Here is a 72,089-nt window from a genome sequence, read left to right on the forward strand (position 1 = left end):
TTTTATGAGCTTTTAGAAATCTTCCATCCGATGCTGTTTCTACATCTCAGCCAATTGATATTTTACATAACCAGCATGCATTAGTCCTCATCGGGGAGCTTCATGGCTCTTTCTAATGGAGTCGTCATCAGTCATCAGTTGACACCTACTATTACAAGGAATGTCCAATTTCTTGCTCGGGTTTCAAGCTTAAACCCAGAAGATCTCAGGCTACTTTCAGCATCCATTGATCTCTAATGGAAGAAAGAAGTAACAGCTGTGGAACTTAGATGCAGTAGGTGGTCTTTTTTGCACACAGTAGAAGTAACCCAAATATACACATAGCCACAACATTGAAGACAGCAGCTCTGAGCTTGTTTTAATGTCATGATTTACTGTGATATATCCTACACATCACTGCTACCTAGGAGAAGCATTGGCAGGCAAAATGTTCAAATGGTATAATAAATATAAAGACATATGGCATATTTCCAAGAAACAACATCATTAATGTACAATCAAGAATTTAAATGTAACTAAAAGCATAATAAGTTTTCAATTGCCTTTGTATTAATACTAGTAAACAAATAGCAAACATGAATGCAGTGTAGTTTCCTCTATTTGTTGCCTACCACACAAAGCACTGTATTGTAGACATATAGGCCTCAGTGGGATCATTAATAAAATAACAAAACTCTCAAATCTTTTGCTCACGTCTCATCTACCATTCTGATTTACAAATAACTTCCTTCAAGCTATTTTAATGTCTCCTCTATACCATTTAACAAAAAGTTTACACAGCAGAACTTGAAGGTGTAGCAAGGTGTATGAATATGACTTTGTAGCAGGTTGAATGTCATTCCTCATTGTTTGTTAATGGAAATCACTTTGATGCAGTATCTATGTACGAACGTGGCTTCAATATTATATTATGGGTTTTCATAGACAGGAATAGATGGGTGTTCTCTCTTTCTGCTTACACAATACAATTAAGTCATAGAGTTGAAGCATTGAAGCACTAATTGTGTAAATTTGAGACTGTACTTCACTATATGACTTGCACCTAATCAGAATAATGGGTTTAATAATTTTGTATTGCCATAGGAGTGAGATCCTGCTTCCACTACATGGATTCACATTTGTAAGCCACTTATGCCTATACTAAATTTTCCATTTACCATTGGGATTAAAGAGATATATCCAGCATTTTCAGGTGTAGTTGATTGTGTGACTTATCAGTCTAGTTGTCTTTTTTACCATATTTACATGAAGTTTAAGCAAAAAGAAATTAATAAAGAGCTGGGAATTAAAAACATTCACAATATATATGTTTACTGCAAGCAGGGGCGAAATAAGTCCAGGACAAAAATAAAAGTAGTTTCCATAAAATACACAACTGTACAGACTGTAGACAATGAAAAATGCTCACTTTAAAGCCGGTCAACAGCCCTACTATTACATACAGAACAGTGCCATACTACACATTTTATTTTCTAGGGTTTATGCCTTCTTGGGGCCTCTTGGAAACTAACAGGGCTATGAATGTGCAGTATATTTATATTATAGGAACATTAAGTATTCCCCCAGGTAAAATGAACTGCACAGCATGTCTTTTTGTTCCAATAATCCAGCTTTGGTCTCCTCACTTGACACAATGTTTACTTTTGTGCCCAACCACAGCCTACTATGATGGATATATTTATTTTTTTACTATTTTAGTTGTTTCATTTTTTTGTTTTAAGATAACTTGAAAAAGAATGTTATAAAATATGTGATATGATATATATTATGTTATTTATGTTATTTATTTATGTGCACCTATATTCAGCTACAGTGTGAGGACTCCTCCCCTACATTCATCTTTAACCATGCTCCTTCAAGGCCTTTGTTGTGTAGCCTGTGTCATACAACCTCTTTTGCAAAAAAAAATCTGCTTGCAAATGCATGGGGGCATGTATGTGGGTTCCATTGTTTATCTATTTTTAAGTTTCTTCTTTCTTAATAGTTGCTAGAGAAGCTGAGTCTGTGCCATGGTCTTCTTTTCCTCCATCTACTGATCCTGAAAGAGAATATAATGTCAAAGGGTGACAGATCTGTGTTCCGTTAATACAGAAAAAAAGCTCCAGAATAGATGTTAACATGCACAAGCATTTGCACTCTGAAAAGCCCCAGGCCTCCCACATTCTGTCACATTCATATTTCTCTATGACCCATGTTCCTGTTGGTAAGGATTTCTTTTGCTTTCTGTCCTAGTAATGGTGATCACTCAGACAGGAAGTAGGGGAAAATCTCTTCAAAGGAGGTAATAGTTATGTTCTCAGTTATTATTGCAGGTAAAGTGACCTAAGATGGTCTAAAGCAGGGGTCAATGACCCGCGGCTCTGGAGCCGCATGTGGCTCTTTCCTCCCTCAGCTGCGGCAGGGGTGGAACTACCACCGGGGCCTGAGGTTGTGGGGGGGGGCCCAGTGAGGCCCAGTCCTGGGAACCCCCTCTGGTGGAATATGCGGCCCGGGGCCCTGCCGACTTTGTGAGTGGTGTGGAATGTGAGATTGCACTGACAGAGTCGGATAGAAGTGACATTTCAGGACTGATCAGCTGTTCAAGGGCAGATGGGTTAGGTACATAGGATATGCGATGCCGATCTGCCCTGGAACAGCTGTGAAAGAGTTGGAATGCTTGACCTATTGGCGGTCACACATTCCACAGCCAAAAAACTGGGATTGCATTGAAATGTGTGACCATGTCACCGGTTATACATTGTAATGTAGTTACAAACTTTGATAGAACACCGCCATTAGGGGGGTATGGCCGGTACCCATGAGAGGGGTCTGGGCGGCCTTGGGGGCCTCTTACATGAGTATCAGCGGTACCAGGGGCGGCATGGCAGGGGTGACAGGGGAGGGGGTGGAGGAGGTCAGATCCCAGCAGCAGCAGGTAAGAGGAGTTGGGAGAGGTACAGGGAAAGTGACCCAGGCGACCGGCCCAACTGAGGCCCTGCAGAGCCCACCATAGAGAGTCTCAGATTGGCTGTGCAGGATCTATGGTGTGCTCTGCAGGGTCACTCTCAGCTGGGCTCTGTGGGGTCTCAGGTAAGCCCAGAGTCCAGCGTGTTACTAAGTCCAGAGTCCAGCGTGTTACTAAGCCCAGAGTCCAGCTCGTTACTAAGCCCAAAGTCCAGCGTGTTACTAAGCCCAGAGTCCAGCGCATTACTAAGCCCAGAGGTAAAAAACGATATATTATGTGTTATCTGCATTTTAGATGTCAAAAGGGTTTTGTGGCTCCCGATGTTTTCTTTTCTGTGGGAATGGGTCCAAATGGCTCTTTGAGTGTTTAAGGTTGCTGACCCCTGGTCTAAAGGGTACCAGACCTATCAGCGTAAAATGTTGTGTTTACTTGTGTTATCTTTGACTAATATTTAAATTTGTTTAATGATCTGAAACATTAAAGTGTGACAAACGTGGAAAACAATGAGGAAACAGGAAGGGGGCCAACAATTTTTCACACAACTGTATTTGGCCTGGATTTATTATTGAAAAAAGCATTTGAGCGTTTACTACTACTTTAAACAAGGTAGTTGAGTGAACCTGTTACTTTAAACCTGCATGGGCAAGGCATAAATTCACTTAAAACTAGCAAATGAATTAACCCTGCCCACTGCACCCTGAACAAAGTAATCTACTCTGGGTGCAAATATGTTTTAGGGTCCATTCACACCAGCCACTGCACACAATGCATAACAGCTGGTGTGCGGAGGCCAACACAGTGTCTATGCGTCGATCCCTACACATCGCACTGTGTACAGTTGTTCTGCATTGCATCCTCTTTCACTGAACGAAAGTAAGGCATGTCATACTTTTTTTCAGCGCACACCACCGCATTCCCACCACAACGTGGTGGTATGAAGGGTGTCCATCCATGACAAGGCAAATCTGCCTTGTCTTGCATTGAAGCTGCACTAGAAACAACAGCCAGCACAGCTCCAATGCATGTGGTGTGAATGGACCCTGACACGATATACAGGGCTGGATTTACTCTCTCTGCTGCTCCAAGGCCAGGTTCCTCAATGCGCCCCCCGAACCCGCCAACACCCTCGCTGTATCATGCATAGTACACCCTGGCACTTGCAGCACTTCTCTATCATGAACTTCCTGTAGATACGTGTATTGCGTCCCAAGCGATAACCCACCCCTAGTTACACAACATGGCCCAGAGCACACCGTACTCATCTCGCTGCAAGTGACCTGCAGCTGATGGAAGTCCTTGCTCATACTAAAGCCTTCTATTCTGTCAATGGCTACCATGGTGGGCATTGAACTGATTCCTCCAGTCACATTCCAGCTGGTCTAGTGTATATTAATGGTCAGCATCAGTGGCATCGCAAGGGGGGTGCGCCCCGCCCTCGAGTGACACCAAAATTACTGACCGTCATTTTGGTGTCATCCCCTCAGAAAAGTTGGGCACTCGGTCATGGACCGAGAAAAGGGTTAAGGAGAGAGGAGGGGACGCGGCGGCATAGCTTATCCTGCTGGGTGACCGTCCCCTCCTCTCTCTGCTAGCACCAGTGTCCATCACCAAGATGGCCGCTGGCAGGTATTAATAAAATGGCCGTGCATACACGATGATGTCATTGCACACGCGCGTGGTGATGTCACGTGCATGCACGATTATGTCACGGCGGGGTATCACATGGTATCTGCTCCGGATGACACCTGGTCTCGGGATGCCCCTGGTCAGCATGTTGCATTGGAAGCGGACTACTCCTGGGCGGAGGAAGAAGGTGAGGAGAAGGTTGAAGAGGAAAATGAGGAAGATCCAGAATCTCCCCCAAAAGCTGTAAAAAGGCCAGCAGCTTCCAACAAGGCAGGACAGGCAAAGAAGAAGAAAATGGAAAAAGATGAAGAAGAAAGTTCTGAAGAGGAAGACAGTCCTGCCAAAATGGGCAAGGAAGAAAATGTGTGAAGTGCACCAGTTTGTGTATTGTCTCTAGTGTGTAATTAATTGCGAGACCCATCCCCCTGCCTGCCACATACCTTGAATTATAGAAGAAGAAATCCATCTGGTATCTGTATTTGGTCCAGTGTCTTCTGTATGCTGTCAAATAAAAACTTTTTGTAGAAAGAAGAAGAAAAAAAAAAGTCCTTGCTCGTTGCTTGTCTGTCACCATCTCCTGCAACAGTGCTGCCATCTAGGGGAACAAAGGCACATTACACCTTCCCTAAGGGATGCCTCCATGCTGTGTGTGTGGGGAAGGGAGGGGGTGGAGACTACTCTGCACTCTGGGCAGCCGGAACTAAAACTTAATGATCGGCTGCCACAGCTCTCTGTGTTCTTCCGCTGCAGCCGAAATAGAAAAAATTGTTCCCACTCTACTGCTGTCAGTTGAGCAGGTTGTCCAGGGACAGAGGGAACTTAAGTAACAAATTGCTGGAGTGGGCCTCTGGCCCTGGGACCTGCTGCTGTAGCCGGCTCTACCTCCCTCCCCTTAGGGAGCCTGTGCCGCCCTTCTACTTCCTGCTGCCCCGAGGCCTGGCCTTGTGGAGAATTCAGCCATGACGATATATGATTATATAAAATTATTTTCATTTTTCATATACCTTGGCGTTTGCTCTATTCCTGATATATGTAACTTTCTCTGCAATATAAGCAAATGCACCTAAATGTGAAGCTTTCATAATGTAAGTAAGAAATGTTTGATTTCTGCTTTAATAACTCCATGAGAACTAAGGACTACATAAGTGACATCTACCTCATAACTTCCCAAACAAGTTCATTTTTCTAACTTTCTAATGTTCCTACCGCCATACATAGATATAAAGAAACATGATAACTCTAAGGTTTAGTTATTTTATATTTTTCTTATTTTAAATTAAATATGACTGGATGTAACCACTTTGGTTGAGTGCCAGCTATAACAGAGTGGAAATTAATTTTAAAAGTAAAAAAGAACTGTTGAAAATAGTTGTATTTTTCCTTATTGGAGCAGATGTAAGGTACATGGAAATAGTCATGATAACATGCTTGGTGTCCAACTGTTAAATATTATAGGTTCTGTCTAGGGAAATCTTGCAGTTTCTGGAGAATATATGGGCATTGTTTGTGCAAATAAGAACATGTGACCTTAATTCTAACACATCTTCCTTGCCTAAGCAACAGCAGGTGGTTCACAATTGCAGGCTGAGTTTATTTGTAGTAACTATTTTGGTGCTGAAAAGCAGCCAGGTGCTTTGACAGCTTATCGGAGCTGGAGCACTCTAAGTCACTTACTCAGAGTTTCTCTATGATTATCCACCACAAGCCTCCAGGGGCATGATTAATTCATAGATCATCACTGAAGGTATCTTCTTATGGCACATGCAGGGAAATAGACCTCTTTATAGAACTGCCTGGGGACAGCAGTGAAATTTGTACAGACAATCCCGCCAGGTAGTCAATCCTATAAAAGCACTGATATTACAAACTAAATACAAATGATCTATTTGTTTAAGGTTATTACTATTTCGACAGGGTATTAAAACAAGCTTTCTACTGACAAAAGATATCAGTGCACTATTTACATTTGATGTTGCTAAATGCGATAAATCCTTTGATTTTATTACAGCTGTGGTGCTTTGGAGGCTGGGAGAACTACAGTAACTCTGATTGAAATATACCAATGTCCCTATTAAAAGTTATGTCTGAAAATGAATGAGAAAAGCTAATAGTTCCAGCCTGATATACGAAGACATAAAAACTTTAGCTTTATATAGCCAAAGTCTTTCATTCATGCTCCTTGACTCTTTTTTATCTGCTTTTTCAAGTTCCTGCTCGAGCTTTCATCGGGCCAACAGAAAAATTATACATGAATTTTTTCACTTGATGTAGAAGGCATGTAGGTCACATTATCACTTCACAATTTTCAGACTCTTATATATCTTAAAGAAAACCGTTTTAACTTTTTTTTTTTGTTCTTATCTAGGATGACTGTGTGATCTGGAAGTGACAGGCAGCAGCTGAATATACCAGCATGCATAAAGAAACGCTCAGCCTCGCAGCTTAGATCTGCTTTTTTTTATCCAATGGGACGGTAAACCATAACATGAAATTAGTCATATTAATAAAATGATTGTTATTTACAATGCATGTGAAAAATACAGTTTATAATGAAAACTGTATTGATTAAATAGAAAGAGACTAATGCAAATAAATGTAATCTATTTAGAATTTTAAGAATACCTTTTTACAAGATTTACATTATATGACATGTGAAACGATACATTTGATTTATTTAATACAGAAAACTTAAAAACACCATAAAAAGTACAATTTCATTACTGTTGATTCTTCTCAGTAAACATTTAGATATTTATTCTCCATCATTTATATCTCGATTTTACCAATATTTATCAACATCATCATATACCCAAGGATATACCAATCCACAGCATGTACGCTTCTTATTGCAACATTGAACATATGTCTCTTACTGAAGAAAATGACTGCACCACTTCTATGCATTTAATAGATGATTCTTTTTTATCAGGACAGACAGTTATAACATCATGTTTTTGCACCAATATTATCAAGGTTCACATCAATATGAATAGACAGGTTATGCTCATCTCTCTACAGGATGCCTTAACAGATCCAACATGTCCACCAGGTCTCAGCATCCAAGGTTGGCAGCAGAGTATGGGATTGGCAGCAGTAACACCTCTGATCTGGTGCCCAGTCCCAGAGAGAGGAGGAGAGGAAAGAGCTCTCAGTAAAAGATGATCATGTATAGGAATAGCTTTATTGGGTAACTACATGTTGCAAATAGTTATTTGCTTTAAATATCTTGCTTCCATTTACTTAGAGCAATCAGAATCTAGAAATCAGAACACACATACACAAGTAGCTAAGACACCCCAAAGAGGCTCACATTGCTATGGCAGGATAGCTTTTAAAATGACAACAAAGGCAACTTTAGAAATGTTTAGTAATGACAATCTACAAACACATACTTCTAGATTATTGCCAGCCATTTATCCTTTGCATACCTTATTTGTCTTTTCCTCCCCATTCTACTAAGGGCTGATTAATCCATCTCCATCTTTATTTCCTGGAACTCTGGCACATGTGACTAATATATGTGACCATGCTCATCATCTCAGGAGGGGAAAATGCTTGTCGCTGAGATCTTTTGCAGTTTACAGATGAGATTGACCAGCAATGCTCTGTGCCTAACCTTCCCCGGATGCATCTGTGAGGCATGGACTAATGTTTAAGAGGACCAGGTAGTGGGAAAACAGTAACTGTAAGCAAAATAAAAATAGGTTTATTTAATTAATGAAGGTAAGATGATTTCATATCAGAATGCAGAGCTTAATGCTGATGTGATTTTTAGTGAAACTTTAAAGTGTATGGCCAAAAAAAAATAAAAATGCTGGACTAAAGAATTGCTCTATTCCCCACCCCTCTCTGTCCGTCTATACATATACATTGCTTTCTTTCCAAGCACAACGCTGCTGCTTTGACTCCCAAGAACCTGTCTACGCACTATGCGTTTGGGGGGTACTTATACTAGTAGGAACTGGGCTCTCAGCAGCTATAACAAGTTATATGATGAAGTTATATGATGATGTCACAAGGCATAATTGAAGTAGTAATAAACTCTTAAACTTTTTTTTCAATAATTAATCCAGCTCAAACAAATATTTATTACCCAGCAAAGTATTTCTTTACATTTTTTCCCAAACACTTACAGTCATCATGTTTCCAAACAGCTCCAACTCTCTCAGCCCAGGTTCCCTGAACTTCCTATCTAGTGCAAGACCACAAGGAAGAACACATTCTCCAGCAGCTGTACATCTACTAGCCTGGAGTAGGGAGAAGGGGGATCAGGGAGAAGGGAAATAACTTGCCCTGCTGTGCTTCTGTGTTTGTGGAAACACACACAGCTTAATAGCACACACAGGGCTGGTTCCATAGGACCCTGCATGAGAAAGGAGTCACCCTACAACAGAAAATCAGGGCCAGTGCTCAGGGGACCAGATGATTCTGCAGGAAACTACAACTTTTAAAAATCAAGAAGCAACATTCATGGTAAGTGATTTCAAATGGCTTAAATACCTTTTGACTTTAATGTGACTTTAAAGCTGTTTCTTACTACAGGAACAGGGTAAAAAAAATCTGGGACATGCTCTACAGGGGAAGAAGTTAGGTTTATGGGTAGATTGGGGTAACTGGGGGAACATACACTGTAAGCAATTTGTAAAATGATGTTTTATGTGAACTGATAATCATGTTTTGTTACTGGTGAACATACTGTAATATGCAATAGTATACATTCTGCTAAAATGCGTATATTTGTGTTTGACAGAATATTACTGAAAAAGTTGTTTTGTGATATATGTTACAAAGAATCATTTTAATTTTATTTTTGTAGTATGATGGCATCATGTGGAAGAATTATTAGAAGTGTGGACAGGGCCTTTTCTCCTAGCCTGTCTTGTTATTTCGGTATATATTTTGTTCTACAAATGTATGTGCTTGTCATTGGAAACAATTTATGTATTTGTACTGTATTATTCAACCTTGCTTATGTCACTTCCTTTGTATAACCAAGGCAGATTATTGTGCTATATAAATCATTCATAATAATAGCAAACATTATTATTAATAAACAAGAGAAGACATGACAAGCCATCTCCTTTGGACTCTCCTCATGTTCATGTACAAAGTGACCAGTTTTTGATACACAGAAAAGTATGTATGTTTCTACAAGTATTATAAGAAAGCTGAGGAGATGAAATCCTATTAGTTAGAGGTCATATTTCATGAAACATAACACCTGTGTGAGAATGCTCTGATGGAAGCAGCCATTATTTGACTCACTGACTGCGTGTCTAGTTTCAACTTCACTGCACGAGCACCTCTATATTATGTGGCAAAATAATATGTCAAATGGCAAATATAGTATGTGGCACACTCAAATGTCTGTTCTGCTTTGATTGGTGCAGTATATATTACCAACTACTCTTACTGGGTCCACTTTACTTAAAGTGTGTTTCCATTTTTGCAGCCAAATTGGGATAACGCCTACTTGTTTTGTTACACATTAACATTCACGTGGCATAAAAATATTAAAAATTGCCACTTACCGTTTACATTGCTCTTTTCTGAAAACCCCAAAAGCTTTTATCCACTATTTAATGTTAAGGAGGGGGCTGTGAATGGTTACCATAAATAACCCTGTCTATACTATGAGAGGAAACTGTATCTGTCCCCACTGTCTGTCCCTCAACTTTTACTTTTAAATTGTAGTAGTTTGCAGTCTACTTAAAAGTCTGCTCCAAAGAAACATCTAGAAAGGTATTGTTCTAATTTTTGTTAGCTATGCTGTGTGAATTGGAAGATATAACAAAAATATAGAGAGGGTATTCTCAAATTTGACTGCAATGGTGCACTTTAAGGATATGTGTGATCATTCAAGGATAGCCAAATCACATCCATATGACATTTATTCTATGCCTGTTGCGTTTACTAACAAGTGTGGCTTACTGTGGAATGTGGCTCCAGCATCAGAATACAAAGGGACAGCAGCTGCGTTAAGGGGGGCTCCCACATGTTAGAGCTGCTGCTTGGATGTGACAGTTGATCCTCATGCTCCTCTTGGTTTATACATTTAGGAATCTGCATCAGAGATGTCACATCAAGGGGTCTAGAGTGTCCAGGGAGAGGCTAAGGAGGATGAGTTCAGCATTTTCCCCATCACCCCAGCATACTAGATGGTGAGAGGGCAGTGTCAGATGTCTTGATGGTTAAGGTTGCTTTGCGACACCTGCCTTTTCCTCTAGAGCTGGCATCACCTAGACAACAGGTGGCCCTTCCTACTGGACATCTTAAATCCATGAGCTGGGCAGTTCCCCTTCAGAACAGAGGTCACCTACTAGTATAAATCAATCAGATGGCTCACAGCCTCTGGAGGAGCATCTGAAGTTCGAGCTAGCCAGCAGCAGAGCGCAGGTAGAGCAGCCGCTCCAGCCAGGTAGTGTTCATGAGGCTAGTTATTCATTTCAGTCATCTTCTCTTAGTTGTATTATTGATTCCTTATATACAATTACTAGTAGCCTAGCCATTCTTTCTTCATCGACAGCTGCCCATGCTACTTCTTCTAGTTTCTCTATTTTATTACTTCTGGTTAAATTTTTTCAGCTATGGTCAAATAAACCACTTGTGTCTGTATATTTTACTACAGTTATGCCATCTGCCTGTACACATGTCATTGCAACAAACCCTATTTTGTGGTCAAACCCTACTGTTGTTTATAGTAATGCTGATTGTTCTCATTCTACTCCTATAATTTCCTTCAGTGCCTTCAGTCCTGAAACTTACCTGAAAGAAACATTGCCATGTGAACTTTCCCCACTTGGTTTCAACCTGTCTGAAACATGAAAGATAAAATCTGAAACGGTGATTTAATTTTATTTGATCCTGACTTTAGTCAGACTGATCCTGACTTTAGTCAGATTCAGATCTCACTAAAAGCTCTTTGATCGTGCCTAGACGATCAGAACTGATACATTTCACTCAAAAGATATACATTGGGGTCTATTCACAAAGCTGCCGAAGGATCTGGCCGTAGCTTCGGCCGATCCTTCGGCTAGCTTCGGCACCAGGACCCCTTCGGTTCAGGAGAACCGAGGGGGTGCTGTACGGGCTATTCACAATAGCCCGTACAGCTCCCGATCACGGCCGAGCGGCTCAGTCGAGCGCTGAGCCGTGCTGAAAGACGAAGCTGGCCGAGCGGCCGGCCATTGGCCGGCCGACAGCCTGCTTCTGACAGCTGGGCGGAGCCAGCTGTGATCTTACGGCTGGCTCCGGCCACTTTCAGAGAGATCAGCGTCCCTGGTTGCTAACCAGGGACACTGATCTCCAAGCATCTGACTCTCCCTGGCGCCCCGGGAGTCTCCTGCTCCCGGCCGCCAAGGAGAAAAACCCCGCTGTGTCTTTTTTCTTTATTCTGACACGGAGCGATGTCAGAATAGAGAAAAAAAAAAAAAGTCCCATTCAAAAGCATTGGGACATTACTATTGGCTATTTCAATTTCAATAGCCAATAGTAAACTAGCATTGTACCCGCCCTCTTTTGCAGTTCCCCATCAGGTCCATCAGCAGAGGGCGGGTACAATGCTAGTTTACTATTGGCTATTGCAAATTGAAATAGCCAATAGTAAACTCTCAATGCTTTTGAATGGGAATTTTTTTTTTCTCTATTCTGACATCGCTCGTGCCAGAATGAAGAAAAAAAGACACAGCGGGGTTTCTCTCCTTGGCGGCCGGGAGCGGGGGGCTCCCGGGGCGCCAGGGAGAGTTTTTAAATTTTTTTAACTTTTTTTTTTTACAGCAGCAGAGCCGCCGGACAATAGGAAACTATTGGGCGGAGCTAGCTGTCACTGCTAGCTCTGCACAATCGTTTTCTATTTACTTTTTTCTACTTTTTTCACTCTTTTTCTGTTCTGCTCGGTGCCTCTGAGGGACCGAGCAGAACAGCCGAGCCAAATGCCGCTCGGCTGTGTGAAGTCTGCAGCAGTGAGAAGCCTGCCGGAGGTTCGGCTCAGCCGATCCAGATGTTGGATCGGCTGAGTCGAACTCCTTCTGCACTTCGGGTCAGCCGAACATGCTGAGCATGTTCGGCTGATCCGAAGCCACACGAAGCAAGCCGATGTACGGCTGATTTCAGCCGATATACGGCTGAAATCAGCCGTACCAGCCTGAAGTGAATAGCCGAACAGTGTTCGGCTCACTTCACTTCTGATCGGTCATTCACTCGGCTGCCCTCGGCAGCTTTGTGAATAGACCCCATTGTATCTCTTTGAGTGAAATGTATCTAAACATCGGGCTCTCGAGCTGTCAAAACAAATAGCAGAGAGGTACTACTTTTGATCAAGCTCTTGAAAAAATATTATTTTATGGCCAATTTACTTTGTTAGCTAAAGTGGAAATTAAATCAGCTTTCAGGTTGTTACCAATTTTCTCTGGTTCACTTAATTCACTAGGTTTCCAATTTGAGGCTTCTACAAATATTTGCTGATGGTGTGTGCTTTATCTTGTGTGTATTTTGAATCTTTCTCATCATTTATAGAGTGGGTTGTTTACTATGCATCTTGCCTGGATTTGTTGGTTCAGTATTTATATTCTTTGGTTTTGTGTTTATTCGCCTTTCCATTTCTGTTATTTGTGAAAAACCTTTGCACTGGCTTTGTCAATTTTGTTCTCATTTTGGTATCCCGATAATAAATTATCAGACTGTTTTGCCCCTTTGTTGTTTAGACTTTCTTGGCATTACAATTAATACCATAGTCATGCAGTTTTGGGTTCCTCATTAAAAAATTGATCAAGTCTGTTGTCTTGCTTTTGGGAAGAAAAGCTTGTTTAAAGAGTTACAATTGGTAATAGGCCTTCTAGCCTTTGCAACTTGGAAAATGCCTGTAGGACAATTTTTTTTTTAACAGGGGGATGCCTTTAGTAATGTCTGGTCTTAAGATAATTTGTTAATGGGGAATTCTTGAGTTTCTATAATGGCAGATCTTATTGGCAGTATGATTTTGATTTTTGTTTGGTGACAGATTGGGCAGGTTCTTTCAGTTTTGTGGAAATTTGGAAGTCTAACTGGTGTTGTGGCAATTGGCCTGGGTCATGTGTTCCCATAATGCCATAAAACATATTACTCCTGGTAGTTGTTGCAAATTTGTAGTAAATGCTTTGCTAACAAACTGATTCCAAATCAATCAGATAATAAAGGGGTTATTATTATTAGTAACTGTTTGCCATCTATATCTTTCATGGTTATTAAATGATTGTGTTCTGCCTCACTTGTTGATTATCTCTGCACATGTCAAAGTGAGCGCAAAATAACTCTAGGGCCATCATTCACTGTTAACTCTTAATTGATGGCCTGTAACGGCTTTTAGATCATCATCTATGGACAATTTTGGGTACCATAGTTTTTTTGCCACTGTGGCACGCCACACTTGTATAGACAGAATAGCATCCACTTGCTTGATATTGGAAATTATATTTTCAATTTGGGTGTATAAACTTGTATTGAGATGGTCACAGAGCTAAGTGATGCCAGGCTTGTTAATTGACAACTCTGGCTGGTGGGGCTGTGTGTTTAGTATTTATTATATATTTTTACAATAAACCAATGGTCTTGGATGTACACTTGCCACATGAGCATAGTAGAATAATTTTAATGACCCCACAAACAAGTACATTCTGTTTTAAGAAGGCTCTACTGTGTCTTTAACAAACCTACAATGATGAATATCCATATATATATATATATGCACGTCAAACTAGAACTGCACCATACGCACTGAATGTCCGTGTATGATCAGCAAAATATGATCACAAACATAGGTTAAGGGATCATGCAGGCCCAGGATGTGAAGGTACTGTGACTGTGATGTTTTTTTCCTGCTGTTAATTTTCTTTAGTAAATCAGGCCCTCGCTGTACATCTGCTGTATTGGGATTGAGCCTCTACTACAGCTTTTTGACATTGTAATTATAGCCTAAAAGATCAATTAAATAAAAATATAATCACTTAGGGTGATGGTGATTTTAATTTAAGGCTTACAATCTGTTAATGCAACCATGCATTTATAAAAATACATTTGATTATAATTATCTACAAATTATCACCATTCTAGTCATTTATGTAGTTTCCAAAACAAAGTGTAACATAATATAATTATTTCTCTATGTATGTTTTGTGCAAAATAATTGACTTCGGTGCTGAAATTGTTCTGAACATGATTACTGCACAGTTGATGTTTTTTCGTTGCTCATACCTTTAGATCTGTTACAGACTTTCTAAGATATTGCATTTTTCTTTTATTCTTTTATTCTTTTAGTCCCTGTGCAGGATGGAAAAAGGAATGGAAGAATCTGAACTATTGCTGTTGGTAATGAGAAAACCCCTTTGTTTGGACACCTGGATGAACAAGGCCTACAGTGTCTTCCCTGGTACTCTCCTGTCAAAGGTCCTTTAGTTGTCATTGTCTTACCATGGAAACAGCTTCAGAACAACTCACCTGTAAAACAAGTGTAAAAAGAACTTCTATCTGATGTTTGTGACTGCACATGCAGATCTCATGACATCTAATCAATTAATAGCCACAACCAGCCACATTAACCATTTGCTGCCAGAGCCATTTTTGCATTTTTTTGCATGCATGTTAAAATGCACATTTTAATCCTGAAGAATAGTTAACATCCCCTTCCCCAAGAATTATATATTTTCTACAAGCAGAAACACTGGAGAATGGAATGCTGGTAGTTGCAATTTTTTTTACGTTGCATGATATTAGCACCACTGTTTATCAAACCCAACATTTGAGTAGAAAATATAGTTAATGTCATGCACACAATACAATATATTAACCAATGTTTAGGTAAGATATTATATGAGGTTACAACAAGTAAATGTCATGCTTTAAAATTACTCTCGCTCATGAATCAACAACCAATTTTGCCACCTGAAATTGCCCTTGGGCAACGTTTTAAAAGTCTTTACAGGTCACTGGTTTAGAGTTAAAGGGGGGCAAAAAAGCATAGGTACGATTTGTTTGGAAAAGCGTGTTTCTATTAGATGTGTTGTCAGGGATTTTGCTGCATTTTATAGTGACATGCAGTTTGCCATTCAAGTGAGTGGTTTAAAAATGTCTGTCACTGGTAAAAAACTTTGCAACAGATTCACAAAAAAAGTTTGCTTATGAAAAATGTATAAGTGAAGTAGGTGCCAAACATACTGAAAAACTGATTTTGGGTTTAAATACACCTAAACTTTACAGCAGCAATTATTACAGTTATAGTGTAAAAACATTAGTTCATACTGAATTGGAGTATTAACAAAGATAGCATTAGAAATGCACTACAGGGTTCCTCATAATCCAATGATCCATTTACTATTATATTGATTTTCAGAATTGTTGAGTTGCTGATTAGTTAGTGTGCTTCCTGGTACTAAAGGGAATATGAACTGGCAATAGAATGGCAGCAAACCTGTACACTTTTTGCCATGTGAGTACAAGCCTGTGTAAAGTTGTTGTAATTTGCTGATATCTCTAGTGAAGTATACATATTTTCTAATGTATTTGGTTTTAGCCAAAAAAAAAGAAACATCCAAAGCTTGTGTTGTATACAGTATATACCAATTGTATGTACTTGTTAGGAGAATACCTGTTGATAGTGAAGACTAGGGGTGCACCGATAGCAGTTCAGATACCAGTGCCAATACTTGGCATCTTCATGAGAACTACCAGGGTTGCAGTGGTTGCAGCTGGGACCTGGCTCTGACGCTCCACCACTGTCCTGAAATCATTAGTCGATATTGTTTTAGAAAAACTGTCACAAGAAAATAAACAAAAATGTATCAGTACTTGTATCTGTAAGTACTTGGGCAAGTATCAGTACTTGTACTTGCAGAAATGGTATTGGTGCATCCCTTTATATATGTTTATAAAAAACAAAATCATACATTAAAATAGAGATGTAAAAATCCCAGGAGCTCCTTGTCCTCCTTACAAATGACAGCTGCCTCCTAACTTTTGAATTTTATTCTAGTCTAGTCTTGGAGCTCGAAAAGTATCTGTCCTTTTACCGAGTACGGTACTTAGTATCGGTGCATCCCTAGTGGAGACCAATGGCTGGAGCCTTCAGGCTAACCACAGTTTTCAGAGAATAAGAGGTTGAATAGTCCAAATCGCTAGACAGGCATCAGTGTCAGGAGCAGAGTTTTGTAGTCGTGGTCACAAGCCAAAGTCGATTCCAAGTAGCAACTGAGGTAGCAAGAGGCAGCAAGCTGGATTACATATGGAGAACAATTATCTAGCAAAGAAACAGAAACCAGGACGAATTTAAATAGAAGCCCAAGTGCTCTGATTGGCCACAGCAGATGAGGCTTGTTGAGAAACTCAGTATGCAAGACTATAGAAGCTCAGTATGCACAACTATAACATATTCAACTCCAGAAGGAAAATCCAAAGTCATGTTCCAGTGTGTGGAAGACCCAGGTTCAAAGCCTCAGTTCCTGACAGTAATCGTCACCTAAAATACCAGCACTGCTTGATGCTTTTTTGATGGGCAATCGTTTAAAGTGGAAGTAAATTTCTTGGTGGGTGTCAGTTTTTGTCATAATATGCAACTATGCACAGTTTGCAGATTATGGTACACACCTACCTCCTCCTGTGCTGTCCTCCATCACTGATGGGCCTGGGATTCCGTAACCATTGCACCCTACCCCACCGCTGCCTTCTCCACCACTGACTCTTCTGGGTCCTGCGGTGATGTTCTTCAGCCATTGGTGGGCACTATATGTGCACAGAAAATACAATGGGGGGAATTTATCAAAACTGGAGCAGAGAGAATCTGGAGCAGTTGCCCAGGGCAACCAATCAACTTCTCTCTTCAGTTTGTTCAGTTAAGATTTTAAAATGAAACAGAGATGTTGATTGGTTGCCATGCACAGCTGCTCCAGATTTTGTATCCTCCAGTTTCAATAAATTCCCTTCATTGTCTCTGTCACCCAGCTCTATTGTCAATTTGCAAAGTAAAGAGCTGGGCTATACACTACATGGAACATGTGCCGCACAGCGGACACAGTCACTCTGAGCCAAAGAAAATGTTTTGTTTTTTTTGGCAAAAGAGTCTCCTGGTGATTGTTAAATTGTCTTTAGTTCCACTTTAAAATGAAAGGCAAATTCACATCTGGTTAAAATAATGATTCTACTTTTCACTGTATATTATTATTATTCTCCTTCAACAGTTTTTTTAAAGAAATTTAAATTAGCAAACAAGAATGCACTCAGTTGAGTGGCACCTGATGCATCGGACTAAACATCAGAAGCCTTTATACTTACATTAGACAATTGTTTGATTCCACAAAGTCCATTTTCCTTCCAGCTCTTAGCACTGATCTAGTATTGGAGTCAATGGGGGTGATTTACTAACCTAAACACACACACACACCAGGTGTGTGTGATTTTCACACAGCAAAACGTATTTATCAACCAAAAAGTCTCTAAAAGCATATTTCCACTAATGCCATATATGGAAAAATCATGCACATGATGCATATATAATGCTGCTTCACAGTTTAGACAAAAATGGTTAGCTCATGCATTTACATTCCTGCATTCATCAACGCAAGCAACATAACATAGAGCTAATTTACACCACATTACCTTGCAATTCATGTTTGGCTTTGCACAACACACCTGCTGGGTGTGTACACACTACAAAGGTGTTTCGATTCCTCCCATAGATCATGCTGGGAGGGAACACACTACAGAGGTGTATACACGTTCGTGGTGTGTTTAAAAGGTTAGTAAATCAACCCCAATGCATCACAATGTCTAACACCTACTGATCATTCCAGAAACCAGCACATAGACATCCTGATAAAACACTACAGCTAGATAGGATGGCACGTCGGAAAACAGGTCATCTTTCTGTAAGATAGTATATTTATCCTGTTCAGTGACAAACAAGCAATCACTTCCATATTTAAAGTAATGTGGATACATGTTTTCAAGTTTGAAGCTTATCTTTGGCATTCACGTATTTAGTATGATTATTATTTGATAAGGGTTTTGCTTCTGACCCTCTCATTACTTTAGCTTATGAATTAGTGAGAAATTAAATATCAGACATCTAAGTGATTTCCTCTCATCACTTGACATTTATTCATCTCCTCCTTATGAGTTTCCTATTTCATTTGAATGTGCTCATTATCCCAAATTCAAATATTTTTGTGAAGTTGCGAGATTAACAATGAACTCCTTTTAAATTCTTGTCATATCCAATTTATCATACAATTATTAGGAAAAAAGTCCACAAAGCCCACTCATCAACAAGGTGTGTTAAAATATGAATTTGCAAATAAAATGCAGATATCCTTTGTTTTCCAATGCTCTTTGCTCTAAATGACCTTTACCTGGTTCCCGACTAAAGAAAAGAATCTCATTAGACAGTTTCTTTTAAGTCAAACATCAAGGAGGATACAAATTGGTTTTGTCCATCATAAAATGAAATCCAGGCAGTTAATTAAATGGCAAAGTAAATTCTTAGCCATGCAGCTCAAATTAAGCTTCGGATAACTGCACAATGCTTAACCCATTCACTATGGAAAGATGCCAAAATAACTACTTTTTGCTCTCTTCCATAACGTTCATTATTACCCCAGTGTATCAAGGGATCAGTGTTGTTGAATAATTTAATGAAGCACTTTTCATGTTTGATGGAGGGTGGGAACACATCTTTAGCGATTTCCATTTCTGACAGTTTTTCTCAGTAAATCTCCTTTGATTCTTGTAAATATATTCAAGAATATATTGTTCACTGTTGAAATTGTGAACAGGGACTGCCCGTACAAAAAGCAACCCAAAAAATAAATCTTGCAGCCTTGCTGAGAGGTAAAAAAAAGACTAATATTCTGATCATGGCTAAGATATTTGTATGAACTCTTTTTATTCGTATTGATTATCTTGTCTGTGTAAAAATGCTTGAATATGCTTAAAATTATACTATCCATTTACAGTGCATGAATATTTAGCAAATGGTGAAGGTATAGGGACCAAACCTGAAATACATATAAATACAAACTATAAAAAAAATCATATAAATACAAACACACCAATTTATTACTACTATTTTATACCTTTCTACTGAAATGGTTTTCCAGTTTGTTCTAAAGAGCAGAGTAAGTGGCTTCACCCCTGCAGGTCTTGCATTGTAGCCATACAAAGAGCTGTAAAGAATATAGTTGCTGCTTATCTCAGTTGGAGTAGATGTTAGCAAATGTACTTTCTCCATTGTGTCTCTCCATCACCTGTCGCTATGGGGCCTATTTATAACAGGTTGAAATTGATATTTTGACATTTTGTTAATGGGAAACATGGATTAAGGCTGCTATGGGCCATTTATCTGCTCATGTTAGCAATACTTTAACAATAATATAAAAAGAAAAATATTAGAAAGATTTGTCCCCCAGATTTTCTATAAGCATTTTTCAGGTGATTTCAACCACTCTAAACCTGGTATTCCCCATTATAAGAAGTGGTAGTGGTGAGAGAAAGTTGGAGCCTTTTTCAAAGAAGGATATTTTGAAGAATAATATTAAAGAATAAAGTAAAACAAAAACTAAGAACCAACGTTTGCTACACAAAAGGGAGATGTGGGTCAGAAGCAATTGTTTTACATATATTTATATTTATTCAGCAACAGTCTTTTTCAATTGGCAGGATATAGAGGAAAGTGATGATTATTAATTGCAGTAACCTATAGGAATAAATCTGAATTCACCATTTCACTCCGCTAAAGTTCTCCCAGTGCAAAATGTATTAAAACTAGTTCATATGTTTTACTGCATTTACTGGATATAAGAACCATCATTGTAAATTTAAATGGTATTGTTCTTTTAGTGAATATTCTGTGTATATGTATTTGTCACTTTATTGAGTTCTTCATATCAATCAATGATGTTTAAATCAGAGATTAAGGTCAAAATTATAAAGAAGGATATGCTTGTGGCATTTCTTCTGGTGGCTAGTTAATGGATGTAATTGGACTGGTGGATGATCTTGTGTAGGGACCTCATTTTCCACACTCAGTAGTGCACTGCAGTGGGTTGTGCATTGCTGTCTACTGTAAAGCTCATTGGGGCACCATTCATAATAAATGACACCGCAACCCATCGCACATAGAACATGTGTGATGCCATGTGTTTTGGTGATGTTTGTACTTTAACTCACTTTACAGCAATGCACATGGGTGTATATAGGCCTCCTCTGATCCACTGATACTCCCCACACCAGTGCTTTACCATCACTCCTTCTGCTGCCTCAGCCAGTGAAAAGAAACCCAGCACTTATATGGGAGAGCATGTGACCTCCTCCCATGTGTCAGTGCTCAGTTCTAGCAGCCAATCGCTTGGCTGGAGCAATGTCACAATATGGATGCATTGACACCACCGTTTCCTCTAGCATCTGACAACATTTGTCACTCTGGATTTTGGTGCTGGTTGCTATGGAGGAAAAAGTAGCAGGCAGGGGAATGCTGCCAAGGTGAGTATCAGCTTGTCGGGGCAGGATGAGTTTTGCACTTAACACAGAGACTGCCACTTTGCCCTGAATGAGTAATGGCTCTCTGAAAGATATCAAATTAGAAAGAAATGTAATGGGACCCTTCTCCCTACACTACCAAATATACCACTGACATGTTAGATATGGTACTGAAATCATTTGTGGAGCTAGGCTGCCTAATGTAGTTCATTCAGAAGAGAAGATCTATTGTGGGACACTAAAGTGGACTTACCAGAGCTGTTGGAGGAGGGCATCAGGGCCAACTAAGAATAACTGTAAAAAAAAAGGTTAATTTGGAAAGATAACAGTTTTTAAGGTAGTGCACAGTCCTTTTTTTTTTTTTTTTTAAGGGCTCTAAGAAAGGTGTGCTGTGTTGATATCTTAGGAAAGGAATGGTAACATTGTATATTTAAATAAAGTTTATGTAAACACCAACAGTGACATTCACTTATTTGGTCCCTTTTGGTCTGTGAAATACACCATTGAAAAAGTTTTAGTTATATCTGTTTAATAAGTTTAAAAAAAAAGCCTGTTAATCGTACCAGAAATCTTGTGAATTTCCTATGCTCTCTGCCTGTGCTGGCTGTTATCAGTTACCATGTTCTTTGCAAACCACAGGACCGTGCCTTTCTAAACCTGGCCATACACTATGCAAATATCGTCTAGTTTTTAATGAGCCTGTCGAAATTCGCACATTGGGTGCCGCTGTTGGCACCCTTTTCGGCCGGCATTCTTTGATCAATTAATCGAAGGAAAAGGTTGGAAAATCTTCCCATGAACAGAGCTGGAAGCCAATGAGCTGCCGACTCTGTTCAGGTATTCTGACAGCGGGCAGCTCAATTGAGATTTCTCAATTAACACTCGATAAGCGCTGATTGAGGAATCTGTTCCATTTTTTTTCCGTTCAGCCCACAGGTTTAAACAAAAAAAAAACAATAGTGTATGGCCAGCTTAAGTTATGGACATTAGGGAAGGGGCAGAGTACAATAGTCCTATCTTGTTTCTGTGGTCCTGATACAGAAGGACAAGTTTGCATTGTCATCCTAAGTCTGGAAGTGTGTTACTGGCACCAGGTGAACATGAAGGAAAAATTACTACATCTTGTGATTGCCCTACTTGTTCAATCTCCTGAGTTTCAGGAATCATGTTAACAATATAACACAGAGTGGGGTAGAGATAAAATAATGTCTATCCTCTTTGGAGACAAGTAAATATGAGCAATAGTTCATGAGCCACACAGTGGTTTGCAACTGAAATTTTACACTTATCTAAGAGACTACATGTTTCTCCCATCTAATACTTTCATTGAACAGGAACTATCACTGATAGCAAGTGTCACATACTGTATAATTATGCTGATACCGAAAAACGAAAAGCTGTGTGCAACACCGCCTGCATTTGGCTTTTTGAATGATTCTAATATCATTAACATGTAAAAGCCTGATGTGATGGAATCTGTCAATATGTCCTCAAGATATATTGCTGATTAGAGATGAGTCAACTTTTCAAATCTTTCTACCAATGATTCAGCCAGACATTCTTGATTTTCAAGCCAGCCAGTTCATGTTGTGAAAATCTGTATGATTTGCAAATCTCACTGAGGACATTTATGAGGTTAAGGTATATTTTTTTATGAAATAGCAAAGAACGTTTTTTCTATTGCCCCAGTTTTAACAGAACACATGTCAAATTAGTTTTAAACTCTCAAAACTTTTGTCAATAATAAATCCAGACCAAATTTGCCCACCAAATTATGTCTTTACATATTTTGCTCAAACACCTACAATCATCAGCTTCTTTGAACATCTTGTCAAGTACCAGATCACAAGGGACAGTGCAGTCTCCATCAGCTGTCCATATACTAGCTTGGAAAAGGGAGAAGGGAGGAAGGGGGGGGGGAGAAAGGAACTGAGATGTGGTTTGTTTTGCTGTAACTATGTGTTTCTTTTTTTTGCAGGCTAGCTGGTAAGTGTGCTGGGAATCATTTTGCTTTTGTATTGTGTAAAGCCCTTCCATGTGCACCTTACTTAGCTAGTTATCAATTGATGAGTGCTTTTGCCATTTGTATTGCTTGTTGGATTTAGTGTGGGGACACACTGGGGGCTTCAGCTGTCGTTGTGGGGTGTGGGGCCTCTGGTGTGACCCTATGCCTTTAAGGAGGATTGGGCTACTTCCAGGTGAACCTGCACCCAATTCATCCTTTGCTATATATGTGCTCCAAGATGGAGGGTCTCATAGATTAGAGTTAGGACCGCACTACACAGAGGTGCCTTGGCGAGGCAGTGCGGCTTCGACATATTTTACAAAGATTGTGCCTCTGTTTTTAGCCATAAAATTTAGACAGTATAATTTTTTTTGCAGGCTAGCTGGTAAGTGTGCTGGGAAACATTTTCCTTTTGTACTGTGTAAAGCCCTTCCATGTGCACCTTGCTTTAAAGTTAGTTATGAATTGATCAGTGTTTTTGCCATTTGTACTGCTTATGTGTTTCTGGAGATGCACCTAGCTCCACAAGGGTGGCTTCATAGGACCCTGCCATAGGAGCAACACTAAAACATGATATCAGGTCCAGTGCTCAGGGGCCAGCTGATTCTCCAGGAAACTAACACTTTAAACATCAACACACAGTATCCATTGTGAGGGGTTTAATCAACTTTTGAAATAGCTTAAAATCTTTTGACTTTAATATCACTTTAAAAACATTTTATTAGCCAAATACAATTAGGTTAGGGATTTGTGGCCCCTTTTTTTTGGGGGGGGGGGGTTAGGAAATTAGCAGTATCAGCATTTGGACTGAATAGAAAGATTGATGATTGTAATGACAAGAACAATGAAAAATAAAATTTACTATTGAGAAAATAGTTTTGTATCATTTATCATTTACAAAGTTTGGCAGCACTTCAGCATGGCAGTAAATATCAGCACCATCAGAATCTTGGACTAACTAAGATTTTATTTTTATGATTATCTTCATATACAATGAATGTATCTATGCATTGTCTGACCTGGGCAGTCACAGCATGATATGACCAGTGTGAGATGGGTCCGGCAGTCAGTGGTGGTCATGTTGCTTTGACAATGTAGTATCAGTAATATGGTACACAACCAGAGAGAATCACTGCATGTATGACTTTCCCTCTCAAGGATCCACTGGGTAAAGTGGGCAGGTAAGTTTCTACTATTTTTATTTAAAAGTTCACCTACTGCATCAGTATGTAGACATCCTAATTTATTGAATACATTTTTAGGGGAGGTTTTACACTCTCTACAAATATAGAAGGCAGTGTTGTGATACTTTGTGGATTACAAAAGTTTTTGAGACAAATAACTGACACAAGCAGTTACATGGTTTTGTGTCTATGAATCCCATTACTTTATGTAGCTCAGCCATGGAGAGCCCAATAGTGTACAAGCTTCGTATGAGCTTTTTTAGTTCAGTGCCTTGATAGAAATTTTAGTAAATACTATGAGATACTAATAGCATTTAAAGGAAGTATGACACTGCTTAAAAAAAAAGACTTGAACAGCTCACAAGGATTTTAATGAAATGGGCAGTGACTTTAAAAATAATATAAGACCTACTCTTCTTTGAAGCTGGAACCATTCCATCACTTCTTGACACCTTTGAGTAAAGTCTCCTGAAAATCTTGCTCAAACCAATCATAGGAGAGATTTGCTATAACATAATGTAGTTCATGCATTCCAGCCCTGTTGATAAATATGTTTACAGAACAGCAAATTATTCATAGTTGTATTTGAACCTCAGGGACTGAGGCACAGAGGTTGGTTTATATTGATTGGTTGGACAAAACAGACAGGTCTCAGATCAGCATCTGCAAACATCTGAAGAAGGACTCCACAGTTCATGTACACTATAGTTCTTGATGAATAATTTCAGCGTTGATCCCAGTAACGATGTTCCCAGGTGCAACAATACAGCTTGTGCTGTAGATGGTTAGTTAAGCATGACTATAGCTGAAAGAAATCTCCTTTTTATTCAGTACAGTTCAACTGTTGTCTCAACACACTCAACAGTGTGTGCACTTAAGATCTTGGAAAAATAATAGAATGCATAATACTGTGATGATCCAATAATACACAGTACTGTATGTCTAATAGTATTCCAGGTCTTTGTTTTATACGAAGTTCTGTCAACATGTACAGACATAAATGTATTCTCTAATCTTACATGTTCAAACCGTTACACTTTTGAACACTCAGCTTGGTTTTTAAAGAGCAGTCCCACACAGCAAGTATTGTCCATCAATAAACCCATAATGACATTCAGCAAATGCTGCAACTATGCTAAGGTATGAAAGTCCACTCGCTTTTTCATAATATAAAAAAAAATCAAGTACAGGCAGATTACTTCTCCTTTTCCTATAAGGAGAAGTAATCTGCCTATAATCAGATATCAAGTAATCAGTATATTTCCTATCCTATAAAGTGCCCTACAAACTAGAATGTATAGGCATGTAAAGCCATCTACATAATGTGAATGCCAGATTTGTTAAATCATAAGACTGGAGTGTGGTGGTGTCTTGTGAGCCCAGGCGAAAGTCAACCTTTCTCAACTCATAATTCTCTAAAGATGGTGGATCAGACACAATATGGGCAAACATTTGATGACTGTTAAGTTATAAACTGAGCTGAGGCGCATGGGAAATTAGTATTTATTTCCTATGCTCCTCAGCTCCATCTAGTGGCCATGATACTGTATTTTCTGAATGTTACATTCAACCTGAGGAAAAAAATATCATTCATTTTTGCCTCATTTTTTTTGCCTCTACTCACACAGAACAAACAATCACAGAGTTTTTTTTTATAAATATATCCCATGGAGTTCATTTTTGAACGGACAGTTATGCAAATACCTTTAGGTGACTGGACAAAAATCAAAGCTGTTAGAACAGCCCTGTATAACCCACATCCCACTTCCAACCTGCCTCAATTTTTGCTAGTGTTCTTAGTTGACAAACGCCTTCTCTCATCCTTTTTCAAATCAAGACCAAGACTCTTCTAGCACATTTTCCTATGCTGCTCACAACCACTGCAGCACCTAACAGCAGCTATCTGCATTGGTTTTTCTCTTAAATAGAGCCTTGACATACTCTACCACCAGAAGGAAGATGTGGGGCCAGTCTGCAATGTGCATAGGGCACTGGATCCTGTTTTGGCTCACCTTGGCACTTTGTGCAGAGCATGTCCATAAAGATCCTGTCAACAAGGTATGCATCCAAACCTCCAGGATGGGTCTTTTGTCTGTTCATATTTGACGAATCCTATGGTTTAAATGCTGGTTTGCGGAGCGTTGTTGCAAGAAGTACTTTGAACACATGTCCTTTACTGGGGAGCACCTGTTCAGTTATTCCTTGAATGCTTATATTAAGGAAGTCACAGGGGTCAAAAGCCCAAGTCTCTGGCAGAAAAATTCTCTGCTCCCTCCTTCAGTAAGGGTCTTTTCAGCTCTCCCAAACCTCAGTATCCAAATCCATGACAGGCTCTCAGTTTTGTCATAAGCCCTGGTCCCCCAAGCCTGCTAAATCAGGGAACAAGCCCTCTTCAATATAAAGGGGGCACATCCACTTTCACTAGACGGGGCTTCTGTCAGCCTTCTCGGCCTCCTAGGTTCGGGACATTTCTGGTGCCTGGGTCCAGAGTGCAGTAACCAAGGTTTACAAGTTGGAGTTTTGCTCCGTTTCTCAATTACTGTTGCCAAACGTACAGAGATCATCCCAAAGATGGAGAGATCTTCTTGCTGCCTTAGGTCAGCTCCTTTCCCAGGGATTCATAGTCCCAGTACTGGAAGCAGAAAAGTTTTATCTGTTTTATGTCAATTTGTTCACTTTTCCAAAAGCAAATTTGGGGGGGGGGGAGGCTGTGCAATAATCATTATTAAGAATGTTAATGGGTTCCTGCAAGTCTATAAATCCCATATGGAATCTATCAACTCTGTGATCACCCTCCTTCACCTAGGAAACTTTCTGGGATCAGTAGACATCAAGGATGCTTATTTGCACATAACCACTTTTCCTGACCTTCAATGCTACCTGCATTTTTCTGTGGACACTACCAGTGTGCTGCCCTTCCATTCAGACTAGAGGTCACCATCTAAAATTGGTAGAGAAAAAATTTCAGCACAAGGGGCGAAGGGAGTTTTTCTCAGTTAGAGCGGTTAGGGTCTGGAACTCGCTGCCACATGCAGTGATTTCAGCCAAGAGTGTGGAATTGTTCAAGAAGCTTTTGGATGATTTCCCTAGAGACCGTAATATACAGGGGTACAGGTACTCTTAAGAATGAGATCACACAAGGACCTATACATATGCACACCTCAGCAGAACCATATACATGCACACAATAGGTTGGACTCTATGGTCTTTATTCAACCTCAAATACTATGTAACTATGTAACTGCTCCTCGGGCCTTGAACAAGGTACTGGCCCTGTTTTGGCTCTGCATTAGTCTCAGGGGATCCCCAAAGTGGAGTTCTTTGACAACGTACTCTTCAGAGAACAGTCAGTCAAACTTTTATGAGATGATACAAACCCTGCAGAGCTTCAGATTAGTCCCAAATCTCCATAATTCAATGCTGGAAACCTTCCATAGCTTGGAGTACTTGGACCTGGTCTTGGACGTTGCCCTGTCCGTGGTCTTCCTTTCTCTGGAAAAGATCCTATCTCTCTGCTCTCATGCTCAGACCTTGTGGTCTAAGAGTCACCTGATCATTAACTTTTGCATGATGGTGCTGGAATTGATGATAATCTCCTTCAAAGCAGTGCCTTATGCACAGTTTAACTCCAAGTTGTTGTAGCTCGGCATTCTGGCTGCGTGGGACAAATAGGTTTAGTTCCTGGAACTCCCTATTTGCTTGTCCAAGAAGACCAAGCTTGCACTAGCATGGTGGATCTCTAACCCAGCAGTGGAACTGGGGAAATCTTCCTCCTGATGGTCTGGAATGTGCTCACAATAAATGCCAGATCAGGCTGGAGGAGTCCTGGGGGACTTCTCAGTTCAAGGTGGAAAAATCCCACCTCCGATCAACAGCCTAGAGCTCAGAGTTGTGCCCTCAATGCTGGATTCCTAGTTACAGTGCCACCTAACCAGGATTCAGTTGGACAATGCCATGGCCATAGATTACATCAACCATGCGGTAGGCACCATAAGTCATGCAGATCATAGAGCAGAAAAAAAGCAGACCCGATTCTGGCTTTGGCAGAACTTCACGCCCCAGCCCTGTTTGCCATGCCAGGAGTGGAAAATTTGGCAGTCAGACTTCCTCTCTTGACAACACTTGGACTCACCCCCTAAGGTGGAGAAAAACGCAAATAGTACGGACAGCGCTCTCGGATTAAACCTGGGGAGGTGGATTGTATGGCCCTAGATAGTATGCAGCCCTGAGAACCAGGAGGAGTACCTGTGGATATGAAAACCAAAACGAAAAACAAGAGGGTGCAAGACTAGGTCGGCTGGCTGACTGGACTGAATATATCAAAGAAGGTGACAGGAAAAATATGTATATATATTGTAACAAGGACACTCCACTGTAGACCGGAGGTGCAAGTAAAATGCAGTTTATTTGCTTTCAAAACGGTAGATAACACGAAATCCAACATAAATAGCTTGCTGTAGCATATAACAGATAAGGGCTCACCAATCCTCGAGTTGTCCCGTACACTCAAGGTGTCCCAGTCTTTTCAGGAACCAGACAGTGGCCCTAAAGATTGAGGCCGGAGCAGCAGTGCTGCAAGAGAGACTTATGAAAAGACTGGGACACCTTGAGTGTACGGGACAACTCGAGGATTGGTGAGCCCTTATCTGTTATATGCTACAGCAAGCTATTTATGTTGGATTTCGTGTTATCTACCGTTTTGAAAGCAAATAAACTGCATTTTACTTGCACCTCCGGTCTACAGTGGAGTGTCCTTGTTACAATATATATACATATTTTTCCTGTCACCTTCTTTGATATATTCAGTCCAGTCAGCCAGCCGACCTAGTCTTGTGCCCTCTTGTTTTTCGTTTTGGTTCCCCTAAGGTGGAGGACACCAAATGGGAACCTCCTGGTGTCCAGGTTCAACAAGAAACTGGACAAGTTTGTCACCAGGACCAGGAATCTCAGGCCCACACAGTGGACTCCTTGGAGACGTTGTGGAATCAGTTCAGGTGATTCTTAAGATCCTCATTGCTATTCTTTCAGGCTATACATGGGCAATTCCAGATTGTACACACTTACTTTCCTGAGGACTGGTATTTCACACTGCTTCTTGGTTGCTGGCTTTAATGGCCTGGCTGTTGAAGCCCAGGTCCTGAAGGATGGAGTCCTTTCAGATACTGTAACGTCTATGTTTGTGAAAGTTAGGTTGTCAACCTCCCACAAGGTCTACCCATTGCACCAGGAAAGCTTATTATGCTTGGTGCAAAGCAAGGAAGTTTCATCCCAGGAAGTACTCTGTGGGACGTATCTTATCTTAACTCAAGTCTGGCCTAGACACTCATGCTGACCCCCCACTATATGCACACTGGTGTCCCATGGATACATCAATGTGAGCCCTCCTAACTGCCATCAATAATTTCAGGCATGATTCTCAATTGGTAGCATTGAGATGTAAAGAGCCTTTTCTAGTTATCAACAAGGAATATATGTGTTGATTTACTAAAGGAGTTGAGGCTGTTCACTTTGCATAGTGTATGTTCACGTATTTATCTCCCACCCCACACCTGTTTATGGCATCCATAAACAGGTGTGGGGTGGGAGATAGGTAATTCAATATATATACTGGGGACTCCAAATAATTCTGGGCTTGGAGAGTCACGTTGTTTTGGTGGGATCATTAGTAAATACACACACAATCATGTACAAGGGAAAATTAAAAAAAACATGATTTTGGCTTATGTATGATTGAATAATTGAGGGGAATATATATTCATCTTTACCAATAACCAAAGGGTACATTCACCTTGCTAGGATAGCATTCTCTGTAACTTTAGTAGATTAAACTCAAAGTAAAACAACAGGACTGCATTTGTGACCCATTGTGCATTAATATCTGTAGTTACTATTACTGAAATGGTGATGTGCTCTGTATTATATGAATTAAACCACTTTTCTCATACACTGTTTTCCACAATACCTATTGTTGATTTCAGAAAGGGTTTACTTTGCTATTTCTGTTACATATCCACTTGCTGTCATAAAACATCTGACAGTGAGCAGATGCCTGGTGGCAAAAGTGCAGTTGAGAAATACTGAAGCAGGTAAAACATATTTCTCTCGTTTTGCGGTGATATTGGTTTTGGTTTGCTTAAGTACTATATAACCCAATAGCAGGTAAATTGTTGTGTTTGTGTTAGGAGCTGAAATGTAACTGTGTTTTTCACTTGATAAATAATAGTTTTTTCAAGCTGATTATGGCTCATGTTTTAAATATTTCTTTTATGTTGCCATCACTTTAGCTTAAAAAAAATATGCTAAAACATAATGTCATGTTTGAATTTAAGAACAACTGGAACTTTAGAGCAATCTGTGCTTTTTTTCATAAGCTACTTCAAGAATTTGTTTCTCACAATGATTTCCATGGAGACAGAATATTGCATATTGATGAAAAAAGACCCTGATGTTACAGTAGAAAAGGAATTCTGAAATATAGGATTTAAATCACCACCTATGTTGCTATACCAATGAGCTCTTCCTGTATCTATCATTACTGGGTTTTTCTTTTTCTAGTCCCTATCATTATAGTGATTTAAATCACATCTGGAAGTACATTTTCTTTGATTAGGAAAGTATCACAGCTTCCCACAGCAATGGAAAAGCAGTACATAAGAAAAAGAAATGATCATATTATAGATATTAATTAAATATCACGGTACTTCCATTACAGCTCCCCAGACTTTCACTATATGATAATTGTTTTGTCTCACATTCAAAAATTAGAATATCACTTGGGTGCAATATTGTGAAAATAGCATTTTCTAACCTGGGTGTTTAACAGTACATTGTAGAACTTTTCTTTATAGGACCTTGTTAAAATTATGTTTGTTTTTGAGGTCTAAACTGCTAGCATTCAAACACAAGTGCACCTTCAGTGCACTTATCCATTTTGTCCCTTCACATTTATGTAACATAACATACTAAGCTAAAATGCATCTCCTCAGGGAAATTCACTGTATGGCTTGCCTGGAACCTAAGAGTAAAGCTGGCCAGACACCTACAGATTTTCGAACGGAAATTTTCATTGCTGCCATGAACCCTCTTTTGATTCTTGCTTAAATAGCCCATCAAGCACAGGTCAATGTCGATTTCGATAATCATTTGTTAGCAATACTAACTCACTGAATATTGTCGATCGACAGAACATATTTTTGTTTGCGCATGTGCAGTGTTCTTGCTGCGATTCTTTTCATGCAAAAATGCCATTAATCCATCGATTTTTCGCACGATTCGAAAAAAGTTTTCCAGCCTGACTAATTGATGAAATTCGGCCTGGAGTACAGTAATTAAAATCTCTGGTGTCCCATCAACTGATGGATTATCATTCAAAAGACCATTCATGGAAGATTTCCGAACGTAAATCGATAGGTGTATGGGCACCTTAACTCTTCCAAATCTTCTTGCTCCTGCACCTAATTTTCAGTGCATTCTTGGCCTGTGCTCTATTCACTTAATCAGAAAGCCTATAAATCCAATCATACAGGATTTCCACTTACATGAATGGAGTGAAGGATGCTCATGTTTCATGAATAACTGAAAAGCTGCATATTCAATTTGTTATATTGCAAAAAAAGAGTAGGGGAAGCGTATTAAGAAAAATAAATACACTAAAAGTGTCAGTGTGCAGTGCCAGGCTGCGTTAGCAGTGTCAGGCTGCGGTAAGCAGTGTCAGGCTGCGGTAAACAAAGCAAGTAGGGTCCTGTCCTGTATTAAGAGGGGAATGTTTTGCATGGACAAGTCTATAATTGTGCTACTTCATAGATCACTGGTTCGGCCTCATCTGGAGTATGCGGTCCAGTTTTGGGCACCAGTGAACAGAAAGGATGTCCTTGAGCTGGAAAGAGTCCAGAGGAGGGCGACCAAACTCATTAGTGGTATGGAGGACCAGAGCTATGAGAACAGGCTACTAAATTTAAACATGTTCTCATTGAAAGTAAAGAGATTAAGGGGGGACATGATTTTCATGTACAAAATGTTTACCGGGGATAGCAACATTAGCAGCAAACTCTTTACAATTAACTCCATGACAAGGACGAGAGGCCACCACCTAAAATTGGTGGAGAAAAAATTTCAGCACAAGGGTCAAAGGGGTTTCTTCTAAGTTAGATCAGTCAGGGTCTGGAACTCGCTGCCACATGCTGTGATTTCAGCTGAGAGTGTGAAATCATTCAAGAGGCGATTGGATGATTTCCTCAGGGATCGTAATATAAAGGGGTACAAGTACTTTTAAGAATGGGAACACACAGGGACCTATACATACGCACACATCTGTAGGACCATACACAAACACGCAACAGGTTGGACTTGATGGACATTTGTCATGATTCAACCTCAAATACTATGTAACTACGGTATGTAAAAGTGTAGAAGCGAGAATACAGAGATTACAGATCTCAGATTAAGGTAACTTGAATGACATTTCTTTATAGCATTAGTAACTCTTGAGGTGCTTTCATTGGTTTCATTTCATCTTTAAATTGATATTTAACAAACCATTTTAAACAACATTATATACTGCCAAAGCTTTAGGTCACCCATAGGTCACAAACTAACTACCCTTAGAAAAAGGGGTCAGTTGAAGGGTCAATGAACAGAAACATTTCTTCACAATAGAATTTTCTTAGATTACAAAATATTTCAATCAAATGAGATTGGAAAAGACCTAAGAAAAAAGGCTTTGAGCTAGCAGTTGCAGAAGGATTTCTAAGACTTGGGCTCTATACATCAGGAGTGGAGATTCTATGAAAATCAGTACAAGGGTGCATACAGTTATCAAGCAGATGACAAAGCATCTCAGAATGATAGGTAAAACTTGGCGGGTACCTGGTATTGTTGATAATATGAATGCTCAAAGGTTTATTAAAAGAAAAAAAAAGCACAGAGTAAGAATGGTGTTCGTTAGAGTTACCACAGAGGAAAACAAAAAAAATGTTAAAGCAAATTAAACAGGCCCTGCCATCTTCACTAAATAACCCAATAAATTAATATTATATAGGAAATCAAAAGATTTATTAACCATGCAATTCCATCCATCTTTCAATTTAAAAATGATACTGGAGCTTGACTGCCAATTTGGGAATATGACAGCTCATTTATGTAGCACAATGACAGGTCCATACCTGAATGAGGAAAGCAATCACTATTTATTCAAAAAAAAAAACAAGGGCAGATACTAAATTTTAATAAATAATCACATAATATATTGAACAAGCAAACAGAAATCATTGTGAGCAGCCCAGCCTTTTCAGTAGTCAACGATGCGTTTGAGGTTACATTTACCACTAAAGTGAGGCACGTCAGCTTTACCAAATGGCCATATTATTTTGAATTAAAAATGTACTTGGCTTGTCATGAATAAAAATCTGAGGCTCGCAAGATCCCTCACATGACCTAAAGCATAGGTACTGTAGAGCACAAAGTCTTTGGCTACGAGGAGCATTGTGGTTTATGTCATTTTAGAGTCCATTGTTTTTTATCAAGGCAGACCCTATCTGAATGCTGAGTTCATAACCCATCGCACTCCTAACCAGAAAGGATCCAAGGAATGGATAATGGGTGCTGCAGTCACTTATTACCTATCTGGCACAAAAGTATGCAGCACTTCTCAGCAGTAAGCAAAGTAACAAAAAAAATTAACACAACTTTAGTTTCTCATTAAAAGACCACTATTGGAACAAATATTCTGTTTTCTGATATACAGTATGTATGCAACTAATGACATTATTCAGTGTAGCATTCCTTTTTATCATGTGTCTGTATATTTTATATTTTTCTCAACATTTAGATGAAGACCAAGCCTTCTAAAAAAGTAAAAGTGACAGAGGTTTGGACAAACTATAATAGAAACATACAGTGGTTAGAGCGCACTCCTGTAGGACAAACACAGGTGGGAAATGGATCTGCTGGGGGAAGGTGTGCAAAAAACTCCTCAATACAGGGGGAGGAACCCTGTATAACACGATTCAAGACCAACAAAAAACACGTTTTTGAGGAGCACGACTACCTATGATAAGAATAATGGCCCAATGTGCTGAACTTGGAAAAATGCATAACAGTGTGCAATACAGACAACCAAAACTGATTAGTCATATAAAAGGGGACAAATTGATGACTTACAGTTGGGATGTGAGCCTATATGCCCTGGTGTCTCTCACAGAATGTTCTCCACGGTCTGTTTAATGCGATGTCCACAGCTAGCAGGTGGGAAGAGAGTAGGTGTCTGCCCGGACCGGAGTGGGAAAACGAGGTGTCAGCCGATGTCACAAACTCAGCTGGCCAGGCTGAGCCGCGGCGGCTGAGACGGGGAAGCAGTGAGCCGCGATCGGCTCCGTAGCCCCGGACTCTATGCGTGTGGTTACAGTACTAGATGTGGCTGTCAGCGGGCTGTCAGCGGAGTGCACAAAGATGGACCAGTGCGTGGGACAGTGAGGGATCTGTACGGGGGGATGGATCTTGCTGCCTGCAGGATACGGCTACGCGTTTCGAGGAGATCTCCTCTTTGTCAAGCCACAGAAAGTTACGAACCGTGGGAAGCCAGTTCTCCACTTTAAAACTGACAGGGGGAGGAGTAAACGATCGGTCCATCATGTTATTGGCTATTGCTATAACAGGGGGAGGGGCTTGAGTTTCGAGTTAATTTGAGCAGAATGGACTCTCGTCACAGGTCACTATCAGCCTACTAAGATATGTATCCTCGTCATTTTCCCAGCAAGACTTGTTCAGAGGAAAGATGTAGGCCACACTACCCTGGCATACATCTTTCCTCTGAACAAGACTTGCTTGCGGCTCAGCCTGGCCAGCTGAGTTTGTGACATCGGCTGACACCTCGTTTTCCCACTCCGGTCCGGGCAGACACCTACTCTCTTCCCACCTGCTAGCTGTGGACATCGCATTAAACAGACCGTGGAGAACATTCTGTGAGAGACACCAGGGCATATAGGCTCACATCCCAACTGTAAGTCATCAATTTGTCCCCTTTTATATGACTAATCAGTTTTGGTTGTCTGTATTGCACACTGTTATGCATTTTTCCAAGTTCAGCACATTGGGCCATTATTCTTATCATAGGTAGTCGCGCTCATTAAAAACGTGTTTTTTGTTGGACAAACTATAACATTGCCAGAGATGATTTAGCTTTTTAAAATAAATCTGTTGCTGCAGCTGCAGCTGCATATTAACCAGGGGCGGACTGGGCCGGGGGGCAGGATGGCAATTGCCCCCCGGGCCTCTCTGATGCCTTTAAAAACGGCCGCCACCTTAATCACTTGTTTAATTTCTCCCCTCTAGGCTGCTGTATCAGCCGAGGAGGATCTCCTTGGCTGGTTTTGACAGTGCACTTGTCAGTAATCATGCTCCTCGGCACTCGGCAGCCACAGCAGCTTTCTCTGTCCAGTGGCCAGGGCTACCGAGTGCCGACGGGACGTTACAGGCAGTGCTCTGCTCTTGCACCTGACGGGCCACATCAAATCAGCAGAAGGGGGGAGGGGCCTGACAGCAGCACGAGCTGCCTGAAGTCAAGGAGTATGGTCCCACCCACGTTTTAATGCTGCTGGATGAACTTCACTTTTGAGTAAAATTTTTAAAATTGTTATGTCTATATACACAATTTGTATGTCATGCTACCTGAATGAGAGGATACATTATCACTTGATTTAGAGGAGTCGGCTCTGGCTGAAAGGGGCATCTGGGCTTGGGGCATCCCTCACATATATAAACTATCAGCACTGTAAGACCTGCCATTTGGGTCATAAATTGAGGTTAGCCTCCCCCCACAGTCGGGTGTGTGTCTGCAAGAAGGTAGAGGAGGACTTCATAAATACCGCACTGGTTTAACTGTTTAAGCACTTGCTCTTGTTTTGGACACTGGACCATTTCTCACTTTACTGAGCATGTTTAAGTAATTGTTTGTCCTGTTTTCTGATACAATTTGGATGGTGGATATTGAATTACAGCATGTTACTGACACAGAGGGAGTGATATTAACCCCTTTAGGCTTCGTTCACATCATCAGCAGTGCGTTCCGGTTCCAGACCGGAATGCACTGCACGCATTGCTGGGCCAGGAGGGGGCGTGGCGGGCCATTGAAGTGAATGGCGCCCTAGCCACGCCCTGTGGCCGCAATGCGATCGACTGCACGGCAACCGCAATGCACATTGTGCACGGAACGCACTGCAGGGACAATGTGCCTTGCGGTTGTCGGAGCAAAAAAGGGAGCCGGCTGCAATGCGGACCGGAACGCACTGCTGATGGTGTGAATGAAGTCTTAGTGTGTTGCTATATATGCACATTATTTTGAATTGATTTCATACTTGATGCTTTATATGTGATACGTTTTTCTAATTACTTTTGATTTCATACGTGTTTTTGTTATATTATACCTAAGTGGGTATTAGATTTATTTAGGGAGTTTAAGTAAACGCATGACTATGTAGCTCAGCACATTATGGCTATATTCAACGTCCCGCCCACTTGCCATGGTAACCAGTTGATTGGCAGGCTCTTCCCCTCCTTCCCTACAGGGATCCAGGCTCCTCTGCATTGAAGGAGGACAGGTGCCTGTCAATCAGCTCATCACTATGACTAGGGGGGCAGTACCATCCACTGGGCATACATATCAGAATGCCTTCAGCCGCAGGAAGGACCGGAGACTTCCAGCACATTTGGCTCCACCCCCTGCAGTGCCAACAGCCCATGGTATCAGGAGCAGGAGTCCTACCTAGAGGTAAGCTGCAAGGGGTAAGAGCTTAGCAGAGTGTAGGGGGAGGTGGGATAGCAAAGTAAGATGAAGTAGTGTAGGAAAAGGGATGCGGGGGGTGCAGAGATGTACAGTGTAGGAAAAAGGATGCAGAAGGTGCTGAGCAGTGTAGAAGGGATGCAGGGGGTGCAGATGTGAACAGTGTAGGAAGATGGATGCATAGGTGGGCAGTGTAGGAAGAGGGAATCAGGGGGTGTAGAGGTGAGCAGTTTGGAAAGAGGGATGCAGGGGGTGCAGGAAAGTATATGTGGGTGGGGCTTGTATTGCCCGGGCCCCATGTTTTGTCAGTCCGCCGCTGCCTCCGCCCATCTCAGCTGCCACTAGCAGCAGAGGGAGACCGCAGAACTGCAATTGACCAGCTACGGGGGACCTAAAGTGAGGTCCCGCACCATCACCAGCAGAAGAAGAGGTCAGACTCAGAGCACCTGAATCAGGAAATCAGATAAGAGTGGGTAAGAGTGCCTAAGTACTGGACATGCAGTGGATTTAGGCCAGAACCATGTAGGGAGCCTAGCAGGAGGAGAGTGTCATTCCCAAGCCAGTCACCCCTTTCATGGACTTCCTAGTGAGTCCTCACATCACCCGACCATTCACACTACCGTTACATGGATGTCAGGTCAGTGTCAGGTAGGGGCAGAGGGAGAGGCAGAGTGGGAGGGGGGCCAAGTCACTGCACCATTGGCCTCTGGGTTGTACTAGCCCCTGATATTAACCAACTAAGAATTTATCCTGTGCTGTGCCCCAGGGTCACAGCATGAAGCACACTTAGACTGCCTGTTCCTGCCTCTGCGCAGCAGTCCAGCCCCTGTTGCCTTGTGTCCACAGCTCATTCATATGAAAATCACACGACAGTACATTCAAATAGAAATCATGAGGTGGCTAATTTATATGCAAATCCTTCCCCCACTCCAAGGCAATTTGGCCCAATGCTCAGTCTAAGCGTGTGTGTGGCTGGTGCTGGGACTGTACCTTATTATAGAGTGAATCCAGGTCAAGGTCTAGAACTGGAGCCGCACTGAGAAGAGGAAGCAGTAAAAAGGTTGGTGAGAAGAGAACTGAGATGGTGCTCACCCTCGCTGCGCACCCACACTATACACACTGTGTAGCCACACAGACACCCTGGCACAGGAAGCAAAGTGGGGCTAGCCATTTTAAGATAAAAGTGGGGGGTCCATTATTCCACTTTATTAGATAATTTTTTGGGGAAATGTTCTGCTACTGACCACTAGTAAGGGGCACAACATTGCTGGCTGCTGCTCTCTATACACAGTGCAAAGAATAATAAAAATAAACATACATGCTAAAACAGATATAAATTCCAGACCAACTAGGATATACTTCAGTGTCAGCTTCCTGTATGATATATTTGTAGTTGTACCCCAGCATAGCACCTCCCTGGACCCCTTAAACATGCTCAATAAAATGTCTAGACTTCCCTTCCAACTACGTGAATGCATTATGGACCCAAATGGTAGATATATAATCCTTATTTGTGAACTCAATGCCCAAGTCTTTACTATTGTAAATATATACGCTCCTAACATCGGACAGATTACATTTCTGAAACGTTTACTTAAACTTATCGAGATTCATAAAATTGGTACCCTTTTAATAGGGGGAGACTTTAATGCGGTACATGATAATGTCATGGACTCATCCACTAGAGGTAGAACCTCACATACCACTGTCGGTGATTAACAAAAAAAAAAAATGTCTAGACTTCCTTATCTTTATAACAATATCCTGAATCTCTTATATCATCATAATTTGTATTCTTTGGCCATTCATAAATGTACGGTGAGTCCAGCCTTCTACGCCTTATGCCAAAGCTTCTTCAGGAAGATAAGAGGTAGGCTAAAATATGCTACATGATAAACTAAACATCATAGCTCATACACATTTACAATATAACACACACACACAAAACAATATAAACAACATAGGTACCATTTTCTGAAAATCTGATGGTGAGTACATCCACGAAACAGAGTGGAGGTGAGGGGGGGTGAGTTTGTCTCTCATCAACCAGAAGACACAGGGAATAGGGAGCGTCTAAAGATGAAAAGACAAGAGGAACTTGGTGGCCTTCTCTGAATGCCTATATATACCGTAATCAAAATATAAAACATAACTATACTATATATCTATATATATTGATATATATATATAGATGGAGAGAGAGAATAAACTGCGTTTTACTTGACTTACCTGGACAACAGTGGAGTGTCCTTGTTACAATATATATACATCTACATATATAGGGATCATAGAACAGTAGGAGTTTCACCAGAAAAAAAATGCTTTTTAGTTCTAAATCCTCATGGACAAAACTTCCATAAATCTGTTTCATTTAAACCTTTACACTGTGCTGTGTGGGAACATTTCATTATCAGTTGTTAACTAGATGCACAAAACTGTCGTAACAAATAGTTAAAGATCTCAAAACATTGTATAGTAATGCACTGTCTCCCAGTCTGTCGCTTCAGTCGGTCCCTTATCTCCACATTGGCATTTTTTCAAGGCAGTAGAAGCTGCCCATAGAATCCTATGTATAATCCAGCTCCAAAGAAACAGCTGAAAAGGAAAGATTTTTTTTAATTATTATTATTTTTAGATATGCTGCATGAATGGAAACACATAACAAAGACATAGTGGGGTTTCTCCAATTTGACTGCAAAACAAAAAATACACTTAAAAGAATTAAAAGTATCTGATCCCTTTCAAAATAAACTATATCTTTGGTTGTGGCACTGTTTCATCAACTGTTAAAAAGAACCTAGCCGCTTCAAATCCCACATGTGAAAAATTATGCTATAGAGTGACGTGACATCCAAAGTATCCGATATATAATACTTGCATGAAATGGAGGACTGTATTTCAGTGGTGTCTTTTAAACAGACAGGAGTTGAAGTTACCTATTTCTATAGGCACACACCTATATGGGGAGATACATTTGAAAATAGAAATAGGCAGTCTGAAGGGGTTTTTCTTTGTGTATAATGGATAATATCCAGGATGTTTTATTAGTAATAAAATCATATTCAGCTTTATTTCAAATAACGGAGGTTCTCCCTCCTTGAATTCAAATGTTTAGCTCAGAAATATATCTGTCTGTAGGATCTGACTTCAGGATTTTATATGTCTTTCTCATCTCCTAGCAATCTATGTAATTCACTATTATAGTCATCCTTATTAAGTAAATGATTCTGCAACCTTTATCAGCAGAGTGTATCATTAAATTGTTATTATCAGATAGAGACTTCATTGCTTGCTCATATTGTCTGCTTAGATTATCTCTCCTAATAAATCCAACTAGTATCCGACTTTCTGATGTCCTATATGATCAACTCCTGAAACGCACTCAAACTAATGCCAATTTCAGATGTGAGGAAAAATACTGATTTCATTTTTAATTGTGTAAGCTTATCTCTCAGGGTGCCAGATTTGATTGGGTTTATTTTACCAACACAGTTTCCTAACATATTGTTTGAGCTAAGTAAATGTGTAAAAATGTCCTGCTTAATAACTTACTCTGCATCTGTCAGTATACCTGTGGTGGTTGTTACCTGCTCTGCTTTTTGTTTGAGGTGGTAACCTCCTCTCCTTCCCCTCTTCTGCTTCTACTTTGTTTGTATCCTCCTTTATAAAAACACAAGTGATCTAATGAGTATCATTTGTGTTATTCTCTATAGAGATTCATTTTTTCTTAAATCTCTTAAAGTGAGAACCCTATTAGGAGTATATTTTCCTCCTGAATAATGTCTGGGTGATCTGAGTTTGGGACATTTGGCGTAAGAGGGTCTGCATTATTTAGCATTTTTTGGTTGAGTAGCTAGGGAAATTGTTGGTTCCTTAACCTAACTGTTTAATTAAGTTATTTTGTCTTGGGTTATATTTTCTCTAATTTGACCTGACATTTACTTTTTTTATTTGATTATATGTGGGCCTGTCTTTTTTTGTGTTGTGGCCCTGTGAAATTATGGTGGGGATTGCACCCTATGAAGCTTTTTCTAAATTATTTCATTTTTGGTCTTATTGAGTGTATGTTGAATACTGCTTTCCAAAATATGTTCCTCTTTATTTCTATGAGGTTCTAATTTCTGTATTAAGGTTTTAATGCTTCTCCCTTTATCTAACAGTTGCAACTTTCAAGCTTCTATATTGAATTTGAACACCTTAAAGTGACACTAAACGCAGAGATGGACTACAATCTCAATACAAATTAGTAAACTAAATGTGAGCTTGTAGTCCATAACGGGAGCAAGCTTGGAGCTGTGGCTACTTTACAACACACACAGGGACCATGGGGAACAAACGTAGCCAACCTCCAGAAGGAAGGACATTGTCGGCACAAATCCAGAGAAGATTTGAGGATCTACAGCTGAATGATACACAAATAAGCTAAATTTTTGTAATAGTTAAGGTACTTGATGTCAGAGCACATTGAAAACCAGACAAGCATAAGGTGCTAGTTAAAATATATTTTATTAAGAAAAGTGTCCACAGCAAAAATCATAAACAGGAACAAGCCAAGGTCAGGAGCCGGAGTGGGTAGTCATACAAGCCAGGTCAGGAACACAGAGATCAGCATTGTCAGGAACAAGCCAGGAGCAGGAACCAGAGGAGATCATCAGCCAGGATCGGGTCATACACAGAATCAGAATACTCAGAGCAGCAGGAATGCACTAGCAGGTAAGACCACGCAAGGGCAAGGTCAGACTGGACTTATATAGTGAGTGGGGTGACATCATCACTCAGAGACAAGAAACTCCCATCTGGGTCTCTCAGATGATGCACTCCTGTTTGGCCATAAGAGCGAGCCTGGGAGTAGTGAGCAACGTTACAGAGTCTGCTCAGACAAAGGAGGAATCACAGGTCGGTAAAATGGCAGCCAAGCCAGAATGCTGCAAACCAGTTAAGTCAGGGTGGAACCCTGACACTTGAATGAATTTTTGAGATTTAACTTCTGAGTTTGAGTCTTGCAATTCCTCATTTAGACATAAGCAATTAGTTCCTTGGGGATGACATCCACTCCCAGGTACTTCTCCTAGATAGCAACATCCCATGAGTTTTTTTGTTTCTTGTACTAATAGTCTCTCCAATGTTCTAAAATTCACTAAGATTTCATCACGCTTACATCCTGTGGGATGTTCTGGTTCAAAAATGTTTTAATTTTATAATTTGGTTCACTCTGAATCCCTTTGAATATTTGTCACTTCTTTTTCAAATTTTCAATTATTATTAGTACCCCAAGCTACTACGCAAAGGGGTTAGGGGTTTCAGTATTGTAAAATATACAAATGATATGCAAAAGAATGGAGCTCAGAGTATACAATCCAATTGTTATTCATCATATTTTATATAAAGCAGTGGTAGCTGTGACTTCCAAGAGATGATATCCATAAATATCATACAAAATGTCAATAATAGAAAGAAAGTAAAAGGAGGTTTCTGTACTCACTAAAGTAAAGTGTTGTATTCTCTCAGATAGGAATAGATACAATGTACACTGGTTGACATGTCAGGACAAGCAAAAGGAATATTATAATCAATGTAACCACTCCCACGTTTTATTTCTGACAATAGTGGACACATTTATAATATTAGTGTACACTGTATGTTTTCATATCTGGAAGGATACAACACTGTACTTTAACCTCCTTTTCCTTTATGCCTAGTATTGACATTTTGTATATTTAGGGGTTTAATCTCTTGGTGGTTACAATGGCTATTGTTGCATTATAGATAAGTGAATGATACCAAGTGGATTCTATGCTCTGAGCTCTGTTCTTTTGCATGTACTGTATTAGAATGGCCTAATTTTGAAACCTCTTCCTGAGATGCCCCATGCAGTCAGCCATTTACCTGCTGCTCTCCCTCTGAAAGTATGCTCCAGCAGCACAGCAAAACATCTTTTAGGCCCCACAAGACAGGCTATCTTTTGAAGCAGCCTTCCTCAGCAGCAGGTCTGGGAGACAAAAGACCTTCCCTCCTGGCAGGAGCCCATAAGACAAAGACTGACTCAGGCTGACATCCACCCCAGGTCAAGTTTAGGAGGCAGAATTATGATTTGGAAATTCAAATATTTATCTCCTTCCACAGCATGCATCTCTGGCAATAAACCTCTCAGTGACTTACCAGAGAAAAATAAATATCCAAAACTCAGGACATTGTTTTTTCTTGCTCTATCTGCTGGTGAACACTCTGCATCAACAATATCCTGAACTTGGGGGAAACCCAATGAACACAGAAGCAATACCAATCAGGGCTCAGACTGGGCACAGCTCAGCGGCCAACTAAATATAAACTACGGAGACTTCAACTTAAGGCAGGGTCCCTACACCTGGGGCTGAAAATTCCATCTTCCAAGTTTCTATCCTGGTGACTATTGCTTTCAGGACAGGTAGTGAGGGAAAATCTAGACTTTTAGAGTCATCACTGAAAATTAGGTGATATCGGTGCATAGTAGTCTGATTAAAGCTGAGCTAAACATAATGTTTAAAACATTATTAGTAAGCAGAATGTTATGGCAGAAGAGACTTTGTATGTGTCTTCTGCCAAGAAATCCTCTTTTCCTTACTGTTAACATTTTTCTAATTGTACATCTACTGCAAAATATAGTGCAGTATACAGGATTAAGAGCCAGGTGCCAGAATGATGTCACAAGTGCAGGAGTTACATCATCAGTAGCCCAGCAATGGTTAAACAAAGAAGAAACCTGTTCCAGAAGAAGATAATTAGACAATGGCAACAATGGATCAATGAGGTGGAGCGCAGACCTTGCATCATTGAAAGAGGGCACACTAGGGGGTAAGCTTGCCTCAATATGCAATATGCTGTGCACACATGCACATTACATGCAGGGCCGAATTTACTCTCCCTGCTGCCCCAAGGCCAGGTTCCTTAATGCGCCCCCCTGTATGCAGGCTGCATACAAGTGATCTCTGGAATATCGCCGAGTTCACTTGTACAAAACAAGCGGCGGCTTCCCCACTAAACATTTAGCTCTGCTTGCCCAAAGCAGGGCTAAATGTAGAAAACAAGTACCCGCCCGGCGCCCAGAAATGCATGTCCTGGGCGTCGGGAGATAGGAATTCCACGCCCCTGCTGCCCCTCTACTCCCTGCTGCCCCAAGACTGGGCCTTGGTTGGCCTTGTGGGAAATCCGGCCTTGATTATATGCTAGAGCTCTGGGAATATCATATGCATTAGGTTCTGCCTAAATCCCCACTTTCCCTAGATTTAAAAATTAGATTAAATGGTGGATGGTGAATAAAAACTCTTAGCATACTAAGCTGTATAAGAATACAAAACCAATGAATGCAGTGAATCTCTACTTTAAAATAACCAAATATCTATGCCATTAAAATGAACATTTAACTTATGTGGCCCTTTAAATAAACAGTTTTGTGTATATCATGTTATAATAAGCAAGCTGTTAAAGGCAACATGGCTGATTTTACCAAGAGTATCCTGTTGAAGTTATTATATTTATATTGCTAAAATAAAGCCCTTCTTTTTTAACCTTGAGCTGCTGAGAATACAATGAGGGCACATGACAATGCAATGCAATCAACAGTTTTACGAGTATGCCATGCTCATATCTTCACTATACGGGCTGTGAAAAAACCTGGAAAGCAATGTAGTTAACAGCCTGCTATGTATTCTTGCAGAATTTGAATTTAAGAAGAATAGGATATTTTTTAGGTCTGTGAATGCCAACATTTTCTGTTTTATTTATTTTCATATTATTGTAATGGAACCAAGAAAATAGTGTCAATTTCAAGGTTGTCAGGAAAAGCCATTTTATCATAGCAGAGATAAAACCACAAAGCTGCTTATACATTTCATACAACAATATGCTTACTTACAGTAACAATAGGTCTATAGATGGACAATAATGTCCAAGACATGGATATTGGGCCGGAATGCTTTCATGTCAATGTATCAGAAACTCAATAAGTACTCTGCTGCAGAAGTTTACAGTATATTTCCACTTTTTCTGCCAATTTAGGATAAAACCTACTTTATATTTGTTACATGTGCCCATTCAAAGCATAGCTTAAAAAATATTCATAAATCGCTTCTTACCTTTTCTGAAAACTCCAAAACTGTGGATGGGTTCTCTACGAAAGTCTGTGGAACATCAGAAGGCGGCTCTAGAACAAACGATTGGCACATGGCTCAGTGGTGGGCTGCAGCACTGGTAACTAATGACTGGCTGATCAGAGGTAAGTTTTCTACCACACAGAACTGCACAGGAAGGTGAATGAGGGCCTTTGGTGACAGCTGCCAAATATCATGCGCACAATGGAAACAATGACACTCCATTGTTGGGTGAATACCCCACTTAAAGCAGCAGGGCTGAAGCAAATACATGTACAACAATAGCCTTCCTAAAGAAGAAGTAGTTTTTGCAAATCTACCCCCAGCATGCCATCTGGTCATCAGGCCTTTGTTACCACTATGCCTTGTTTAATCCCTGTATCTCTGCCATTGCCAGCAGCACAAACAGTGCCTTCTACGTAAATGTATACAATTTTGTTTCAGGCAATGCAGCATGATTACTGCAGCTTTAAGTCATACCACTTGCTAAGTAAACTATTACTTAACTCATATGAGAACATATGGGACAAATGGAAAATAATTTTAAAAAAAGATAGCCAGTATGAAAATCATAGACCAGACTCTACTTCTTCTTTAAAGATTACCATACTATAACAAACTACAATAATATTCCTGGTTTTATAAATTCATCATTGAATGTGTTGCATTAGTGTCAGAATATAAAGCAGCCCTTTAATGCAAATTGAAGGTCAATTCTATCGTGCCTCATTGCAGCCTCCTGGGAGTAGGGGTTCTAAAACCTTTTTCTAGTTATGGATAGAGTAGGGAAGGATTAGACCCACTGTAAATGTCTTATTCTATTTGTAATGGTGACTAGTGATGAGCCGAACACCCCCGTGTTCGGTTCGAATTCGAACTTTGGAACATGGAAAAAGTTTAAATTCGAACTCGAACTCAATGCAAGTCTATTGGGCTAGAACTTTGAAAATCAATGTACCTAATTTTGAAGGCTTATTTGCAAGTTAATGGCCATAAAAAGGGTATGGGGATCCGGGTACTGCCCTGGGGGACATTAATCAATAAAAAAAAAACACTTTTAAAAAATAACATTTTTAAAGGAGCAGTGATTTTAACATCACTTTACCTGGAACAATCAAAATTAAAAATTCCTTTAACTATCGTGCCTGGGGGGTCCCCTTAAACTGTCTGTAAAGTGGCACATTTGTACAAAGAAAGAAAGTGAGGGGAGATGTCCTCAAAACAGAAGGTAAAGGGAAATCTTCCAGTAGGGACTGTTTTAGTGATAACTGCCTAAGATACGAAGATGGAATGGGAGATTTCCTCTAGCTTCCTGTTGCAATTCTCAGAAAGGCTGAAACTGGCAGGGGTTTTAATCCTTATATACTCTTTATTGAAAACTAAAAAAGGTTTTAGCTGTACTTACACTATAGGCCCAGAGCTATGTTTTTTCTTACCAAGTTAACTGTACCTCCTTGACCAGAAACATCTGCCTGGTACATCAGACAGATGGATTGGTATCTTTATAGCAAGAGAGCACCAATCTGTAAGCTCACCACTTTTGGCTAGTGCTTCAAGAAGAAACAGTAGGATAAATAGCACTTGGTGGAAGAGCACAATGTTCTTCCTTGCCTCTTAGCCATTAAGACGAGTGGCTGTGGGAATTTTAGATTAGTCATGTTTAATTAACTTGCTTTGTGGGGGGTGGGTTTAGTTTGCTAACTCAGACTCGTATGTGGATATGATTGTCACTAATGACAAAAGGATGTTCCTGATTTTATTGAAATACTCATAGACTTGCCCTGTTACCTTGTTACATAACCAATAGCTGCTACTTATATTTTATATTTGAATTGTCTTCTGGTACTATCTTCTCTACATCCCTGTCACCAGCTTGGGTAGATCGCCTTGCAGTCAGCTTTATTTATATATGCTCTAAACATGAACATCAAACACTGACTTATTTGTAACTACTCGTCTGCCTTAACCCTATATTACGTATTGCCCCCTTCACTCTCGCCCTAATTCTGGCCATACACCTATAGATTTTCTGCAGATTTTCTATAGTCAGATCGAAAAAGTGCAACAGATTCCTCCATCTACGCTAAACTGCATGGATGGAGGAATCTCCTGCTGGGTCAAACAGCGTAGATGGAGGAATCTGTTGCACTTTTTCAATCTGATCATAGAAAATCTGCAGAAAATCTATAGGTAAATGGCCAGCTTTAGAGATTATCATCTCTAGCCTTTTACAAAATACTACTTCAGCAGCTGGACTCTGATTTGGTTTTCAGCTGTTCACAATTAGATTAGACCAACCAGACCCAGTACAGATAACAAGAGAAGAGCACCTCCACTTGGATGACAAAGGCTAAATATCTCTTTATGCACCACTAAGTTCTATGAAGCCATGGAAACCTTTAAATATGTGTATTTAAAATGTTACAGTAGAGTTTTACTTTTAAAACCATCAATTTTTATTATTCTGATAATGTTCTTTTAAAGGTACAATTTCTGAGATGACACTTGGGATAGCCGTGCCATTTCCTGTGCCAGACAAGCGATTCGTTTGTAAATACCTCTGATATTAAATCTATTCATTTTCTTTCTATGTTCTCTTTATTGGTGTCTGTTTCAATAATACTGGCCACAAGGAAATGTTCAGGTATAATTGTGCTATCTTCTTAAATAGATGGGAGAATAAAAGATTCCCTTTGTGCGTGCTGCAGAATAATTGTCCAAATGTCAGTACAGATTGTTCACAAAGGTTAATGTGAGAAATGATAATCTTAAAGGTGGAGGTAGAGAAAGCCAGCTAAAAGTACAAGTCTTCTAAAATGGGTTAGAATGGTGTGAACTATATTCCCATGACAAATAAATAACAGATTCAATCTTATTCAAAATGTGTTGGCTTTCACTGCATTTGTAATCAGCTCATGCATTAGAGAGCATCACAAATCAAGTCACTTTTGACTTGCTTCTTTTTAGGAAATTGTTCTAAGTTGGTGCACATAGTTATTATTACTCTGAATAGTTACAATTAAGGCCAAGATTGGCTAAAAAGCGTATATGTGGGTGCTATTTTTATCCCATTATGTGATTTAGTAGGGCCATGTTCAGTGGGCTTATGCAGTGTGCTGACATCTTTTGAGCTGCACTGATGGAGTAGTGTAGCCATGCACCACAGGAGGGGGGGGGCAGAATTCTGGATTACAGTGCTGGTGAGTAGACATGTGCACTGCCAAAAAATTCGTTTCGTTTCATTTTAAATTCGGATTTGTGTTATTTCGTTTTTCGGGATTCGGGTGTGAAAGTCAATTCGGATTCGGAATTCGGATTCGGACGAAATTCGGTAGCGTTCGCACGAACGTTCGTTTCGTTTTCTGTTCTTATTCGTTTCTTATTCGTTTCTTATTCGTTTCTTATTCGTTTGCAGCAAAAGTGACATTTGAGGGGGAAAAAATATTTTTCTCCTTCTCTAATGTCACTTTGCTCCAACGAACGAAACGAATAAGAAACGAATAAGAACAGAAAACGAAACGAACGTTCGTGCGAACGCTACCGAATTTCGGAAATGGAAATTCGGATTCGTTTGCATTTGTTATGTCTGTAATTCGGAATTCGGATACATCCGAATTTACGAAAATTCGTCCGAATTTCGATTCGGAACGAATCGCACATGTCTACTGGTGAGCTAAGTGTCTTCTTGTTTGGCACTTTCCTGTAGCGCATTACATGATCTTTACTGGCTACAGCATTTCTGCTTCAGAGCTATTTTGACAGGTGGCACTGATGGAAGTGGGTGTCTGAGCTCATTTTCCTGCCAGCAACACTATAAAAAGAGGGGATATGACAAAAATGGTGATTGCCACAGTACATGATGTGTACTTTTTCAGAGCTCCGATTGCAGGTGTCAAGGGGAGAAAGTGGAACTGAGTTGAGAAGGAAAGACCTGTACACTGTATGCAGCCAACCAGCAAGGTGTGAATTGATGAACATCTTCTGGAGATGCAGTCAGGAAGGACCAGGTTGGATTTGAGTTGGGAAGTATTGCAAGTGTACACAATTAATGTTTGTCTAACCAGGTGGTGCCAGAGGGCCACCCATAGCTTGGTTTTTAACTGATTCCTGTTGAAAAGTGCAAAATTCGAGCAATGGGTGGCCAGCTTAAGTAGCTATTACAGCAGTTAAGGAAATGACAGCTGTGACTAATGACACCATAACCCCAAAGAATCCTCCTGTTCATCTGATGTCAGCTCACTTTGACTAGGGTACTTCATAGGGGTCAGAGTAAATTGCAACCTTTTTGGTCCCTAATGATGAAGTCCTGGATCTGTGTTATTCTTACATGCCACAGATTTTTTTACATTTAATTTGACGCACATGGTTCTCCAATGGTGCCCCCTTTCCCATCCTTAGACCCAATAGCAGCCATTGGTAGTTATACCACTGAGAATGAGCTCAAATGCAACCAGGATAGACTGGACCTGGGGGCAGGGAAGCATTTGCCCCCCAGGCCAGTTTGCATGAGTATAAGTATTGGGCCAGCTGCCCAAAAGGGAGAACGATCTTTGAGCTGCAGACCTCTTTCAGCGCAGCAGACAGTAACCAACTCCCTGCCACTGCTGTAAGCTGATCCTGTCACCTGCATTGATTGCAGATATGTACATGTACTTTGGGCAGGTTACAGGGTAACTCACAGAGAAAGTCTTTCCTCACTAACTACCTCTGCATCTCGGCTGTGACAGACCCCACATGATCAGCTAAGAAATGCTACAAAAAAGTTAGTTAAAACTTCCTTTAGCAGGGAGCCGTACCTGCTGATATGTGCTAGGGGCAAGTGGGATACTGAAATATCTCAGAGGTCTACATTAGGGAGTTCAGCCTAAATAATTAAATTAATATCCCCTGTGTACCTTCTTTAGCACAATAAATAGTCTCTTTTTACTTCCTGTACTTTTATATAAAATTCAGCAAAGCTAATGCCATCCTGCCAGCATTCTAGGGATGTCAGGGGGTAGGGTACCATGACAATCATCAGTTGATCATTTGGACATCCTCCTCCATCATGTAGGAGCTGGGAAGTAGGTAAAAGAAGTGGCTGAGGCAAGAGGAAGAAACTGCAGGCAATGTAATTGACGTTCACTTTTGACTTTGGTCTAAGTACATGGAGTAGTGTTTAAGAAAGCCAATAACCTACTGCTAGAACTGCTTTAGACAGTTTAGTTTGGCAGCTGGTAGACCAGATCATTACCTCGCTACTTCCCCTCTTGGCCACTTGTGAAGCAATTTTGTTTGGCTATTCATCCCAAGTCTTGTATGTTCTGAGTGCACCATTAATAAGAACCTCTCCCTAGTGATTGACATAAGCTTTCTGGGCAGTTGCATGTTACATGGGCAGTATTGTTGTTAGATCTACCCGAATGCCACCCACGAGGTAACACCTATACACACTCACATGATTATCAGATGTTTTTGCCTGCTTGTAATACACTCGATAGACTGGCACTTTGTGAATTTTGAAGTTGCTACACTGCATCATGAGATTAGAATTAATCCACTAAACTACACTTTAAGTCATTTACTTCTACATATTGTCTTTCTACCTCTGTACAATAGACATGTGCAATTCGTTTCGTTCCGAATCAAAATTCGGACGAAATTTTGTAAATTCGGATGTATCCGAATTACAGATATAACGAATTCAAACGAATCCGAATTTCCGATTCCGAAATTCGTTAGCGGTAGTCTGGCCGAAATTTCGTATGTTGGACGAAAGCAAAATGACATTAGAAAAAAAGTTTTAGTCTACAGAAGAGGAAAAAAAAAAGCGTGAGGTTCCCCCCAAATCATACCAGACCCTTTCGGTCTGGTAGGAATGTTAGGAGGGACCCCCCAAGTTAAAACAAAAAAAGTGCGTGGGGTTCCCCCAAAAATCCTACCAGGCCCTTAAGGTCTGGTATGAATTTTAAGGGGGAATCCCAGCCCCAAAAAATGGGGGGGGGGAAACCGTGGGGTCCCCCCTAACAGTCCTAACAGACCCTTGATCTGAGCACTGGCCCGGCAGGGCAGGAAAGAGGGGGGCAATCGAGCGTTCCCCCCCCTCCCTGCACCTTACCAGGCCACGTGCCCTCGGCATTGGGAGGGTGTCCCCATGCCGATGGGGACAAGGGCCTCTTCACCACAACCCTGACCCGCTGGTTGTGGGGGTCTGCGGGCAAGGGGGGTTATTTGCATCGGGGTACCCCTTTATTTAAGGGGGCTCACAGATGCCACCCCCCCACCCTTGTGAATGAGTAAGGGGTACTTGCACCCATACCCATTCACTAAAGGGTTCAATAAAATAGTTATTAACAAGTCCAGACTTTTGATAAAATCCTTTAATTGAAAAAAAACAAAGAGTCAATTTTTGACTATTCCTTTAATTAAAAAAAAATGGCTCCACCGATGTAATTCAGCATCAATCACGATGCACGACGCCACAATAAAAAAGTCCCGCCGCACAACGAACCCGATGACAACTCACCGCAAAATGACATTCCTGCTTGAAAGTAAACAGATGGGCGGAGCGAGCCGTGACATCAAAACGAAACAAAACAAAACTAATTTTTTGCCAGTGCACATGTCTACTGTACAATGTGCGAAAGCTGTGCTTCTTTAAGAAATCCTGGAGTTCAGGTTTCTTAGGCAGAACAACTAAAAACCATTGATGGCTGATAAAGAGTATTGTTCTTTGATTATTGTTATTTGCCTCATCAGAAATCAGATGCTTGCACATCCCAAATACATTCCTATGTATGCAGAGTGTTGGGAGACTCCCACTTATACCCTGAAATATGTGTAGAGGCTCGTGGCTCCAGAAGTGTGGTACATTGTGAGTTTACCATAGACACAAGATTCCTTCTACAGTATACGGTACTTTAATTAATGTTTTTCACAAATGGTTGTTGAACCTTTTTTAACACTTGTTAAACCTGATTTTATTTTTCTAACTTGTTTTTCCAAATCTTAATGTAGCTTACGTACCAGCAAATCAGTTGCTTTTCTGGATACATTTTCTTTGCAGCTGTAACTTGGTACTCATTACCTTGACAGGAATTATATATTAAACATTACATTTAGAAGTCTACTGAGTAGTGCATGTGGTCCAGATGCATTTGTCAGTGGAGATAAATCTCAAGCTCTGTGGGAACTTGATGGACTATTTCAAGCAAAGAAAACATGATTAATATCCTTGATTACAGCATAGCTACACAAGTGCATGACTTGGTGATTTCATGGCAGGGAATTTATGTAAAAATGCACTTTGACAAGCAGAAAAACTTGGCTAATATTTGATACATATTGATCTTCATTGTTTTCCTTAGAGAAATTCTAAATCCATATTAGGACTTCCTTGAAGTTTTTTTGTACATTATTAACAAGCATGTTTCTCCAGAAGACACATAATATTGACTGAGATTGATGAGAACAGTTGGATTGTGCTAAATGTAAACACTATTTCCTATCTTTAGTTATGCTCATTTAGTAATCAGGAAAATCTTTAACACAGTTTTCTTTAACAATTTATAGGTATTTAGAATTAGTTGAGGGGATATCTTTATGAAATTATAACCTGAAACGTTTATTTCTATCTAACACTAAGGGATATATTTATAAAGCAGTGGATCTGGCATTCACCATGCAATAACTGCTGGTAAATCTTCCAGGTTCATGTGTTTTTAAATGACAGAGTTTGATTCACAACCAGTGAATGTTTGGTGGAAATCACATTAACTGCTTTTTTGCATATGCCCTTTAAATTCCCTTTAAAAATAATAGCTGATAGATAGTGGGTGGTAAGTAAAGTGTAGTTTAGCAGATGGTATCTTATTGAAAAGTTTTTGTCACATAATGGCATGTAGAAGGTTTAAAATTCTACAATTGATGTTCTGTAAGGTGCATTGTAAGCCATGAAACAGCTCTACCTTGTGATGTCACTTACGATTCCTGGACAACTTGTTTTATATTTTTCATTATCTTTATGAAAACCTTATTTCACAAAAAATGCACTTAATATGGTGTGCAATCTTAAAACCTTGTAAAGCATGCTAGACTTCTAACATAAAGTCCAGCACTGACTTCATGATTACAGACACCTTGTGTATAGCTGAATAAGTCATACTGTGCCCGTCTGCCTTAAAGTGAAACTCCAGCCATAACTTTTATCACAGGTAGCAGGGTACTGCTGGCCATATCTAGGGGTTTTGAGAACTCCTAAAGAAAATTAACTTGATGACAGGAGCATAATCAGTATCTAGAGCGAAGGAGGAACAAAAGTGCAGACATGCAAGAAAACAGGTACAGGATCAGAACAGACAAATTGGAGAGTACAACATTGTCAGCTGGGAGTAAATGGCTTTTACCAGAATGAGGGGGATGAGGTACAACTAGTTTTCATCCAGGTACATATGGATTTGGGCAGCAGGTCAGCGAGTAGTGCATGACCCAGTTAGAAGGACCTAGGTCTAATGCACAATCAGAAGGGGGCTAAAAGCCCAACCCCAACATCAAGGTAACACCTCCTGGGGATGCATCATTAAGTCGGCTCTGAGCTTACAAGAGAATACTTTATAGAACAGTGCCACATTTTACTTTATAAGCTTTCTGCTCTGCAGAGTTCAGGACCACCCACCACCACAGTAATACGAATAGGATCAAATAGAAGACCCTCATTAAAGGTATGTATACAGGTATGCACACACAAATTAAAAATATGAATTAAAGGGGGAGTCAGGCTCCATGGATGGGGAGAGGGCAGAGGATTAGTGCCCAACCCGCTGATGGGCATGATGTACTAGAGTGAGTACAGATGGATGCACCAACCCTGGCTGGTGAGGACAAACCTACAACATGGTAACATTTTCGTTTTATTGACAGTGTGAAGGAAGTACCACTGTAAGAACTGTATTGCTGTCTGTGTTTCCTTTGGGTAGATCACTTGACTGGAAGCGAGACCTACATTTTTTAGTGGAGAAACACCATACTCTTCCCTCTAGCAGTAAATGTGTAATTTGTAAAATAAATATTTATTTGTAAAACACTGCACATGTGCAAACAAAAATCCATTCTGTCGATCGCCGAAATTCGGCCAGTTAGTATTGCTAACGGGCAAAAACTACATTGGTCTGTGCATGCTGGGTTATTGGAGCAGAAAGTGAACAGGGGTTCGATGATGGGACAAAAAAAAGTGAACAATAATTGTAAGGTATATGGCCACGTTTAGGAGAACACTGAAATCTGGCAGATCAAAAGGTACTTCTTTGCATTTTTAAATTACATAGGAAATTGTGCATGTATTGCAAAGATGTACTGCATTGTATGTTTTTTCTATTTTGTCCTGACATATTTTTGAGGCATATATGTATAAAGCAGTAATGCTGGGCACACACCTTACAACCATCGCAAGACATTTGTCTTGCGATGGTTGTAAGGTAATTAAAAAAACGTACGATCTGCCTATCTTGGACAGGCAGATCGTACTTGCGATGATCGCAAGCCCGCCCCGCAGAGGGGCGGGCTTCCGATGACCGCAATGCTGAACGGGCAGTGTGCGCTTGCGCACCCCGGCCCCTCCGGCTTTTATCTTACGAACATGCTAAAAATCGTACGATTCTCGGCGGGTTTTCGAACATGTTCTTAAGATAAAAGTCGTGCAACCTTACAGTAGCAGAGGTCGCACGGCTCCCACACATCATATGATAATCGTACGATCGGGAGATTTCCCACGATTATCGGACGATTATCGTAAGGTGTGTGGGCACCTTAAATGTGACTTTGACCAAACATTCACTTGTACTGAATCAATCATTATCATTTAAAACACATGTCCCAGGAAGCTTTACCTGTAGTGAATGATCAGTGAATTTCAGATTCACTGCTTTATAAATATTTCCCAAAAGAGCAAAGCCAATTAAATTTCATCTTGCTGATGTCAGACCACTGCAGGATGAAATCTGATTGTTTGCTATGGTTCACCACAGTTGAATTAGAGTGTATTTGCACTTTTGCAATCAAATTTGAGATAACTCCCACTAACGTTTGTTATTTGTTTCTATTCACACAGCATACCTAATTTTTTTCATATATATTTCTTATCTTTAGATGTCTCTATAGAGCAGTCCTTTAGAAAGATGCAATGCAATGTCTCTAGATCTTTAAACCTTTGTTAGGACAGATGTTGTTCAGATCTAGTTTACAAATGACAATGAAATCTGCCAGCACATTCCGAATTATGAATTATTAGTTATTAAACATAAATAAATATTAATTATGATAAACATTAACCCGCCCAGCCCTGAGAGGAAAAATCAGTTTAGAGAGCTTTCTTTCAGAAAAAGAGCATATAATAGTATGTAAGGATAATTATTTTAAGTTATGTCATGTGGCTGAAAACATAAAAAAAAGTAAGTAGGTATTAGTAGGCATCAGCACAAAAGTAGGTATTATCCCAATTTGGCTGGAAAAGTGGAAATACGCCATAAATGATTGTTCTAAAAGGCTTACATTTTAACAATACTAGCCCACACTGTGACTCATCTGCATACTGTCATTTTAAATCGGTATGCTTTTAAATTCTACTTGCTACACTATACATCCTCTTTGCTGTCCATAAGATGTATATAGTGCATGTGGTGCAAATATTTTGGTACTTGGAAACGAACTGTTCCCCATGGAGCTGTAGTTGTAAACCAATCTGTAATAATGATTTCCCATTTACTAATCCATATGTCACGGTGAAGTTTAGTGTAAAATTAATTCTGCTGATAGCTGTTGATTACCTACCATGTGTACAATTCTGTTTATCAGACCCGGTCTGCCTAGGGAGATAAAATAAGCAGAAGTAGAAATGTAACATTCTTTTTATTGAGCACTGGATCCATTCTATCAGGAGCTATTTCAGCATGATTGTTATCTAGCATCTGATAGAAATGCCGGCCAACTTGTGTCTGGATAATAAAGCATTCAGCCACTAGATAAGAGGCTTTTCTGAAATGCCCACTTTTTAAAAATGGTACACAGTGACTTTATGGGCTAAAATTACATAGGATGTTACTAGCTTTATAACATCTTGCTAACTGAAATTGCTCAAAAGTAGGTGAAAAAAAAGTCACTTCTTACAAAAACTGTAGCGAGGTTCAGTATGAGGCTTTATAGGGAGAAGAAAGTGAATATTCTGCAAGATAAATAGAAAAGCAATTTTAAAGGGAAATCGTTTTTTTTTCTGATCATTTAATTCATTAACATTGTTCAGTAATATTCACTGCACCCACTGTACCCAAAACTGCCTCTAGGCAACACTTTAAAAGCCTTTACCATTCATGAGTATAGGATTAACAGTGACTGATGGCCCTAAAATAATTTCTCTCAATCCAACATGTGCAGTGATATGTAACATGTGTGTCACAATCATCGTTTTCACACGATGCACCCAACATGTGCTTTCATTTGTATGTGCATGTACATGGGCAGAAGCAGGGCCGGCCTTAGGCCTTTAGGCGCCCTGTGCGAGAAAGCTTTACAACGCCCCTCAGTGACCACACCCCTCAGTGGCCACACCCTTTAGTGGCCACACCCCCAGTAACCACACCCATTTATTACCCATATTTTTGGTAAAATATAAAAAGCGGGGTCACGTCGGGTAAATAGACACCAAACATGTCATGCTTTAAAAATGCGCGCACCCGCGAAATCGCAAAAAATTACCATGCTCAAAATTGACCCTAGGTGAAGCTTTAAAAGCTTTTACCCCTCATCAGTTTAGTGTTATCAGTGATTGATAGCCCTACAATTATTGCTCTCATTCCGACGTTCGCGGCGATATGTAACATGTGCGGCGTAATGGGCGAAATCGACGTTTTCACACGTATGCGCACCCGACGCCTGTTTGCATGCGTGTATGTATGGGGGGGACTTTAAAAAAAACCCGTCCTCTGCTGCTGTCAATCACTAGAGGGGACCTGATGGAGAACTGCAGGTCCCCTCTGCTGATTGACAGCAGCAGTGGGCGGGTGCAATAGCTAGTTTGCTATTGACTATTGCAAATTGAAAAAGCCAATAGGAATCTAGCAATGCATTCCTAATGTGGATTTTTTATTCTGACGACAGCCAACGGCTTGATTTGGGCGGCCGGGAGCGGGAGACTCCCGGAGTGCCCGGGAGAGTTGGGCTGTTTGGAGATCAGTGTCCCTGGTTAGCTGGTAACCAGGGATGCTGATCTCCCTGCAAGTGGCCGGAGCCAGCCACTGAACCAAAGGGGTCCTGGGGCCAAAGCTAGCCGAAGGATCAGCCGAAGCTAGATCCTACGGCTGCATCGTGAATAGACCACATAGTGTGAATGAAGCCTAAGAGGGAGCAATTAGGCAGGTTTTAGCCTTATTTAAAAATTAGAGGGTATTACTTCAGAGACAAAAGCCAGACATATTATACAGTGGCTGGTCAGTACATAAGAACCTTGATTAGACCAAAAGGTAAAAGGTAGAAACGAGGCAGGTTTTAGCTTGCAATATAAAGTAATGTGTTTTTCTTGAGAAGATAATAGCCACAAATATTGTGCACTTACTAGAGAGGATGTAAGCAGGTTGTTAGGCCACTGGTGCAACCTTCCTCCACATCAGATCATTGCAATTCACACTAATTTAGCACAACACAGCCCTGTGTATAGCACTGTAGAGCACAACTTTGTCTCCCTAATCACACACTGTCAGCTCTCCTTATTTATTGTCTGTTGGGAGCACTGCCTTTTATGCCTAGGGGGTTGGCATATAACAAAGCCCCCATTATTGGTAATTCTAAGCCACCTGAGTACAGTTCAATAGCCAGGAGGTTCATTATTAGTAGTTTTTTGGCATGGTAGTGAACAGAAGCATTAGTTTGTAATGTCCACAAACTGGAAATGGGTTGGGTTTACCGCAAAATTAAAAAACCCAAAGTTCATCCCTACTGATGATGATAAATCGTATATAAACCAGATATTAGTGACTGGATTTGGTCTTGGTGAGGATTCCCTGAGATCTGTGGGTAGATCCCAGTCTTCTGTGTCTGGTGGCTGGTCATTCTGTTAATGCCCAGGGGCACCAAAAACTCTGAATTTGACTTTATAATCTTCTCCTCTTGACTTGGCATTCTTCTTGTTCTAACATATAACCACCCACACCTGTTCCCTGTCAACCACTGTTGTATCTGGATTTCATTTCATTTTTGCCTGTATGAAGATAATAATCTCATAAGACCTTTGGCAAGCATGGGCAAATATGTTTTGCTGTTTGGGTGTCATTGTTTCTAGATCACGCCTATGTTAATAGTCTGCATGGTTTTCTTGCAGCAGGTGATTAGATGATCATAGGCATATCAGCTTATTTACAAAAGCAGTAGTTAGATCTCAGATATTTTTGTGTTGCACAGAAAGGCTTGTGAACAAGGTGTTTTAAATGAAGTGGAATTAAAACTCAAGAGTTTAAGCAAAAGGAGGCTTCAACCTGTAAATAACATCTTAAACTTTGTGAAAGTAATTGTAACTTAACTCCTTAGTGACCAGTGACGTTCATAGAACGTCACTGGCACCGAGCCCGTTTGGGACCCGTTTACATTTGTAAAGCCGACTGCCAGATTCACAATAGAAGCGATTCTGGTGACTCAGCTGTCGCCAGAATGCTTCCCTGGGCCGGTAAACAGGCCACCCTTCCCGCCTTACACCCCGCCGTGTTTCCCGGGCTCCGCTGCCCCTCCTATGGGCCTGAGACCGGCTTCTTGGGTGTCGGTGGGAAGTTGTGGAGGAGATTGGTGAACGTCCATTCACCGATCTCCTCCCCGATTTCTGGGACCAGGAGCAATGCAGATTACATTACTTCCAGTCCCTGAGTTGTCATTGCTCGGCTCCTGAAGCCCAGCAATAAGCTTTTGAAGTGCGATCTGCACTTCAATAGCTTGTTTAGAGTATAAAGGTGATACTAGGGGACTTTTGGACCTCAAGCATCACCTTAAAGAGTACCTGTCACCGTCAATATGCTAATATGCTATCACATGGGGGCTTGTATATTTTAGTTAAAAATAGGTATTTTATTGTGTTTTGGGGCACTAAATTTAATTTAGGTGCATTTTTCACTAAATGTTTGGGTTTGATAATAAGTTGCGCTAATATTGTGCAACATAAAAATTTGCAACTGCCACCATTTTAGTCTACTGGGTCTTGGCTTTCAGAAAATATATAATGTTTGGGGGTTTTAAGTAACTTTCAGGCCTTAGATGTTGATTATATAATGGGTGCAAAAAACTAAAAAATGCTACGGTCATGAAGGGGTTAAGGAGTGAATTGCAACACTGACAAGACTTGACAACCATGAGAGGAGTCTTTTGCTTTCTGAAAAGGCAGTTAATGGGGTTAATGTGGAGGGTGGAGGGACAAGTGAGGATTGGCAGAGGCTCACAGAATAGAAGGACCAGCCGTGTTAGGCACCCAAACACATTTGCTAAGTTGAGTGGAGATGAGTGGGGGACAAACCTAGAGGTGGCAGCCCTAGAAAACACTGCTACCCCTAACAGCCAGAAGAGCAGCCTATCTAGTATAAAGTAATAGTAAAAAGATCAGACAGAAAACAAATCAATTAAATACCTTCTTTAAGTCCATAATGGGGATGGTAGTGCTACAGCCTCGAAAAAAACCACAATGGCTCATAATTAATATGGTCCAGAAACAGACAAAATAACTGTAAATAAATCACCTGGACCACATGGATTACACCCATGTGTCCTCAGAGTATTGAGTTCTGTTATTCTGAAGCCATTGTTTTCAATTTTTAGAAAATCTTTAACGACTGGTTTTGTACCAATTGATTGGTGCAAGGCCAATGCGGCACCTATATTTAAAATGGGATCAAAGTCTTTACCAGGTAATTACAGACTTGTAAGCTTAACTGCTCTAGTGCGGCAGATACTTTAATATAGTTTGATAAAGGACCACAAACATGAGTTTTTGCTAGAAAACAATATTATAAGCAATAGTCAACATGGATTCACAAAATACCAAAATTGTCAAACATATCCACTTTCTTTTTGAGGAGGTAAACAAAAACCTAGACAAAGTAGTGTCTGTGGATAGGGTATACTTGGGCTTTGTAAAAGCATACTGTAAGATGTAGTTCCCAATGCTTAGAAAATACAGTCTGTAAATGAATAGAAAATTCATAGAAATAAATAGAAAAAGCTGGATGCCTTCCTAAATGCACAGAATATAACTGGCTATTAACATAATATGACATTATACGCAGTAATACCAGAAATTGTTGCTCCAAGAAATACCTGTTGATCTTAGAGGATCAGGAAATATTTTTTTCTCCTTTTGAAACAAACTGGACCATGCTTTATAAGGGTTTTTTCCTTCCACTGGACTGTGACTGTGTGTCACTGTGGGTATAAGGTTCCATTTAAGGAGGTTTTCTATTTACCTATTCATCTTTTTTTTTCTCTATATAGCTTTAGCTCGATGAGCTAACTATAGGTCAATAACCATATAACTGTAACTATGTAACTATTTGATGTTTGCTGTGGTAATGTTGGTGCAAAGCGCTTATGTACAGCCAGTGGAAGGTCTTCTAATTATTTTTTAGTATTTCTGTCTTTACTAATTGTCACGTCTTGCTGATTTTGCCTTCTCCTTCAGTGTCTTTCAAATACGAAATAAAACAGTGAATTTTGCTGCCACCTCTTTCTTCTGGTTATCCATAGCTCTTTTCTATATTTCTACTTCTTTTTTTTATCTTTCAGCAAATGAGCCTTGGCTTCTTCATCTGATCATATCTTCTACACTGTCCTTATCATACTTAGCTAGCATTCCTCTTCCTCTTGTGCTGAATTGAAGGTATAACCTGTCAATGTCACTGAAAAGATAGAGAGCATGACTGATGGTCATCATCTTCCTCGCCTTTAATCCCAGAGCCTCAGGGCCAGCAGTTCTGCCCTTGCCCAGTCTCTTACTTATTTTGGATTACAGGGATATTCCAACTGTTAAGGGCTTGAGTACAATGGTCACCACAGTGCTTTCCTCATATTATTAGTAATATGATGATGATGATGACTATTCTTTTTCCTATATATAGTGCAGATGTATACTGCAGTGCAGTGAAGACATGCAGGGTCTATAGAATGACACACTGTGAGAGTTCAATTTTGTTGCATGGCATATTTCTGAAAGAGAACATAAAACAACATTTATACTTTTTTTTCCCCAAAATGTACAAACATTTCCACTTATAGTGACACTAATCTCAGGAGTAAAATCTTAAAAATGCACCTTAACTATTAACAAAAATGTTACTTATTTGTGTATCACTCAGCTGTAGATCCTCAATTCATCTCTGAATTCATGCTGACACTGTCCTTCCTTCTGGAGGGTGGCTACTTTTGTTCCCCATGGTCCTTGTGTGTGTTGTAAAGTAGTCACCGCTCCAAGCTCGATCCCATGATGGGCTACAATCTGACAAATTCAGAGATGATATGAGGATCTACAGCCAAGTCATGCACAAATAAGCTACTATTGTTGATAGTTAAGGTACTTAAAGCAGAACTATGGGGTTAAGGCTTTTCCCCATAGTTCTCCTTAGGGTAACGGGAGGACACAAACTAGCATCCTCCCATCACACTAGGCTCAGTATACCGCGAGCTGTAGCTCGCGGTATACTGAGACGCCGCAGTTGAAGCGGATCCCGACAATTATGTCTGGATCCGCCCAGCTGCATGACTGACAGCTGGCTCTGCCTATGTAGAGGCAGAGCCAGCTGTACCCGCCCCCGTCTGTTCTGACAGTCAGCGCTGGCAGATCGGAGCGGGGAGGGGGGAATCCAGCCCCTCCCAAGTCACGGCAGAGAGCCCTGACAGGATTGAGAGGTGAGTGAACGGCGGTATGTGTTCGCTCACCTCCCGATCTACTGAGCCAACCTCTGAAAGTTTCATTGTCACAGGTCGGCTAGAACTATGAGGTGAGTGAAAAGCAGTCACCTCGTTGTTCTCCTTTAAATGCATTTTGAAGGTATAACTCCTGCGCTCAGTGTTAATGCTTTAATGACATGAGTGGCCAGCATATTAGGTTTCTCAATTAAGCATTGAGAAACCTTTTTGGTAGTATTGTTTTCCATGAAATGTTTAATCTCTATATATTTTGAAATGAATGTATGGCTGCTTTTCTCCATGCAAGTATGTCCCTGTGTAGCATGTACCTGTACTGTATTTAAGCATGCCTCATAACTGCTTATAGTTTTGACTGTACATTCTTCTCCATTTGTGGCTTTATAACAGCTTTAACATGTTTCTGTTTTGGCTTTCTTTAAGCCTGCTCTGCTAGACTTATAAATTGTAATGTCAGATGAGAAATACTTACTTTTCTTGTTAAAAGCTGCTGTGGGCTACCTCTAGAGGCTGATCACATGATCAAATGATCAATGCCTCAGTACTACTCATGGGGGCTGTGCTAAAGTGTAGGATCCATGTTCACACAAAACCACTGAAAGGTTTGCTTTGCCTAAATGTCAATGTCATTGGTCACAAGACCAGACACTGGGGGTTTGGGGATTTCTGAAGGAAAAATAATGTATTTGTCACCTTTTTTTTAAACCAAAATTAGAGATTAACAAAAAATAGATAGATAGGGGCTTTTAACTGAATCCAGGTTCACTTTAATACATAAATACATTTTTATCCTCTAAATGTTCAAAGCATCTTACACCAGTGGAATACAGACACAGGCTAATACTTTCCCTTTGATTTAAATTCTTTGCTGTCCACTTCATCATACTTTAATTATTTTGCATCTAGATTAGGATCTTTTGACTGAGCAGCCATTTTCATAAAGGTCCAAAAACTTTACTAATGTTTAATCCTAGTCTGTAATAACAAGATAAGTTGACATGTCATGACACGTATCTGTCTGAGGTTATCTATGACAATAATCAGTCGCCAACAAGCCTTATTTCGAAAAAGAATCACTTTTGCTTTTGCATGTGTGAAAGCAGATAAGAAGGAACTTTCCATTTAATATGTTATTAACAGATAAACAAATAAACAAACTGTACCTGAACTCAACATTCTAAACAAAGCAAGCAGAGCATTAGGTATTCTACGAACATGCTTCACAAGCAAGACATTTCCACTAATGTTACTACTGCTTAATTCTTTTATGTCACTTGACAGAACTAAAAATGAATTGGTACAGATAAAATAATGATGATGGAAAATAATTACACGAGCAAGATTGCGGGTTATTATATATGCTTAAAGAGACTGCAATACACGGACTGCATTCCACATTAATCCAACTCTTATCCTCAGACAGGACCACACAAATAATTACTTAGGTTTGCAGGTGGCATTGGACAGACACAGAAATAGATACTCTAGTTTTAGGAGGAGATTGAATATATATCATTTGAATTCTATGTTTTTATGCTGTGAAATATATATTTGTTCAATCTGTTGGAGATGGCTAGATAGATGGGAGTTGGGGAGGCATTGCGTTAGGATGTCTGATTTTGACCTTGATTAAAAGTGAAGGCACTTCACAAAGTTGGCATGGCTATTACCATTATAATCTGTGAGTGAATTGTATTATTTTGTGAAGCCTGTTGGCTGGCTTCCTTTGGAGAACTTAGATTACAATCATGCCGAAGCCGTCACTGTGACCGTAATGAAGATCCAGTGATATACTGGGGATGTTGTACTTTTAAATAGAGAATGCTTGATTATTGTTCCCATGCATTGTACGGAAGGCTTTGTCTTGTGAATTCAACACTAGCCAAATTGAACAAATTGAACACTAGCCTTCCGGGTGACATTTACTCACTCATTGTCATATAAAAAACTATATCTATTAAAACATAAATAAATACAAAAGCCTCCTGGAATTGCTTAACTTGTCTATATGTTTGTTCTCTACAAGATACGATCGGATTTTAGTTTAACAATGAAAAAAATAGATTCGGGGCTTCATTAGGAATAAAATGCAGACAGTTCCCAATAATCAGAGCAGATGGTATCTTTCTAATTTCCTTCCACAGATTTGCAACACAAATAACTGTGGAAAGGAGTACAACAGAATGTTTTGATATTATGTTTTAAGTTGTAGGAAAAATATTCTGTGTACTTTAACCCTATGGCATGCAAAGGAGATGATGTAGCTTAATCAGTCCAATGAATATAAATTAAAACGTTCATTTTAAGATGTGATTGTCTCAGCAGTATGAGATCTCCGGAGACTGACATAAATATGAGTAGCTTACTATTATTTATCAGCAGCAATCTACAGCGAATGTTAGACCATTAACATCAATGTCTGCAGGGACAGCAAAATTACAACAGTAAAATGGGGCTCAGCTTGGTGTCAGATACAATCTGGGCACCCACACTCCGCAATTATAGTAGTGAATTAAGGGTCCCTTCAAAGGATTCCTTAAACTGGCCTCTGATCATAGTAGCTTCCACATTCCCATAAACCTTCCCTCAATACTTCACGCTCCTGAATCTGTACCTGACATAAAAGTGTATCTATAGCCTAAACATTTTTTTAGTTTGGGAAAGAATGGGGAAAGATTAGAACTCCTGTCAGATTTTACTCCCGCAAAGGAGAGATTCCTTCACTTCCTGCCTGGTAAAAAGGTTTTCCCCAGGATAGGAAGTAAGAGGAAATCTCTCTAACAACAGCAAAGACAGAAGAACATTTTTTAGGTTAATTCAGGTAATGTTGTTTGTTTCTCTGTTACTTTCTGTCTGGTAAAACATTGTCCCAAGGACAGAAAATGAAGAGAAAATCTCTCTAATGGAGCCCCAGATAACAGTCAAATCTGACAGGGGTTCTAAAAAAAAAAATGTACACTCTAAAACCTGCACTCTGTTGGTTAAATAAGTCTGACCTTGTATTACTTTTCCCAGTTCAGTCATCTAACTCCTACAGTGTATGTTGCTTTATCCCATGCTTCTGTGTGATGTAAATGCTGAAATACAGACTTTGACAGCTCATTCCTCTTCATTCCTGACCATGATCTGCAAAAATGACGGATTCTTGATTGGCAGCTCACTTTTATCTCACCATTTCTGTACTTTCCCAACACAAAGCAAGGCTCCCCTTCTAGTTCTAGTGCCTGTGCAGATTCATGGGATAACGTAGCATTCCTACTACCTCACATGTGTCTGGAAAGTGGAGGTATGGAGAGATAAGGGCTGTCTATCAAGAGTCCATCTACTTTGCAGAACATGGTTGAGAATGAAGAGGAGTAAACTATCAGACTGTATCTCAGTTTCTACTGTACACAGGAGCATGGGCTCAAAAGCAACATACACTGTGGGAGTTAGGTGACTAAGCAGAGTCTCTCTCTCTCTCTCTTTCTCCTCCCTCCCTATCTTTCTCTCTCTCTCTTGTACAACTTTCTGACTAGCTCCTGACCATATTCTGAGCTGCTTCCAGTTACTTTTGCATTGCGTTTGAGTTGTATTGGGTTGATACTGCTGGAATAAATAAATATATCAGCTTCTTATATTTCTTAAAGTCTCTAATGTAGAGCTGTTGGAAATGGGGATTCATCCATTTAACTCCATTGAGATGCATTAAGTGTTAGGTCCTCCAAAATGACTTGCTCTAGTAGATACAAAACACTAATCCTGATCATCTCTCTGTCTTTTTTATTACATGGACTAGACATTTAAATTATACCTGGACTTTCACTAAAATTATACATATCTACCTGGCTCTCTAGCCCAGCCTTTCACAAAAAGGGTACTGTGGCATCCTGTGTGCCTTCTAGCTTCCCCACGGGTGGCTCACATTTATGTGGTGGTGGGACTAGGTAGTAGGTGAAGGGTCTCCTGATGTAAAGGGGGAACTCTAATGTGAAAGGGGGGATTCTGATATGAAAGGGGCTCCTGATGTGAAGGGAGCTTATAATGCAAAGGGTGACTCTGATGTGAAGGGTGAAATCTTAATTTGAAGGAGGCACTTCATTATGAAGGCGAAAGCCCACTTTTTGTGTGTTTTTGCATGGGGTCCCCCTTAAAATCAATGACCTTTTAGACTGGGGTGCCTCCAGATTTTGCATACTTTTAAAAGGTGCTGTGACTGAAAAAAAGTTGAGAAACACTGCTCTAGCCTTTGAGTCACCTATACTGAAGATGGTTAATTTTTTCTGCAGTGCAGCCTCCTGGCTCTGAGTACATTCTTCTAAACTCTGAAAAATATTCTCTTGGGAGGCAATATGCTTATAACTCCAAAGACAGAGAAGATCTCCTGTCTCCAAACAGCACCCTATAGTATCGGTCAGAAAGAGCTTGATCACAGCAGATAGATACAAACACATGGCTATTAGACATGTGCACTGCAAAAAAAATAGTTTTCTGACGAAACAAATGAAAACGAAAAATGTTTTTTGCTGATTCGGAGGTAACGAGCCTCCAAATCCAAAAACGCACACTGAAAATGCAGAACAAATGGCGGCCATCTTTAAGTGTATCTTGGTATACACCAAGATGGCCGGCACGCAGTCTACAAACGAATTTATGTATGTCCAAGTCTAGTTTTAGAATATTCGAGGTATATAATACATTTGTTATTTCGGATTCGGACGAACTGCCGAATCAACTGAATTTTGTTGATTTGTAGGTTCGTCCAAATCTGAATGCACATGTCTAATGGCTATGACATTCTGCTGGAAACAAGGTTTGCCCGAGTAAACATAACATATTATACTGACATTTTTTTATAGACTGCAGGAACAAGTATGAATTAATTATGTTTAGTGAAAGTGCAGTAATACTTTAATTAAACACATCATAGCAGTTCATGGAAGGAGCTTAGGTTAGTGTATTTAAAAAGACAGAAAGCGAATCAGGAGGAAGCTGGTGGGTACTTACTGGACCCAGTCATGCTGAAAAATCTGCATTCAAGTGAAGTTAATTTTCCTTGGAGTATCCTTTTAAGAGAAAAGTTATTAAACATGCAATGTCAAAATACTAATTTGCTATAAAAATGATCAAGATTCTTAATTAAATTCTTAATCATTGCTGTACATTTTACAACACTATACTGTATGTTTAATTATATGGGACTGATATAAGCATTTAAAATGGAACTGCAAGATCACATAAAGCTAGAAATGTGATGTCTCTTTAGCTTTTATAGCATCATTAGTAAACACAAGGTAAAACAATGCTCAGTTGACCATTACAAAGTCTGTGTCTCTCTGTACCTAGGTGCTGCTGAGCATCAGCTTTTTCTGAGTGCATCAATTAGTGGTCTGAGGTGAGTTTGGATTAGAAACTAAAACCTCTCATTAATCCTTAGTTCCTTCATTCTTCAAAGTCTCCAGCGATGTAATGACTCGGAGTACAGTCAATTAAATCCACTAGATCTAAGCTGATATTTTCTTTTCATTCTGAAAATCAGTATATCAGCATTCCAGCAATCTACTGTCAGCATAATTACATGGAAACACCAACATGCAGCACACACTTCGGTGAACGTTACAGAGCATATTGAGTTATTATTGCACTCTTTACTTCATTCCTTTACTTCACTTTCACATGCACGCTCTCCCTTCTTTTTGTTATTGAATTAAATGTAGCGAGATATAGACGAGCCACTAATGGCAGGGTAGACTAACTACTACAATGACTCTGCCTAAAGGTGCCCATACACCCAGGACTGATTTCCCACAAGGCCAACCAAGGCCGGGTCTTGGGGCAGCAGGGACATGCATTTCCGGGCGGAAGGAGCAGGTAGTTGTTTTCTACATTTAGCCCTGCTTTGCGCAAGCAGAGCTAAATGTACAGCTGGGAAGCCGCCGCTTTTTTTGTGTGGCGGCTTCCCAGCTGTAGGGGCAGGAGGAAGTGTCAGTGACATCACCACACTTGTATTCAATTAGGACTAGTCCCTAGTAGTTTCTCCATTCACAGATCCTGTCAAAACTGTGTGGGTAGAGCCACACATGGCTGCATCAGATTTGAAAAATAGGAGCAGTTTGCAGGAAGATAAACCCTGCATTTCAGATAAGTGGGGGTTGATGGAGGTAGGGGGCTGTCGATGTTAGTATGTTTCATGTTACATCCTGAATATTGGGGCATCATGAAACATGGTAGAAAAGGTAGACTTATCCTTTAATAGCTGTCAGTATTACTTTAGCCACACGAAGAGTGCATTGTTTTCAATGGTGTTGATATAGTAAAGAGTAGGATGTGTTCGCTTTGCAAAGTGAATACTCACTTTTCTTAGTGAATAAGGTGAAGCTGTACTCACTTTGAAAACCCAATCATGTGCAACAAAATGTAAAAGACAGGATTTGTGCTGACACATGAGTGAATGACTGATTTGTCCTAATAGAAAGACTTAGGACTGCAATTTAATTATGTCCTCTCATTAAAGTGACATTAAAGGATAATGTTTCCCCTCCCCCCAATGTTAATGTTAGCCCTTACCTTAAATGATGTCTCTTAATCCGATCTTCCTCTTCTTTCCTGATGTTTTCATGTGTCCCTCCAGCGGTGCGGCGGCTCTCCGATCCAGCGGTGTCTGCATGCAGGTGCGTCCATAGACTTACCTTGCCTCTCTGCTCATCTCCCGGCCGAGAATTCGAACTGCGCATGCGCCCGCCCCAAGATGCTCTGTGGCCGCCCGAGCAGTTTCGGATTCTCGGGCGAGAGCGCGCAGCGAAAACAAGGTGAGTTTAAACCGCTGTTAAAGCATTTTGTTTAAAAAAAAACTTTTTGCATATATTTTTGCCTATATCTACTGCGGTAGATATAGGCAAAAAAAACGGAGGGTTTAGAACCCCTTTAGGTTCATTAACATACAATGGGGATAGCCCTGACCTCTCACAACCCCTCCTAACATTACAAAAGAAGGACGAGCAAGTAGAAAATCTAACACTTAAGATGTCAAGAAACTCTAAACCAAGCAACCAATTATTTTTAATTGGAACATTTAACAAATATAATATAGGTGTTATCCCAATTTTGCTGCAAAAGTGGAAATACACTTTATGGGGTTTAGGAAACATGAACAGAAATAGGTCTGAAAATGTATTTGGTGCAGTCAGCATACGTGATTGCAGTAATATAAATAAGCTGTTGCTATTTAAACAGCTAATTAGTTGAAATACATGTTAAGAGTTTTTACCTACCAAAGTAGTTGTAATTTTGTTTACCCATTCTTGTGATTCAAACAACTCTGCAAAACCTCAGTGGCACCACTGTTTCATTTTTCAGCTTTGTGGCTTCCTGTGTCACTTATCTGTTCATCGGTCAATTAAATGGCATCATTGTCCAGTGAACAAGCAAGTGATATATGAATCTGCAAAGTTGAAACAAGTGTCACCCACCCGGCTATGCAGTGTGGCATACTGTAGGTATAAGATGCACAAGATTGGCTCAAAGTAATTACAAATGTTCTGGCAGACAATACAGTTTACTTACTCATACATGGTTTACTTATATGTACTTCAGCTGTGTATTTCACTGTATGCCTGGAGTTTAATTTTCAGTTGAAAATAATCCACCCACATCATTGAATGGGTGTAAGCCCCTAAATAAGACCTTTATTTTAAAGTGGAACTATCAATAATTTTACAAGCGTGCATAGATAAATCCCTGTTATTTACTGTATGATTATTAAAAAGCAGCGTTTGAGCTCCAGCCATGTGACTGGCATTGAGAGGTGTAATTGGTCTGCTGCAGGTAGAAGACACTATCTTCCCTCCCCGTTATCACTCACGCAAACTGTGCATTGCAAGTTTTCATATGTTTTAGAGACAGCAGCAGAGAGCTAAACTGTGTCCAATATTTGATCTTTGCGGAGTATAACTCCAAATCTACATGATTGTGTTACCTATGGGTCAGAATCTTAGCCAAGGAAGTAGATGCTGACCTTGGGCAATGGCTAAAGATACCACATGTCTTAAAATGATACTAAACTTAGGAGTTAAATTTTAAAAATGCATTCAAGTACTTTAACTATTAACAAAAATGTAACTTATTTGTGAATCACTCGACTGTAGATCCTCAAATCATCTCTGAATTGGTGCTGATACTGTCCTTCCTTCTGGAAGGTGTCTACCTTTGTTCCCCATGGTTCCTGTGTGTGTTGTAAAGTAGCCACCACTCCAAGATCACTCCTGCGGTTGGCTACAATCTCACATTTAGTTTACTAATTTGTATTGAGATTGCAGTCCATCACAGGAGTGAGCTTGGAGCGGTGGCTACTTTACAACGCACACAGTGACCATGAGGAACAAAAGTAGCCACCCTCCAGAAGGAAGGACATTTTTGTTAATAGATAAAGTACTTGAATGCATTTTTAAGATTTACCTCCTGAGTTTAGAGTCACTTTAAGTGTAATGTGCACTTCTTAGCACAAATCCAATTAAAATAAATCATGTCATGAGAGAAAATGGGGGCTGCCAGTGCTAGCCTCATTCTGAAAATGCTATCTGAATGGCTGAAACTTCAGTATTTCTAATTTATAGATTAGAAGCAAGCCTGCAGCAAATACAAGTTAATGAAAAGATCTGTTGTGGGCCACTTGCTAGGAAAGGTTTAAAGCCAAATTGTCTGTGTGACATACAGGCAACTAACATTTCTAGAAGAAATAGCAAGTAATGTTGGCCTCCATATTTTTATTATAGATAACAAAAAATTATTGATGTTATACTCGTATCTGGGTGAGTTAGTGGAGGCTTTGGCAAGGACAATTTCAGGAAGGTGGTGCTGTGTGGTTGAGTGTCAGCACTTCCGATCGGACATCAGTGGAATCAGCGTGTTGGCAAAAGTAAATGAATAGGTGGGTGAGTCAATTCAATGTGGATAACTGGCAGGTGTGAATACATAGACTTACCATTAAGTAAGTAATGCTGCGACATCAGCGATGGAGGTCCTTGGATACCATGATGTGAAGATATTGGGCAAGGTGAGTAATGGATAATCTGTTTGGTCAAATTTATTGATGGTGGTTCTGTTTGAAGTGGTTTCGAGATGTTAGTGTTGATCACGATCCCGTGATGACACTGCTGTGGTTGGGGAAATTTAGTAGGGCAGATGCACCCGCGGGTGTTGGCGCAGCTAACAGAGCAAATGTTGCAGCTGAGTGGGTGGAAGGGGAGAGACCATGTAGGGAGTGCTTGTGATGGCTGTTCTATGATCTGTGTCAGTGAGAGAGGGGGTATGGGCAGTCCGTACGAGCCAGTGTGCGGCAGGCAGCCAATTCAAGCAAAACAGATGACAAACGCACTCATAAATTCATCGCCAGCTTTACAGCAAGGTGCACACGGAATGGACTTTTTGACTGATTTGGTGCAGTGATGCATGGGGGGTCTCAGCTGCCATTGGGATGTGCGGGATCCCTTGTACCTTTAAGGGGGGTTGGGCTTCCTCCTGACAAACCTGCACCCAATGTTATCTTCTGCCCCATGTGCTCCAAGATGGAGACTCTGATAGTTTAGAGTTAGGACCGCACTATAAGAGGTGCCTTGGTGCGGCTGTGCGGCTTTCACATTTTCTGCAGAAGACGTGTATCCAAACCCCTGTTTTTAACCTTAGTGTGAGACAAGTTTTTTTTACATGCTAGCTTGTGAGTGTGCCAGGAAAACTTTTTGCTGTTTTAGGAAGCCAATTCAGTCACACCGCTGGCAGGCTGCTGAGATCAGTGAGTGAGGAGAGGGGGGAGTGTCTCCTTCGATGTGTCAGCAAAGGATTGCCTGGTCCTGCTGTGCGGCTTGTAGGTAGAGAGAGCAAGCACAAGGATAGTGTGACAGGACGGGAGCGTGGAGGAGAACGCTGCTGGGACCGGAGCCAGCCCAGAGCCCGGGCAGAGTGTCAAGTTGCTATGGTACAAACGGCTACGCATTTCGAAGAAGGATCTTCTTTCTCAAGCCAAAGTGAGGACACTCCACCA

This window comes from Nanorana parkeri, unplaced genomic scaffold (genome assembly GCF_000935625.1).
Source record: "Nanorana parkeri isolate BGI_ZX_2015 unplaced genomic scaffold, ASM93562v1 scaffold90, whole genome shotgun sequence".
Taxonomy (NCBI): Eukaryota; Metazoa; Chordata; class Amphibia; order Anura; family Dicroglossidae; genus Nanorana; species Nanorana parkeri.